This window comes from Perissodus microlepis, chromosome 15, assembly GCF_051167445.1.
Source record: "Perissodus microlepis isolate ML-2025 ecotype Zambia chromosome 15, ASM5116744v1, whole genome shotgun sequence".
NCBI lineage: Eukaryota > Metazoa > Chordata > Actinopteri > Cichliformes > Cichlidae > Perissodus > Perissodus microlepis.
This window is the reverse complement of record NC_140475.1, coordinates 14,872,053-14,944,141: the sequence shown is the minus strand read 5'-3', so window position 1 is coordinate 14,944,141 and position 72,089 is coordinate 14,872,053. Positions and strand designations below refer to the sequence as shown.

The 72,089-nt window shown below is 40.1% G+C and overlaps 1 long non-coding RNA gene across 4 annotated transcripts; it reads left to right on the top strand.

Moving 5' to 3' along the window:
* Window positions 1-32,752: 32,752 nt before the first annotated feature.
* LOC146371931 (uncharacterized) lies at window positions 32,753-71,870 on the top strand. 4 transcript variants are annotated; one of them, XR_014802770.1, is made up of 4 exons: window positions 32,753-35,175; window positions 65,452-66,030; window positions 68,214-68,329; window positions 69,741-71,870. It is a non-coding gene; the product is annotated as an uncharacterized LOC146371931 (long non-coding RNA). The 4 variants fall into 4 exon arrangements; XR_014802769.1 differs by lacking the exon at window positions 32,753-35,175 and having other exon boundaries at window positions 57,055-65,580; window positions 65,950-66,030; XR_014802771.1 differs by lacking the exon at window positions 32,753-35,175 and having other exon boundaries at window positions 57,059-66,030; window positions 68,218-68,329.
* The last annotated feature ends 219 nt before the right edge of the window (window positions 71,871-72,089 follow it).

Sequence of the window (72,089 nt, the reverse complement as noted above, 5' to 3'; positions counted from 1 at the left end):
AGCCTGTTTTCTACATATTGCATACTTCCCAACATGAGGCCATGCCATGCAGGATGAAATCTGCTTGCACAAAAGCCGAAAAACTTTGAATCCATGGCTCCCTGTAATCACTGGAGCTTTTCTAGACGACATCAAAACCAAAGTAGCGGCTCATTTCTTTCCAACTGTGATTCTTCTGCTTGTTTTTTATTGCTCCATTTTTAGCTTTTGTTTTTTCATGCTTTTCCCTGCCTCTGCCTGCTCCCTTCACAAAGACCACATTCTCATTATTTATCACTTTTCCTACCTTGCTTTCTACTCTTTTCTCCTTACCTTCTGTGCTGCTCTCTCAGTTAAAAGCATGGCTGGGTGGAAACTCTCCTCCCAGCACCAGTGACCCAATTACTCTAAGTTGTCCCTCCCTGGTAGGATGTAGCAGTGTCCCTCCCTGGAGACTCAGCCTGCAGCGCATAGGCGATCCATCTCTCTCCTCTGCCACCTCCCTCTCACCACATTTATTACTGTCACACACACACACACACAGGCTCAGAGGTATGCACATTCCCATACATGCATGGATGTCCTCAAATCCTCTAAAAGCAGATGCGCACATCAATAAAACTCAAATGCTTGCATAAGTAAACATATATGTGGATTTAATTAAGATCCGCATACACACACAGTGTTACATAATTACAGGTGGGCGTCTGACACATGCTGATGATCAGTTCTTTTTGCTCTGGCATTTCATCACACTTCCAGTCTTTGTTTGTATAATCCTGTATGGGTTTCTCACAATAGTGTCATTGGAATTTGATGAAGAGGCAGGTGTCATGAAGGCAGCGTGCAACCATTAATTTACAGAAATTACCTTCTACTGCTGCTGCAGCTGCTGAAGTGGGGGAAAAATACCTGTTTGAAACAGGTTCTGGCTGGTGAGGTGTCATGTAAAAGGTTTTCATTAATCTGTTCACAAGAAAGATTGCGACTGCAACCAATTGAAGTATTGTAAAAACCCATTTCAGCCTTCTACTTTTATTAAAAGTAATTAGTTTACTCTGCTGTGTGTTCAAGGGACTGCATTCTCTTCATGTTTGAATTTTACAGTTCTGAAGTTGGCTGCCACTGCTGTGTGTTTAATACATGACAAAATCAATAGGAACTGAAAGCTCTTTTGACATTGCCTCGTGGTCTGAAAGTTAAGTTTGGAATCGTGGCAGAAATCTAATACAGCCCCGTCTAAGGATTTTTGACTGATGCCTTCTCTTCGCAGAACGGTTGAGCATTGTTGAGACACTTTGCCACTTGTTTGCAAAAAGCACAAATTAATGTGTCAAAATACACCAAAGTTTAACTCACTGAATTCACTGTCGGTTAACTTGAATTGTGTTTTTTGCCGTCAGCTAAATAGAGATGAAACATTTATCACTGTTTAAGTGCATTTTTCATCTTTCTATCTGTCACTTCAGCTGCTAAATGGTCCATGATTTTCATCATGTAGTCTTAAAAGTCTTTGTAATCTAAAAAACATTGAGCTTGCATTGTCTGAACGCTGGTGTGAATGAGCCATTAAAGTACATTAGATTAGTTTAAAAAACTATTTTATTCACATAAATAGGATAGAATATAATAATTTTATCATCCACATCAATGGAAAATTGTCTTCGGCTCACCAAGTCATAAAGGAATCAATCAAGTCACTTCGTATTAACCCACATTTAAACATATACATATACAAATGTTTAACACAACGATAACATCACAGCATCTCCTTAGATAGTGGCATCCTATAACGTCGTCCTGACGACATTCATTCAAAGTCAGAATAAAGAGGGTGCTTACGATCAGCAACAGTAGACTGGGCTTTCCTTAAAACAGCCTGATGATGCAGCGTAAGTTTGTTGTCTGCCAACAATTTTTTTACAAAGTAAAACTTTTGCCAGTTACTATAAATGATAAAAATATATAATAAATATATCAATTAATCAGCTTTTCATTACAGACTTGTAACACGGAAAATCTAAACAAAACATGATATTTCAAGCCAGATAAAGAAATATGATAGAGATGTAATAAAAAAGGAGTTTAATTACATTTGAACCCATTGACTCTTCCCCCATTTCTAAGCTATTATACTGGTTAAAGTATCTTTCAGCTCTCAGGCCTCAGTGCACACTAATCAGCAGCATTCAGAGTATGACGTGTAAAGGACACAACCCCAGCAATAGCAGTGCCACAGTGTGTAACAGTTTGTGGATGTTAGCTTTTCTCAGCAACAAGCAAATCTGTCAAATCAGCAAAGGAAGTAAAGTAAATGGAGCTCACTGTGGAAACATGATTATTTCCAAGCAAAGAACTAGATCGGTCAATAAACACTAATAGATTAATGGCAGCAATGGGGGATGTCGTTCCATCCCTAATTCTGGCACTGGTTTAATGATCAGAAATGCTGAAACAGGCTTCGATTGAGTTAAGCCAGTGCATTGCTGGTTTGAACCTGTAGTGGTGCAAAGCAGCTTCCTTAGTCTCTCCTTTCTGTATACAGTATAAAACTGTGTGTGTGTTTCAATCTGGTTTCCTGTTTAATTCTTTCTGTGTGTCACTCTCTTCCCTTCTGGCTGTGTAGCTTCTTATGCTTCTTGTGGCTCACAGGCTCCACAGTGATTGACAGATGCTGGGAAGGGAGGCAGAAGGGTTATCAGCCCATCTGACAATCAAAGCTTGCTTAAAGTACAAGCGCCAGCCTAGCACAGGAAATATCCCCAGAAGTTGGAAGGAAAAAGCTATAGTGGAGTTTAATAGATGACTCTTAACCCCTTTTTAACCCAGGAAGTCAACAAATGCTTGCACACACTTGAATAACATGTGATAGATCCACTGTCAGGTGAATCATGAGCATAAGGCTCAGAGATGGAAGATGGAAAACAACCCATGACATCCTACTATGGGCTCCTGACTGATGTGCAGGCCATCAACTGAGATAAACATGTGGCTTCACAACCTCCCAGCATGGCATCTGTCCAAGCAGCTGAGCTGGATGAACCTTGAAAGTAAGTCCGCTGAGCATAAAGGAGGCTGAGCAGGGGGTTATAGCCAAGAAATATGGTTACCTCCCCAGAAATCACTTCCTTACAAAATGAATCCTTTGATACTAGATCCCCTACAACATACCTTCTTTTCTTCCCTTTTTTTGTCTGCCTTACCTGCCGCGGTTGCCCCTGGCTGAACAGGGGATTTGGCATGATTGTCCTGTTGTGTGGGTAGTCTCACTGGGCAAGCATGCCAGGTAATTGGGATGCAGTAACCGGGTTGGGGGTTTCAGACAAGCCTCACATACACCTGAGCCACAACTCCAGTTACTCATTTTAAGATGCTTGTCACTGACATGGCATTTGTTAGCGCTTTATTAACTGGTAAAGATGCAACTTAACTAAAGGAAAATGTGCATGAACTTTTAATTATTAATAGAGGAAAGACTTTTTGTAATGCTACTACAAAGTGTAAGGAGTGAATGTAAGACCTTTTAGAAAGCTAAACCGGTCATGTTGCGTGAAGCCAAAGAGGCTATCCATCTGTTGAGCTGAAATAACTTGTTGAACTTATAAAGTGTGGTTGGGCTGACCTAAACATGGTGAGCCAACTGTATAATTGGCAATTCACGGAGCACTCAGCACTCAGTAATTGCTCTTGCTGTATCAAACTTGAAGCCATTAGACCCTATCAAAAAAATATTTCTGTGTGGGAAGGTGGCTAGCTCAGTCAGACAAAGAGGTTAATACGAAAACCTGGAAACCAAAACAGTATGCATACAGTGGACACATTTCATTTGAAAGATAGCTTTTCTAAGTACCCTTGTTCAACAAACATAAGCCTGAGACTTACACAGGAAAAACAAACTAACACCTAGCTCACCTTAATGTTCATGGGCAGGTCATCCACTCACCGTGGGCCCAAATGTCATGGTGATCCATTGCTTTTAATGATTTCTTTGAAATATTTGTCTTTCCAGGGAGGAATGATTGTACAGCATACATCTTTAATTACTTGGATGTAGAAGTTTAAATTCATTTTGGAGTTTCTCTAATACACACAAAATTAGGTCCCAGCATTTGGTTTAATGTCTGTTAACAAGTTGTACCTCAACCAGATCCTTTTGATAATGAACAATACGTTTCTGGCATAATTTCGGCTGGATATTAGAATTGGTAGAGTTCATTTAAACTGGTTGGTTGGTGCAGATTCTGGCTGTGGTCCACAATTTTTTTTAACATGATTGAGGTCAGCTTCCCTCAAATTCCAATGTTAGCCTGTTTATCCATTCTAAAACCAGTCTTGATGTGTATTTTAGGATTTTTCCTGTTGAAATACCCAGTTGTGTCAAAGTTTCAGCCTTCTAGCTGTTGGTTTGAGGTGAAGTTGAAGAATCTGGAGGTAGTCCTCCTTCTTCATTATTCCAATAACTTTGTGCAACATACCTTTCAATTTACTTGATATTTAGTACAGTTGTTTGAAGTTTAAAAGACACATTTTCTCCTCCAAACATACCTTTTGTCACTGTGACCAAGCAGCTCAATATTTGTCTTGTCTGACCATAAAATGTTTTTTTTTTTCCAAATGGGATTTGGCTGGTCCGTAATGGCTGCTGCAAATTTTCTTGAATTTTCCCATTGTAGTGGTCAGTTCGGTGAGTGCGCCAAATCCTTGTCACCTTGGCAAAGAGAAACTACCTGTCACAGAACCAAATGGACTCAAGCGCAGACCCATAGTTCTTAGAATGAAAAGTCAAAAGTTTATTTAGAACAAGAAAACAAGCAAGAGATTCGTATGGAGACTAGGATTTGCCGGGGCTGCACTAGCTAAGGTTATCAACAATCCACTGACATGAAGCCATGAGCCACTGGCTGAGGTAGTGTCCAGGAAACCAGGTTAACAAGCAGCAGGTGGTTAATCAGCCCAGGTGTGTGTACCAATGGCGGGAACCCGTAATGTGTTCCACCCAGGCAGGCAGAGACAAAAGAGAGAGAGAGTGGAGAAAAACAATAATAAAAAAAAGCATGTGGCCTGACGCTGAGCCACCGGGGAGACACAGGGACTACGACACTCCCAGTTGTAGTCAATCATGATCACCAAAGAGAAGTTAAGAAGCCTTGGCCTTGTCAAATCAAAAAGTACTGTAGAACCTTCAGCACCACTTATTAAAAGACTTCAGTAAATCGTTGTAAGTATTTGAGCCTGTTTGTATAATTGTGACCCTGCGTAGATTAGAGAAAATGCAAAACAAATTCAGACTTGTGCACGTAATTTGTTTTTCAAAGTCATTAAAGATGTATGCTGTACCATCTTTCCAACCTGAAAAAAGAACAGCTCAAAGACATTCATGCCCACGGTGAATGTATTTAAACTTCTGACCTCAACTGTAGGTCAGACGTTGTTAAATTTTTCATGACTGATTACCGATTTGGGAGCCAAAGCATAATAGAGGATTGCATTGAAAATGCACCCAAACACTTTTAGTCAGCTTTTGTAATGTCTTTGAGAAGACAGTGTTTTATATTATATTGTTTACGCACAAAATTTATTTGTCACCATTATGAAGGTTTAGTCGGCTGTATGGCTCAAAGAGAAGAGTGGAAATGAAAGAAGAGCCCTGCTCTGGTCTTGTTTTTCACTGTAGTGTGAACTATGAATTTATAAAGTATACAGCAGCATGTCTTTCCCTGTCAAGGTCATGAACCACGTAAAATACTACCAAGAACTACCACTGGCCTACAGGCCAGACTTTAAAAACCCCTTGATCTAGTGGTAAAACAACTATTAAGCTTCTCTTTGTCCAACATCCAGTGAGAGTTGAGAGCTACAGATGTGAACTTACTCAAAGTGAAAGGTAAATCACATAAAGATGGCCGGTGATATGGGTGAATTTTTGCCCAGGGGTGGGCCCATGTGAGTTTGAGAAATTTAACCTTCCTTTTTATTGAGACATTTTATGAATAAAATCCATAATTTACCACTGTTATAACTCAAAATCAAATACATCTGCAAAACTACTGATTTAAGGAATATTTCCTGACTCTTGTTTCTGAAACAGCCTTATTCTTTGTTGTGTAGCAGCATAATAATGCAGTTCCTGTTCTTGACATTAAACATCAGTATGAGCCCATTTTTACTCTTCACAGACATCCAAGGAAACAAACAATGTCTCTACAGCTCTGCCACCTGGTCTAAAGATGAAATTTGTGTTGAAAGGAAAATATGGCAAGTGTTAGACATCAAATTAGTAATCCAGTTGGAATCACTTCTGAGTCTCACTGGAGTCCTCAATGCTAAAACTAACTGGCTGTTTTTGATTAAGACACCTACCCAGGGACCGCACTCTTACTATAAACCTGACGTTAATCCTGTTTTCAAAGTGCTGATTTTACTGGTTCCCTGAAACATCATCTTACATTTCTAAACAATTTGTGAAGTGGATTTGCGGGGCATGGATGATGTCTTGAAGGCACAGAAGGCTGTTTCGTTACACACTGTGCTGTCTGTAAACCCTAGAAACATGGGAGTGATGGCAAATACTGGCTGGTTGCACCATAAATCCTGTTCCAAAAGACGTTCTGTGGCAGTGCTCTGTACCTTACTGTTCTTCCCCACTGCTCTGTAAGCCACAGTCTTATTTGTAAAAGAAGAAAGATTTCTCTTAGCAAGCTGCTCCCTTCTTTATGAAAGAGAAGAAACGGAGAGAATATGTCAGATGCTTCAATTTGTTGGGGGGGAATCTGTCCACGTTATGGCTCAGGTTCTTGAATATACGTGTAATATATTTCTGTAAGCAAGTGGTTGTGCTGACTGCATTAAACTCTGTATCATTTTCCCTTTGTGTGTGACTTCATGACTCAGTGTTTGTGCTCCACATCGCTCATTGCAAGACTAAAATAAAAGGCTTGGCATGTGACCATGAGTTTATTTGTGTGTGTGTGCGTGTATCTAAACATTAGTGTTGCACGGCGAATGCCTGTGTATGTGTGTCACCGAGCTCCTGTATGCAAGCTCAAACACAAAGAACCCATTGAGTCATTGCATGAGACTCCCATCACAAGCAATTGCTCCTATTTTCAGAGCTCGTTGTCATTATGGGCGCACATCGCAGTGAGAATATTGGTGACATTTAACCATTATAATCTGCATTTCCTCTCCTGCTCTAGCTTCTCTGCACTAATCGACTATATTAATGATTGGCTTCAAGACTACGTAAGCTGCATTAATTAGTGATGTGAGAATACACTGAAGGAAAGGAAGGTTTAATATATAAGTGGTGTGGGTTGAGGCCAGCACGAAATCGCAAAATGGGTCTAGCCAGAAAATCTAAGATTATGAAGAAATGTGCCGGTTGTGATCTCCAGAGATTTGAAAGGGGGTCTGCACTCTCTGCGAATCAGAGTCCATGGGAAAGCAATTAACATACAGGCACTTGATGACCTCAGCATATAAGGCAGGGGAGCATAAAGCAGTGTGACATTTGTGTCTGAGACACGCAACTGCCCTGCTCTGCTACTGAACACGATAATTTCTCTTGTCAGGATGTGATTATCAGCTCTGGGTTCGCTCAGGCTTTTTTCCTCCCCAATTACTGTGCTCTGAGGGAAAGAGCTATCAGGATATGAAGGCATGATGCCATTTCCAGTGTCGCTTTCCTGCAAATGTGTGTTCTGGGAGATCTTCTGTTGTTGCATGCTAATGACGAGCGTCATGATGTTGCTGTGATGCTTTTGTCAGTTGCAACACAAGGCCACCACAGCAAAACAAAGCTGCCCACTAGTATGAGACGAAATAACTAGGACCAAAAAAAAAGAGAAAAGTGAGTGAAAGAGGCACACAGAGAGGAAGGGAGGGGATGGCTGAGCTGACTGTGCACAGTCACCATGGCAACCCCTTTGACATGCAGCTGCCATACCTGCTGCCAATATCGGTGCTTTACTGAACCATTTGTGTCTTTGTATCAAAGATCCACACGCCCCGTCACATACAGATACAGAATACTATGTGATAATAGTGCACCATCAGTCATTCAGCCCATGGGTATTAATGTACCTTAAGTGCTTGTCGTGATTTGTCTGAGAGCTGATGTTTGGTGGAAAAAGCTGCTTAAAAGGGAGTTTTTCAGACACCTCACCTCGGTAATTACTTTGAATTATTATCACGCTTTAAAGTGAAGGGCCCGGGAGTACTCATGTGTGCTTCCGCGAGCGTTTCGAGGTATTTGTTCTCCAAATAAAAAAGTATGGTAAGGCTTCAGGACAGATTTCTGAACTTAACACAGCTCCGGTTTTCCCAGAAATACTGAGGAGTTGGTACTTGCTATTAAAGAAGGTGCCAAGTCTGAGTTGTGCCGAATGACCAGTGGCTACTGCCTGAGGGAGGGGGGGGGGGGGGGGACGACATCTGCACAGCCTGACAGCCTGTGACAAAACACCTGTGTTTTCTGAACTTCTGCACACAGTGCTGGACGCAACAAGCTCATGTCTGCCAACTTTACTAAGATAAAGGGACATCACAGTATCAGCAACCTGAAATAACAGTGTGATGAAGGTAATTGGGAGCATATTTGTTGGCACGGTGTTCAAAAAGGAGAAATAATACAGCTAATACTATTCTATCATAACAAACACCAGGCATCAATTATTTTTTTTTTTTTTTTTTTTTTTTTTTTTTTATCAATCTTTATTTTGAACATGTTGAAAAAGTACAACAAAATAGAATTAAAAGAGACAAATGAACAAAGCAAAACAAAAGGAAAACGAGCAACCACAACTCCAAATAACGTTCATGTTCAAAAAGGAGCAGGAAGAAGCATAAGCTTATTATAAATCCTACAGGCATGTGGGGGTGCTGTGTGTTTATGGAGACAAACGAAGAAGAAGGAAAGCAACAGAAATCGACCCAGATAAGGTAGAGGTGTGTGTAGAACTGTGTAGGTGTGAAAAGTAGTCAAAGAATTTTAGAGCAAACTTCTGAAATATTTCAAGTCTTCTTGTTGAAACTTTTACTATTTTCTAACACCAGGTCAGTACATTAAGGCAAGGATATGTTGCAGTTCATGCTTTAGTACAGACCTTCCCAAAGTGTGGGGGCGCAGAGCCATGGCAGGGGGGGCGCGGGATGAAAAGGGGGGAAAAAAACAAAACGCTTGGACACTGCTAGCACAGGCGCCTACAGAAACGCAAAGCAGGAGATGAAGCATCGCTGAATATGTTTCCAAACCAACTTCATTCTAAGCCAAAGACTAGAAAATATGGTGAAGCATATCTTCCCTTTGGCTTCACCTGCACAAGTGCCAAGGTTGGTCTCCCCTGCAGAATTGGTTTTCCCTTCGTCGGGAGCAGCGCTGTGCTGTTCAAATCACGGACAAACAGTATCCCACATTCTTGATTTTTAGTTCACAAACACTTCTGGTAATGACTAACTACTCCTGACATTTTGGAGATATACATACTATACTATACTTTGTACAGTAAAGTTACAGTGGGATACAAATAATATCAGGCTAATCCTGCTACGATTTGTTCCCGCGGTTCAAATCCCGGACAAACAGTATCTCACAGTTGTTTATGTTTTTAAACCTATTTTACACAGAGAGGCATTTTTTGAAAAATGTATTGATAGCAATGTTGAATATTATTACACAGGAAGAAAACAACTACACGTAAAATAATCACACCGTGAGGCCTCTGCCTTTGTAAATGGAGGGACATTAACTGCGTGTATATATGTAAGCGTGTAAAACCTGCAGATAGTCAGATTAACAGTATTTTGTCTCTATCTGCCATTCTGCAATTCATCTCATGTAAACAATAACGTGGCGCACAGCGTGACGTGAAAAAAGGCACATACCTTTGACGTAGTGTGACGAACTCTGTATTCCTCGTCCACACGTAAACGCAAAAAAAGAGTTTTAAAAAATCTCCGTTTTCGGTGATTCGAAACGTCGTTTACGTGTGGACGAAACAGCTGCGTTTTCAAAAATACCCGTGTAGGTGTGGACGTAGCGTAAATTAGTTAGTAGTTTATTTTATTACTACCTGTAATTTATTGCAGAATACTTGTATTTGCTTAATTGTTTACTAAATGTTTGAGGTGTGAAATAAACCGCAATGGAGCAAAATATGGGTGTGTGTGTGGTTGGAGGATGTGTGTGTGCGTGCGTGTGTGCGGGGGGGGGCAAACATTTTTCTTGTAAAACAAAGGGGGGCCCAGCAAAAAAAGTTTGGGAACCACTGCTTTAGTAAAACAGAGAGAGAATTCCACTCTTGCAGAGAATAGCAAAACACACAAACACAGGCTGGATTATAAGATGGGCCATTTCTATATTTAAAAATAGTAAAAGCATGAAAACAAATGTATTTAGTAACACACAAAAAATTTCAAGAATTTTGAAACCTCAGCAACTTATGTACAAACCCGTACACCATGATCACGATGTACTGAGGTGCTAAACTCTGCTGACTCAATAACTACACATTTCCAAACCTTCTCTGGCATTAACATCAGGACAAACACTGTCATAGCTTAGTTTTCCATAGCAGAGCAGCTCCTGTAGTTGTATTGCGCATGTGACTTCTAGTACGTTGTTGAAAACCAGGGAGTGGCAGATTCAAAATACAAATATTGTGTTTGTTTTTAATGTAAAGTTATCAACTACTTATTCCCTCATCTTAAATTCTGTGTAATTGTTTATTGTCTAAAATCTAACCTATAAAGATGACTTGCTTGCAAGTTACAGGAGAGATGTTGCCCAACCTGCACTGACTACTAACATGTTGTGTTTACTGTCCAGTGCTTGTAGTATCTCAAAAAAAGTAACATTTTCTCCAAAGTCTATGCACCGATGTGATACTCAGGTACTGGTTCTCATGATATCCCCCATGTACCCCGCCTAGACAAGCCTTACATGCACACATCTTCTTGAACATGCGCACACATGCCTACCGATGGACAGAAATGCTCTCACCGGACCCTCCACACCATGAACAACACCTGCAGCTATGTAATTCTCTGCAGTTTTCTGCAGAGCTGCTGTGTTTGTATTTCAGTGAAACTGTTGTTTTGGCCCCAAGTGATACCAACAAGCTAACACACACACACACACACACACACACACACACACACACACACACACACACACACAGACATTTAAAAAAAACTTATATGAATGCACCTGCTCACACACATTAGCCAAGACGGCTGCTTGTGAGCTTTAGAAAAAAAAAGCTACAATAAAATTTATAAACAGTTCAATGAATTAATAATGGTTCTGTCAAAAGAAACTTTCTCTCATGCTCGCACTGCTGTTACTGGGCAAAACTCTCCTTACATGATACCTTTTTGTTATTCACTGCCCTCAAACAGGGATTGGGACAAAGATAGTAAGCCACAGTAACAAGTAGCACTTGCCAGGTGACTTCAGTTGAAGTGTCAGTAATTCTTGCCAGTATCATTCTTTAGGCTTTAGCCTTTTTTTAAGTTTGTTGCCATAGTGAGTAATCTGAGTCCTGAGAAGCCCCTGACAGCACAAAATGAATTAGAATTGGTTTTGAAGAGGGGGAAAAAGAGAGATTTTTGCTTTAACTTGCCTGTGTACAGAATAAAAATGTCTGATTCTCCAAAGAGGTTTGCTAGAAAGGTTGTAAGAACAGGTATTTTAAAGTAGTAATTTAGTGGACATGTTTTTTTAATACAGTATAATTACATACGAACTTGTCTGAATGTGTTTGATGAAGCCTATAAATTCACAGATTTTCTTATTAGACAAATATTGTCTAATAATTTTTTTAGATTCAGGATTACTGGTTCTGTAGTCTCTGTGTAGGTTTACACAGTTAAACAAATGTTTGATCCCGGGAGAAGGCACAAGTGCCTTGGGCTTTGTGACATGAGGGGCATCCAGCAGAAAAATCTGGCAAATGAGATACATCGAGTTCTCTGCTGTGGCAAACTGAGTAAGAAATAAAGTGTGACACATATCCATAAATCTGATAAAGAGAGTATTAGTATACATTTAAAAAAAAATACTACAATTTAACATCATTAAAATAGGATCACAAGAGTGCAAGTTCATCAGCAGTATATGAAATGATTGCACAAGTTATGAAATGCATTGTGAAATTAAGATTGTACATAGGTTATTCACAGACTGAAGCAGTGTCACAGCCTTTGGATGTGTAAGGATAGCTCTGAGGTACCTGCCTGATGGGAGGAGCTTAACCAAATGGTGTCCAGGGTTTGTAGAGTCTTGCATAATTTGGTTGGGGTTCCTCACGCAGTTGCCGATGTATAGATATTCCAAAGACAGTAGCTCTGTGCCAATGATGTTTTAAGCCATTTTCACAACAAGCTAGAGGGCCTTTGACAGCTTTGGTGCAACTACTGTACCAGGCTGTCATGCAGTTTGTGAAAATGCTTTCTGTTGTGCATCTGTAGAAGTTGAAAAGCAGCTTTTGGGGCGAGGTTTGCTCTGCTTATCCTCCTTAAGAAATAAGGAATCCTTATTTGAACCTTACCTGTGTTTGCAGGGGTACAGGAAAATTGCTTTTGATGTGCTATTGATGTATAGAGGTATGCGTGTCTCTATGGTTTTCTTTTTACTCCTGAACTCTGAAATGGTTTCTTTGGTCTTTGTCATGTTTAAGACCAAGTTATTGTTCACACACCATGATGTCAGATTGTGAACATCCTCCCAGCATGCATTTTGTTGTATCACCTGAATGACAGACAGCTATGGTTATTGTCCATGTACAGATCTGATAGGCTAATGGAAGAGTCTGGATGGCTATATGGAGCTGCTTTGTACATTATAAGGAAATTGCTAGAGAGATAAAATCTGAAGTCCAACAATCATGGTGAATGGCTAAAATGTACAAGGTGGCCAGAGAGGGTCAGAACCACTGTATCTAGGAAACTATAGCAAGAATGTTAATAATATTGTGGGTGTAAACAAGCATGAAAGCACAGTTCAAGTATAATCTGTGTTTCCACAAGTCCGACCACTTTTAGCTTTTTATTTCAACGTGTTAGCTTGCCAACTTTTGCAAGATGCAATATGTACAGCAGAGGCTGTTGAGGTCTTGACTTTCTTCGTGTTTCCCAGAAGACAGATGCCACGCATGTCATGAGTGTTGTTAACAACCTGCAGCTCGTCTGACAGAATGTAATGTGTGAGAAGAATATTATGAGCCAACGGTAGCGCCTGTCAGCTAACACTCGACACGTTATGACCCGAAACAACTCCTCTGTGGTACTCACTGAATTAGATTCAGAGCTCCTCTGTTAACACGATAGAAAAGGGGAGACAACAACAGCAACAGGAATATAAACCATTTATTCCCCCAGTGTCTGAATTCACTAGTAATGACCGGCTAGTTAGCATGGCAGCCGATGTGCTTAAATATTTCAGTTACATTTCATCATCATCAGAGGCTTGTAGCCCAAGAAAACATACGTTTTCTCATTGCAGAGTAAGTTTTCTGTCTTTCTTTAGTCTTTATAGACAATAGCTAGAAACAAATATGAGTAATATTCATATGTCAGTCATTTAATACAGGCTATACACAAGATTCATTTTGCCAGAAAAACCCAAGATTAGAATTTTATTTGATAAGGTGCATTTTCTTTTACATTCTGTGTTTATTACTCTGATAATTGGATCTCATCAGAGTCTGTCTGAACAGGATGTACTTCCTCCATGAATGTGAGTAAGCTTTGAAATAGGAGCAATTTTCTGTCCGATACACGAACAAAATATGACAAGAGGAGAAAGGCTCTAAAATGTGCCAGTCGTTGTTTTCATAAAGACATTAAATGCTTCAAGTGGCACATCAAAATACCCTGATCCATTTTCTACATCCTCACTTTACTCGCAACATCAAAAGAGGACTGAAATGACTACATCTGGTGAATGTTATCTTGAAAGCTGACCATTCACCGTGTTCCTGCTGATGCTTCAAATGATCCACCTGCACACCAGAGAGACTGGATTAAATGCATAAATAACATGCATCAATTACTGCTGTTGTGGTGTGTTAATTCTTCTACTTGAAAAGGTTTAGGCATAAGTGCTTTCAGATACACACAAGGTACTGAATATGTGCTTATTCCCAAAGCAGAAAAGGCTGAATCTTCAAATGGTTACATCTATATAGCATCCCTTCTTTCACACTTTCTATACAGGCAATGTGAGTTTTTGGAGAATCCTGAAAATGCCCGTGGGATCTCCCGCAATAGCACGAGTGAGTGTTACCATTAATCAATTTATGCCCTCTCTTTTTCATTTGCCAGCTGAGCATTGCTCATTGTGTTAAATTGTTATTTTTGTTGCTCATGAGTATTTTCCACCAATAAAGCTCATTTAATTTAGATTTGATAAAAAGAATAAATACACACTGGAAGGCAGAGCCAGAAAAAAAATGGAGACATATTTCAGCCTAACTCTGACAGACTTGAGTCTTTCATGTCTCCACTGACTTTGAAAAGTCATGATTGGAATACTGAATATGAATATTGGGATTCTCTTTCCTTTTTGTGCCGTCTTGTGCAAATGCACTTCAAACCCCAAAGACTGACACTTTCAGCAGCCTATATTTTTCGCTGTTCAGGCGATACGGTAACAGAGATAGAGCGTTTTGTTGCAGCTCATTGCATAATGTCAATAGACAATTAGGCATTTACTGGATTCTACCCACAAGCTAATTAGAGCCACGTAATTAGCAGAGGGAGAGTCTTAAGTGTTCCCAAATGGAGCACCAGATATCCACTTTATGGAGTGCTGTGCTGTGCTTCGGCCTGACACTCCAATCACAGCCCCAGAGACACTCAGACGCGGACTAGAGGTGCTTGACAAGGCTCAACATGGCGTTAAGTCAGGATAAGTGGTGTTCAGTAGTGACAAGACTGCAGTGATGCTTGGATATTTTTTTTTTTTTGGTTAAAAAATGGTTGTTGCTATTTCTGTATGGCCTGAACTCACATTGTGAGTCCTTATACGAGAAGTTAAATAACTGTCTTGTAGGGCTGTTCGATATAACGATATATATCGGATTACGGCAATATTTTTTCATCGTTCTGATGGTCACTGTAGTGGCTATATTAATTTCTTAAAGTTCTCTCTTTCTCTTATATTTAATATAACCACACTACTGACGGACAAGCGCCTGTTTTTATGCGTTGCAGTTACCAACAACGACGGTAACACCATCGCGTGTCCGCTTGTTTATGTTCCACATAAACCTTTCACAATAAAGCTCAAGATCCTGTTGAGACTTTTCAAAATAAACTGAATCACGTGAAAGAGCAGATTATTTACAGATGAGAAGTAAAAAAGAGCCGCCAGGTGCTAAAAAATAAAACTTAGACTCAAACGTTAGAACAGGCTTTTCCCCGCAGCACGCCGTGTAATAAATACTCACAAAAACAACGGCGGCCTTTACATCTTATGTCTAAAAATGTATAGTTTCATGCATCGGTTAAAACACTCGACTCCAGCTACATGACGCGCAGCTGGAAACACTTCCCGCAAGACGAGCTGCCCGAGATTCACAGAATTTACAGAAAATGTTACATTTTTGTGATTTATATCGTTATCGGGACGATAGAGTTCTTATATCGGGATATGAGATGTTGGTCATATCGCACAGCCCTACTCTCTTGAGACTTTCCTTAGCTTAGTAAGAGCTGACTTAACAACTTTTTTAAAAGGCCAAATACAACTTTTCTTAGTTACACATTCGAGTGATGCTCATCCCCATGATCTCATCTCATCTTCCAACTCATCTTGATCCTTTGACTCTCCCCTCTTTCTGTCTCCCTCGAGTTCATTTCAAGACTGCCTTATTTCTTTTGCTCTGATGGACTTCAAGCTGTGATGCAAGAGTTTCCCAGTCTGGGATGTCTCTTTGCATCCACCAACTCTCTCCCTTTACATCTCTGTATCCATCCAAACTCTTCCTTGTGATGTGCACAAATCAACAATTCAGTCACATCTATCCCTCACTCTCTGTCTCCCGCCTGCCAGTTTATTCTCAATTCTTTGTCTTGTTTCTCATAGGGCTCAGACGGGAGCGCCAAATGGCAAATTCAGGTCAGGCAGGCAGGCAGGCGGCCATCAAACACAGCTTTAATGACAGCTGTGATTGAATGGAGTTTATATGTGAAATGGCACGTCTATGATAGATCTGCAGGTAAAGATTACTTTGACTGCTATACTCGAGCTGTTGCTGGTCATTGCACATTTAGAAAAGTCTGAATGCATTCATAGCTATTTCAATTAGATTTGTGTATTAAATCTAAATGGATTACATTATATTTTACAATAGAGTAAAATAGCACTCAGCATTAAATGAAAGTCATACCTCCTTCAAATAGGACTGGGGTACCTGTTCAGGGCTATGAACAGTCATAGACTTTGTGGTTTTCCTAGTGTGTGTTTCTTCTTTAACAGTCCTTCCTGTGATATTTAAGACTGTCTGGCTTGGTAAACTAATGAAAAGGACTCTTATTACATAGAAATGAATAGCAAATAGCATCTGTTAGTTCTATGTCTATTTGCAAATTAATTTACTTTGGAAAAGGAGCAGCAGGAGGCAATCTGATTAGTGAAAATTAACCAATTATGCTCCATCTAAAATGCTTTATGATGAATTGGAAAGTGCACTAAGGCCTCAGTTACACAGGCATAGAGAGGCAGAGGCGTAGATGGGTTAGCAACCATCTGTCAACAACTGGTTGCAAGGGGAAAATGTGTATTCCCAGACTGGTTGCTGGCAGTTGATATGAAATCAATCGCTAAAGCCCAAGCCAAACAGGCCAAGAGACAGGTAGGTGATTTCCTGGTTGCCAAGGAAAAGTGTGTGTTGGTCGGGGATTTCCAGAGGCATCAAAACCCTCCTTGCAATTGCTCTGGTCATCTGTAGTTTGTCTGCAAAGACTCACAAACCATCATTATTGAGTGTATTTTGGCAAAAATACACTTGGGACCTCTTCAACCAGCGTACATCACTATTGCATCATAAACACTTACAAAAACCTGATCAGCTGCTCTGCTAGCTAACTTAACTAACATTAAACATCAAAGTAAACAAAATAAATAATATGGTGCTTGTGGGAAATATTTTTTCAAATTCCTCTCCCCCACAAGGAAGGCTAGAGTAGAAGCATTTAGTTTTGAAGCACTATACTATATATATAAACTACTCCGCTCTCCACTGTGTTTTCCCCCTCAACATCTTTTTTCTTCTCCAAAAAGTTGATTCTGTTCATCTGGACTTAGCGTTTTGTGGGAGAAACGTTTCGTCACTCATCCAAGTGACTTCTTCAGTCTGAGACTGAACAGAATCAACTTTTTGGAGATTTACTTCCCTGGATGACTGAGAATGCATCAAGACATCTTTTTTCTTCTTTTGTCATTGCAAACTTTTCACATCGCCATTGCTGTAGTTTTTTTTTTTTTTTTGAACTTTTATTGCCAAAAATAACAAGGCAATTCACATCGACAACATGACCTGAGACCAAATCTGCTGCATATAATGGTGGGGGTTATTCAAAAACGTAATTTAAAAGAAAAAACATATATACACATATACATATACATACATACATACCAATACCTAAGCACAGATGTAACAATGTTAAGGCTTGAATGTCCTTTCAAGATATTTTATAATTAGTCTCCATTTTTTCTCAAAGGTTGGCACTTTTAGTTGTAGTTGAGCTGTTATCCGTTCCATTGTATAGACATGTCTAGTTTTCAGAAGCCAACTGGCAACTGTGGGTGTTTCTGGTTTGAGCCAGCCATTGCTGTAGTTTAAAGTTTGTCACCCTTTCGGGATCCCTGCTGGACTTAGGGTTCAAGCAGTAGTCTGTTCGTAATCAAATTAAAAGTTGTACCTTTTGAAATGTGTTGGTTGCAGTGGTAAGGCACAACTTTCTTTTACTTTTTTTTTGCACTGGAGGTGAATGTTTTTTAGGTTGCATCGCACTGCAGCTTGGAGAGTAAATCTCAAGTGTTTGCAGATAAGTTAGCATTTGTGGTGCAAACTATGGACGATTGCAACAATCTGCCAGGAACCAAAGCAATCAAAGGAGCTTTTTGGTGGGGCAATCTGTTTGCTAGCATCGGCCAGCAACCTCCAGCAACTACCCGCCAATCTGTTCTGTTTGTGTGTGTGTGTTTAAGTAATCTCACTCAGGGCTCACACAGTGGGTTTTTCCTTTGCATTCAAGTTGTATAGCCATAACATTTTTTAGATCTACACAGAAGAGCTGTGTGTAAGAGAACAAATCAGTTGGTTTGAATATTAAACAGCCTGCCCTGCCAGCTCTCTAGTGCAAAGTCTGAATATGTGAGAACAAAGCAGGTAATTGTCCAGAGAGTTCTCTGGTGTCATGTGTCTGCATCTGGCAAGCTCTAGAAGGAGACAACTTCTCACCTAAAAGAGATTATTTCTAGTCATGCAATTACTTTAAACCACACCTGTATTTTGATTCTCACAATATTGCCAAGAGTTCAAGAGTGAAAATGACACATAGCAACATGTTTAAAAGTTTGAAGATGTTTCATCCAATACATTTAAGTCTCCTCTTTCACACTTCATGACAAAGCACACATCAAAAAATGAAGTGAACAAACTTAAAGCCAAAATTGCCAACAGTTACACACACCAACAGAGCCATCTCCAGCTGACTAGACTCCATTAGTTGAAGGCAAGTGTTGATTGAAGGTCCCAAAAGAGGCAATCATGAAAACTTTGACTTGGAATCGCTCTGTTAAAATGTGCTATGAGCCTACACCCAATGATTAGGTCTCTTTCTCCTTTTGCTTTATTTCACCCGTGAGTGTATGGAATACCACAAGCCAGCAATCTATACTAATAGTGGCTTGGTTTCAGTCTTTCCTCTGAGCAGAATAGGGTTTTCATTTGGACGGTGGCTTCAAGTGCAAATCTGTCTGCTCCTGATAGAAGCCTTGGCCTAGCTTGTTATCACCAGGCACTTCATAAGTGATTCCCAATTGGACGCTTTCCTGAACTGGGACCCAGAAATCAGATTGTGAATAACTGTGACACTCTAGTGTCCCTTCAGCAGTCTGTCTAAAACGCTCTCACTGCTGCTGAATGACAGCTACCTGCCAATAAACCCATTTAGTTTTGAAGAGGGGACATTCTCTACATTGCCCGCCTGAACCGCAAGACCTTATTAGTCTTTAACAGAAAGTGTCATTGAACCTCTGTTCTCCCTTGTTGGTCAATCAAAGTCACTGGTAGCTGGAAGTGCTGAGGGAGATAGGGTTTGTTTTCTGATGCACAGAAGTTCTTTTTTATCTTAGGAGTTCTGCAGACCTGATGATCGTCTGCGCCAAAAAATAATGGACACTTAGATAATGGCCAAGTTTAAGATAAGGTACACGGTTAGAGTGTCATTTCTCACAAATGCATGGTGTTACATAACATGCACACAGCAAAAAATACATTGTCATAACAGGCAAAATGACTTAAGGAAAATTGGCATTGTGCACTACTTTATGATAACAGTCTGCAGAAAAAGCATTTCCCAGATACTGTATGTATTTACTAAGAGATATGCTTTATATATAAGTGAAAACCATTTCATTTGTGGCTCAGTCACTGTGTGAGTCCAATGCTGTCAACAATATATTCAGTAATAGGGTATCGGTGTGTACCTGTTGAAGTGAAACCGCACAAGTATAAACTTGATACCAGAGTTATTGTGCTCTTTTCTTTTTTTGGGATTTGTTGAAGCTTTTTTTGGACACAAAAATGAAAATAAAAGCAAAAAGATTCAGTCATCTTAAAAGTAAGTAGTATCCTCCTGACTGTGTGTACACCTGTGCACATATCATGATTTAAATTCCTCCCCTCAGTCCTTTGTTAGTGCCATGTTGTTAAATGTTGGGGTTTCCGGGTAAATCACCTCACATTTATGAACCCCGTTGTTGTGATGGTAAATGACCAGCCTGTCAACTCACAGTAAGATGCATTCCTATAATGACAGCAGTACGTTTAACTGTTATCTAGATTATGTCACAAAGTACTTAGTGGAAAGATAGATGTAGGAAGTTGAAATTGAGGCGATATTACAATCGGCCCACACAAATATTGCACCAATCAAATGACGGTTTAGAAATTGGAACCGAAAATTAATGCCCCATGGAGAATACCATTAACAGGACACCATTACAAAAATAAATCAAACTTCAATTTCTTCTTTTTGGTAATTGGAATGTCAGCAAGGAAGTCAAAACAAACACCCAAAGACTGAGGATACTGCTTCCATTTCATTTCCATTTTGCATCCACACAGGATCTCGCTGGCTGATTAGACTTTTCCTCAGGTTGAACTTGGGTGAAGTTTTTATTATTTAGCGAGTCAGTCCCTTAGTCTGATTTGGTTAAAAAAAACTCAGCAAAACTTTAAAGAAGCATGGACACCCCGAGGTGCAAATTCTGTTGACCCAAGGTGCCCCCACACTGTTTACAGCCTCCCGTGTCAAATGTAATCATCGGTGAACTTTTGACTAACAGTTACAGGGGTAAAGGATGTGGAAGCCTGTGAGCCAGAGGCTTGAACTGACAAACGTCTAGTATCCACCGCCCACAGTTATAGAAGCAAAAAGGCTATCCTGAAGACAAACGGTGACCCATATTGAAAATCTTTTCTGTTTTTTCCACTCCTTGCACACAATGTCAGTATATTCCTCGCCTCACATCTCAGAGCTCTGTCTCTCAATCTTACTCTGTGTTTTGGGTGTCAGGCAAAGAGGAAGGAGTGGCTGCTGTACTGGTGTGACAGTGTGGGTTGCTGCACTTTTTTTGTAGCTGCTTCGAACCTGTCAGCCGTTCGCCTGGGGAGGTAGATGCATAAAGACAACGAGACGGGAGTGTGTCACACAGAATTGAGCTGTCACTTATATTGAGAAAAGACTCCCGTTATCAGGCTCTGTATAGTATATAAGGGGTCACACCCAATGAGATTTGCATTGGAAAGTGAATGCTCGGAGGGATACATATTAAGCATATGGAAATAATATATCATTAATGTATTACCTTACCATGCTTGGGTGGGTAAGTGCCATGCAGTAAGGCCTTGGGTTTTTATTTAATGCTGTGATGTCAGATGTGTGTTTACTTAACACTTGTGTATGCAGGTCTGTGACTCAGAAGGGTCTATGAAACTCTTTATCTTGTTTGCTATGGTTTGTGCAGTGGGAACAGTGTAAATTTGATTATTCAGTGCTGACAGTATAAGTGAGTTACGCTAAGCTACACACAGTAGGTGTCATTATTTTCCAGTTTCATCACTTAGAATAATAAAAATCCTTTTTAAAGCAATGATTAGAAAATCTGCATAGAAATCACATTTTTAAAGTTTTATTCAGTGGTTAAACTTTTTTTTTTTTTTTTAAAAACCCTCCGGGATTGCATAATCAGCACCTCATTTGCATTTTCTTCCTACTTTCCTTTTCACATTGAATTGCCACGTTTTTTTGAACTGCGCTCGTAGCATGTCATCGTGTGCTGGATGAAGATCCTTGTGTATTTCTTGCTGAAAGTTGCTTAAAGCCAGAGTAAATCTATTTCTATGCCCTTGCCTGTTTGCCTGCGGTCATAATTGATATGTGTACACTGTGTGTTTTCTGTGTGTTTGGCTAGCATGAAATGTCTGGTGTGACACTGATAAATGGTGATGCTCTTTGAGTAACGGCTCTCAGAGACTCAGCCTCTCCTGGCTGTCTTTGTTCATTGCTTTGTTCTATTATTTACTTGTGATGAGAGAGGTGGAGGGCAGCCTCTGTGTGTCACAAGACAATCCATCTGCAGGGAGAACCGTCCCCATCACCTTCCTGTAACTTCCACTCCCTCTCTCATTTTCTCAAGGTTTGGACACCATGGCTTTTTACCGCCATTCAAAACTTTACCACGCCCAGTAATTTTCACATATGAATGGTTTTATAGTTGATAGATGCTGCTCTCCAGCTCCACTGTGCTCCACTGCTGTGACAGTTGCAGGACTTGTAGGAGCAGATAAGTCATGTCGAAACCTTGATTGAAACAGCAATTTGAATCCTCCTCACTTTCACTATAAAGGCTGTATAAACTACAACAATCCTGCAACCACACAACAGCTGTGCATACATTTCAATTTTTGAAGAGTATTCTTTTGGACACTATTTTTGTAAACAAGCTTAAACCCTGTCTCTCTGTTCTATCTCAGCAGTGCTTGACTGACATTTCAAAACCAGCACTGCTGAAAGAAACACTGACAACTTTGGAAGTGAGTTTCTGACTCGAACGCTAAATCGATCCCAAATTCCTGGGGTTTATCCTGTTTTCAGTAAGATAATTTAAACACTTTCTGAGCCCTAATGGCTCTTTTACAGACCCAGCGCGATCAACAGGTTGTCTTCTATAAGAACTTTAAAGGTTTCTATTGAAGGAGCTCATTGACCACACGAAAAAGTTAGCCTTATTTGCGTATATGGACCCATAGAGCAGGTGCATGGCGGTCCTGCTCCCAGCTGAGCCATTTGAGTCTGCATCTCACAGACCCACTAGCTTCCAAAATAGCTGACTTCCTTTTGGCTCCCTGCACACATAAAAACATGATCATATGGGTCAAAAATCTCCATGCAGTTAATGGACTGAATGACCCAAATGACAAACTATTATTATATACTGTTATTACATTATATATATGTTATTATATTATAGAAAAAAATGACTGTTTTACAGCACTGTCAATGACCAAATGTATTTGTTTATATGAGGCATATAATTAAATATATTTATCTCTGCTGTAACACTGGGCTTTTACAGGCTCAGTGCCAGACCATATGGGCTTGACAGGCAACCAATTTTGAAACAGGGCATCTGGGTTAACTCACTTTACTATTTCATTAAGATTAAGAAAAAAAAGCACCACGAGAGGCAATAGTACATAATTATAACCTATACCTTGGCCAGTTTTTACTGACTATACACAACAAATTCAAGCATGAACAGCTAGTTTTAAACTTCATCTTTAACCGGTGTCTAATTAGACCCACACGCATATAGCACACTCAAAGAGAAAGGAAATCTCAGTTATAAAAGTCCAAAAATATCTGTCTTAGATGGGAGAGTGTATAAAACGGGAGAGATGCTGGATTAATGAACTCACCACCAGAGATGGGCAGTAACGCGTTAGGGATTACTATTGCAAAAATGGTAATTAGATTACCGTTACTTTCCCGTAGGAACGCTGCGTTACCTCGTTACTAAAACTGTGATTTTTTTTTTGCGAGAATGTCTCATGACAGTGACGTAAGCGAGTGCGACGTTCGTGACAACAGCTGTGTGCAGATCAACAATGGATAATATATGCGGGAGTGCAGGAGAGAGTATCAGCATGCAGCGTTTAAAGCGTGGAAGTACTGACCTTACTTTGAGTTTGATTCCATAAGAAGTGACAAAAACATTAGCGTCCGTTGTGCGTGGGAAGAAAACTTCTCTTTACAGCGAAAAAAACCCCTAAACTTCCAAGCAAGCACCGAGTGTGCTACGACGTAATGGGAAATTCACAGAGAAACTCACGGATTCTTCAACTGACCGCCGCGGCACACGTTTGCCCTGCACCAGGGCAAACCTCCGCCTACCCCACTCCTGCTTTACAGGTGAAAATAGAGCAACAGGACCGCTAGTCTTTGATTTTATTTATTTTCTACTGTGTTTTACTTGCATCTATTTGAAAGAGTGAGTGTAAACACAAAAAAAAAAAAAAAAAATTATGTGCTGCAATGTGCAGAAAATAGGTTTAAATGTTAAACAAATTTCATCCAGTCAGAGAATGTTGCATATAATTACATTTTTGCTTGATGCATAAAGTTAAAAGATTAAAACTAATAAAACAAGTTTTTAAAAGAGACTTTTCCATTTGATTACATTTTGTATGATGGATTATGCAGAAAAAGTAGAATAGGGCTGAAAGATCTATTGCTTTATCACCTATTCAGGTTGTAAATCGTGTTTTTAAAAAAGTAACTAAGTCACTAAGTAATTATTTACTTTTGAAAATAAGTAATCAGTAAAATGTCTGTGAAGGTTCTCAGTCATCCAGGTCATCGTAGTCAAAGGAGCTTGCAAAGAAAAGCGTCTGGACTTCTTTAAGTTTACTTGAAGACGTTTCACCTCTCATCCGAGAAGCTTCTTCAGTTCTAAGGTCAAATGGTGGAGAGTCCCAGATATAAACCTAGTGGGAGTATCCCCCCACAGAGGGACAAAAGGACCCCCTGATGATCCTCTAATCGCCTGAGCCAAGGTGTGAAACTGGGTGTGGGTCCCAATCAGCCAGAGTTTCGGGTGTGTTCATTGTGAAACCTGGCCCCACCTTATCATGCGAATTCCTGAGGTCAGATGGCCCAGGATGTGAGTGGGCGTTAAGGCGTCTGGGAAGGGATCTCAAAACTGGATTATAGATGGCAGAGAGTTGGTGTCGTAAACCCCCGCCTCTGTTCAAAGATGGTCGCTCACAGTGGACATAGATGGCTCTTTCACTCCTCTTTCAAACCATCTGTCCTCTCTGTCCAAAATGTGAACATTGGCATCCTCGAAAGAGTGTCCAGAGGCGGGGGTTTACGACACCAACTCTCTGCCATCTATAATCCAGTTTTGAGATCCCTTCCCAGACGCCTTAACGCCCACTCACATCCTGGGCCATCTGACCTCAGGAATTCGCATGATAAGGTGGGGCCAGGTTTCACAATGAACACACCCGAAACTCTGGCTGATTGGGACCCACACCCAGTTTCACACCTTGGCTCAGGCGATTAGAGGATCATCAGGGGGTCCTTTTGTCCCTCTGTGGGGGGATACTCCCACTAGGTTTATATCTGGGACTCTCCACCATTTGACCTTAGAACTGAAGAAGCTTCTCGGATGAGAGGTGAAACGTCTTCAAGTAAACTTAAAGAAGTCCAGACGCTTTTCTTTGCAAGCTCCTTTGAGTAATCAGTAAAGTAACGGGATTACTTTTTGGGGGAGGTAATCAGTAATTAGTCACTGATTACTCTTTTCAAGTAACTTGACCAACACTGCTCACCACACACATGGACAGCTGGGGTCACTGACTCTGACCGGATGAGGAGTGTTTCCCAAAACCTGATGTGCATAGGCCCTTTTAAATCGGTGTCCCACTCACTGACGCTACCATGACTGTTGCAGATGGACTAGGCTATTAAATAATAATTATTTTATGATTTGAGTCCATCTTTTCCTTTCTTAAACTGTATGACTTAATTGTACATAGTTGTAAAAGTATGTCAGTACAATTCAGCTGAGGGTGCACTTTGAGCTTTGTACAAAGTTTTAGACCCCTGGGGCTCAAACATAACGCAGATGCCTGGCATTTAAGATGGAAGACTTACATTTATGGGGCGACCGTGGTTCAGGCAGTTGGGAAGCTCATCTTGTAACTGGAAGGTTGCCGGTTCAATCCCCAGCTCTGTCTGTCTTGGTCGTTGTGTCCTTGGGCAAGACACTTCACCTACCACCTACTGGTGATGGCGAGAGGGGCCGATGGCGTGATATGGCAGCCTCGCTTCTGTCAGTCTGCCCCAGGGCAGCTGTGGCTACAACTGTAGCTTGCCTCCACCAGTGTGTGAGAGTGAATGAATAGTGGAATTGTGAAGTGCTTTGATGGTCTCAAAAAGCGCTATATAAATACAATCTATTGTTATTATTTAGAGCCAACCTCAAGTGGTCACTTGAGAAACTGCAGCTTTTGGCCTTCATTGTTGCTGCTCTGTTAGCCTTTAACATGACATAATTCCACTTAAATCATACTGAACATTAAAATGAATGAGAATAGTTATGTTTTATTTAACCTAAAATCAATATAATGTGAGTGCTTACGTTTTGAATTCCTTTAAGCTGCGTGCTGTCAAATCATTCCATCAGAGCTCTGATGGTTATTGCTTTTCTAAGTGCTGTGGAAGCTGGAAAGCACAGTGACCAAGACATAACAGCACATGAAGCACTTTTAATATGGCATTTTCATATTAATAGCTTTTCTGTTCTGTGGCATGGTGTGATTGAAAGTCATATATATTGATATGTCAACATTTTTTTTCCTTAATGTGGCGAAACCTGATTAAAAACTCAAGATAAATGACAACCTTATCCCAAGGGTGCTACAGCGCTCACTTTAGGAAAAAAATTAACTAAGCAGCAAATCTGTGGCCAGTGCCTGTTGTGGAAATCAAATAGCTTGTACACTATGTAAGGACGCAATCACACCAGAAAGCTAATAAAACATTTCTCTTTTCCTTTTTACGGTAGACTTTGGCTTGTTATAGTGGCAAAAAGCACAGGAGTTTTCTTATAAAATTAACAATGGGTCTGATCTGTTCAGCTGCCCCACTAATCCAGGACGCAGCTTGCACACTCATAATATGATTAATTAATTGATTTTCACCTGAGCTTTTCAAACCGTTATGTCAAAATGTTTTCATGGAAAAGGCCCAGTAGTTTTGACGAAACACGACTGAACAACCGCACCAAACCCCGTGTTCTTATTTCTAATTAACGTTTCTTTTTTTTTTTCCCAAGTTCAGATTTAATTACATGTGTTGTTTTCCCATACTGGTCCTTCCTGTCAGTTACTTCATCAGTAGAGCCAGTGCAACAAGCAGCAATGTTATTTCGGGTCCTCGGTAAACTGAATGGAACTGGTGAGAAAGGAATGCTAATATGGGAACATGAATAGGACTGCTGTGTTTAACTTCAAAGGCATTATTGTGTTACTTCTCCACCAGTGTTTTAATTAACTGGGTCAAGGACCACATCTCCACATCATTGTGCTGGTTTCAAAGAGCCTGTTATGCATAAATAACAATCAGTTCTGCTCGCTAGTCTTTGCTTTTATCTAATCGCAGTCACCTGGTTTAGCAATTGGGCAGAAGGCAGAAGCGTGTGAAGTGTGTATGCGTGGTTTTTAAGAATTATGTGTGTCCAGCTGGGGGTGGTGAACGAAGAGACAGATGATGTGGCACCCATCTTCATATGAGGGGAGAACACTTCAGTCATTATTCAGGATCACTCTGTAAGGCTTTTAGATGCGGGAGCTGCTCCTATTTAAAAGCCAGATGTTGCTTTTCTCGCTTACTATTTTGTTGGGTCCGTGAACGGGCCGTGCAGCTGAAGAGAGACAGATGTGAGGAGACTGCGAGTAAAAGGTACCGAACAGATTGTCAGATACAAACCGCAGACAGACAGCTGAGCAGATGAATCCCCTAAGAGGACGTGAAAGAGCAGAAAAAAGTGAGCAGAACAAGCGGGGGAGATGGAGTCGGGGGATTGAAAGGCAGCGGCTGTCCACTTCACTGGCAACTCTTCTGCTCTGATCTGGTGTCCACTGGCTCAAGTTCTAGGCATCCATTCCCAGAATTTGTGTCCAGCCTGCCAACCTGGTTTATGTTGTGCCCCCTTTACACTCAGTCATGCCTGAAGCTAATGGATTTATTCTACACAAGAATTCACGTGTCTGCTTTGTATTGCTGTTATGGATCAAAGTGTATAAATCAGATTTGAAAGCAGTGAGAGTGTGTGTTATTGGCTCAGTGCGAGTATAATTTCAGCTTTTGTTTTTTAATAAAAGGAAAAAAAGTGCAGTTTCATTGTAACTGTTAAACTAAATACAAAACTAAATTATCAAAGGCTTTTTTAAATTAAAAAAAATTCCAAAAATGATTGTGCTTGTTCACCGGTAACATGGATGTTACATGACATACTAGTGCTTCATTATTTCACACTATTATTATTTGCTTCAGTAAATTCCTGGCTTTCTCCCTTCTCCCATCTGCTCCTGCCAGTGGGTAAAACACTGCTAATTTTAATTTTTAGGGTTTTGCTCTTAAAGAAATGTAATATTAAATATATACGCAGTCATTGGTGTGTCATTGCCTGCAGGTTTTGAAAGCCTGTCTTCTAATTTTGAGAATAAATGAGAAATTACATTCTTTTCCCCATCTACTCTTGAATAACACACTTTCTGCAGATATCATTTTGTCCAACATTATTACTGTGAAATGTGAGGGGCAGCTGGTCATTGATATGAGCTGAGGAGCAGGTACGGTGGCTCGGTTAATGAGGGTCACGGCCACTGCTGGCTGTCAGAAAGCTGAAAGCGGAGAGGATCCAGTACATATTAACACAGTTAATTGTGGCTCTAATGCAACGTAGCCTAGGGCTGCTCTCTTCTTGTAAAGGACCTGAACCATACTAATGGCCTTGTCTCTTGGACAATCTCTTGAGGTCTGCACTAGCAACAATATTAGCACAACACTTAACTCTTAATGGTGACTTAATGGTATTTGGCAGTGAAAATAAATGTTAAGCTGGTGAAGCAAAAGTGCTACACTAATGGAAGTCTTGTGAAATATGTGTTGAAGTATGACAGTTTCTGGATTTCCGTCTCTGTGTTGTTCTAAAAACATCGCCAGACAGCTGTGTTTGCAACCAATATGCCAAATTCAAAAGATAAAACACTTTTGTATCACTAACACAATTTCTAATCTGCGTCTATCAAAAAGAAAAAATCATCCACTGTTGTATTCGCAATCACCACCATGCTACCGCTCAAGTGCTAGCCTAACCATCTGGAGCAACAGAGCTTCAGTGTGTTGCTCCAGAGGAGTATCAGGTGTCTCCAGTGTCATGTGTTGATGATGCGTTCTACCTGCTGAGCCACCGCAAATCTTTATCACTAGATCATGTGGGACATGCCTCATATTACATGATATGTAACTTAATTTGACTTTTATAAAGAGTTAGATGATATCCCAAATGTATGCCTAAGGTGGAAGACCACAGGCCTCGTATTACTGCGCTCTTGAAAAGATTAAATAGTCCCAGCAGGGTTGCTTTTGTGCAGTAAGCGCATTGTAATTCAGTCATACTCTGGGTCGCAGCAGTACAACCGCAAAGGGAGCCTTTTTATTAGGCTCTCGGCTGTTGTATGTACAAACTAATGCTTCTAAATCAATGATGCCGCTGCCTGTGGCAAAGCTAGTAATCCTGGGACACTGAACCATTAGATATAGACGAGGGCAGATCTCTGTTAATTCCACCACCTACCATTATTTCTGGAGTCAAAGACGCAGGGCAAGGCCTACCCCATCGATCACCATTTTTATAATTGCAGACAGTGCACTTGCTGTGATTTAGTGCATGCTTTCAAATTTATCCACATGTTGTGGAGGGCTACCCAGAAGCTGTCATGGCAGGGGGTAGCTTGTCCATTTTCTCCAGAGCAGTAAGGTCACAAGAGACCACATTTGGTTTCTTGGCAGCATAAACTACTCTCAAGTAGCCACAACTACAGCTCAGCCATGACATTTTTTAACCAAATGGCCCTTTTTGGGGACTGAGTGCCACAATATATAATTTCTAACTGGGTTAATACTATATTTTTCTTTTGTTTGGTTTTATAGGTTCCGATTTTTTGTTTAAATTGACCTTCATTATTAAACCTCTTATCTCTTACCCCTGCCTCTCAGAGCTCAGTGCTCTCCAGGTCTTAAAGCGTTCAAGGAATTCAAGAGCCGCTGAAGATGGTAAATATAGCGCTTTACTAGTCCCTAAGGACCCCAAAGCGCTTTACACATCCAGTCATCCACCCATTCGCACACTGGTGATGGCAAGCTACATTGTAGCCACTGCCGCCCTAGGGCGCACTGACAGAAGCGAGGCTGCCGGACACTGGCGCCACCGGGCCCTCTGACCACCACCAGTAGGCAACGGGTGAAGTGTCTCGCCCAAGGACACAACGACCGAGACTGTCCAAGCCGGGGCTCGAACCGGCAACCTTCCGATTACAAGGCGAACACCCAACTCTTGAGCCACGATCGCCCATGCTGTTAGATAAAAGCCCATAACCGTTCTGCTCCCACTATCTCCAAAGAAACACTCTCTTTTTTACCCATCATCCTCCATCTCATGTCCATAACACACACACCTTATCAAAGCCAAAGAAGACATACGTAAACCTATTCTTGAACTAATCTGGGTGGCTTATTGTCATAAATATGGAATAATGTGTAATATACGTTCTGTGATGGCTGATGAAAATAGAAGTAATGTTATTTTACAGGTGTGTCAAAGTCAAGCTGGCGGATGAACTAAATTACAAGTCAAATCATGAAGCAATTGACCTTGAAAGTGTATTTAACTGGTAAAAAATGGACATTAGACACTTAGAAATTCTATAAAAACTTGTTTCTCTTTAGGACTACAATAGAAGAAGAGGGGTGTGAAATATTCATCTATATCGTTCTATTCACACTCGCAGGATTGCTGACAGGTGAGCACTATGTCAAAGCAAACAAAAAGGTAAAGCGTAGCCAAAGATGAAGTGTTTCGTGCACAATTGTCTTATTTACATTTCCCTGCTGTCAAAACTGTTTTATTCTCAGTGGTTTTGCGCTGTCATAGATAATGGATGAACATTGCTTTAGCAGTATAAAATGCCTTTATGAAGTTTGGAATTGATTTTCTGATAAAGTTGCTTTGACAAGAACTCCAGAAGTAAATTTCTGTCAGATATGAAACACAAATTCTGAGGCTGACACGGACAGACACACTTTTGTTTCCCGCTATGAAAATAAAATGACCGAACTGGCAAATTCGTGTCTTTTTAAATTTTGTGGAGAATAGCATAAAAATATTTTGTTATGTAAACCACAGAGACAGAAAACTACATCTGTTAGTAACCAAGGATTGTGAGATTTTCTGTGTCACCTTCCTTAGCACAAGTTTTTAAATATAAATAAATCAACTGCTTATTGTCAGCTTTTGAATTCTTCTTTAAAAAAGGTTATGAAACAGGGCCCCCTCAAAACAGTGCTTCTTTGTCTTAACGGTCGACTACAGTGACCTATAAAAAAGTGAAATTTCGCCGGAAACTAGTAAAATTGGCAGACTTAGAGGATTTGCTCACAAACTAAATCCACTTTCTTTTCTCTTATCAGCAGATTTGTGCTGCTCGCAAATCTAACATGCCATTTTGACAGCGCTGACCTTTGGAGGGATGGACATGCAGGGAATCCAGAGCAGAGGGAGCATTCAAGTATAAACAGCTCTATAAAAAAGTGTGTTATTTTACAGGAATCAGTAGCTTGTTGTCACATTTGTTACTAAGCTAAGCCAAAGTCCTTCCACAGCAAGTTTTGCTCTTGGCATGTTGTTTTTGGTTTTAAAAGATCTTTAAGTTTATTGGTCACTGAAACATAATTCTCTACATATATACACTCACTCCTTTATTAAATACGGTTAAAGAAGCTACTCAACATATTTAGGAATGTAGACATGATCAAAAATAACCTGCTGAAGCTCAAACCAAGCATCAGAATCGAGAAGAAAGGGGATTTAAGTCACTTTGGTAGCTGGTTCTAGACAGGCTGATCTGAGTATTTCATAAAGTGCTGATCTAGTGCAAATTTCCCACACAATCACCTCTAGGGTTCATACAGAGTGCTCAGAAAAAGAGAAACAATGCAGTAAGGGGCAGTTCCCTGAGTGAAAATACCTTTATGCATGCCAGACGTCAGAGGAGAATGATCAGACTTCTTCAAGTAAGGTAGCAGCGACTCAAGGTATTCAGAAGAGCATCTCTGAATACACAACACAAAAGACCTTGGCATACATGGGCTACAGCAGCAGAAGACCACACCAACTGCTACTCGTGCCGGATAAGAACAAGAAAATGAAGATGCAAATCACATGAGCTCAACAAAATTGAACTGCAGAAGATGTTGCCAGCCTGATGAGTCTCAATTTCTGCTGGTAAGTTTAGAGTTTGGCATAAAGAAAAATGAAATCATGGATCCATCCTGCCTTGTATTAACAGTTCAGGCTCTTTATGGTGGTGCAACAGTGTGGGATATTTTCTTAGCACACTCTGGGCCCCCTAGTACCAGCTGAGCATCGCTTAAACACCACATCCTAAAATGAAACCTTAAGTATGTTACTGACTACGTGAATCTCTTTAAAGATGTAGCCAATGAATATAGAAGAACTGTGTGACTGTGCTATCATGTCAACATGGACCAAAATCTCTGAGTTATGGTTCCAGCACCTTGTTGAATTTGTGCTACATTTTGCATGCTTTTGCATGGGCCCAACCCAGTACTATGAAGGTGTACCTGATAAAGTGATAAGTGGGTGTAAATCACTTGTCAAATCTGATTTAAAAAGACGTAAACGTTTTGGTCACTTTGCTCCTAAATAAGGTCTGCAGGGTTTTTTCCTTGGCACATCTACTTCTGCTACACATGTATATTGCAAAGATTTACAGCATTACAGCTTTATTAACGATTCAATTGAGTGTTGGCACGATCACCGCTTCTGGTTCATTCCACCAGAGCACTTGTACAAATGTCATGCTAAGTCATGTTAAGGATGTAATAATGTAAGAAAAATGATAAATGCACTCAAATCTTTACTATGATGAGAAGCAACTACCAATAAACCTCAGCTGGGAGGTGTGGGGTGAACAGTTACAGTAATTTAAAATGAAATACCCTGGGACTGCAATCATTATGTCACCAAGATTTTACTGTTAGTGACAGTAGGCAACTTCAGCTATTAACCCCCCCAAAAATCATTATCATAATCAAAATAATAATAATTTGCAATAGATATGGATTTAAATTTTACTGAATAACACAATTCAAATGAACTGTATTTCAGAATTTACCCTACGGTCTATGTCATAAAAGAACCTCAGAATTTTCCGCTCAACAGTCTCTTTTTGTACTGGGATTTAAGAATTGGCACAGGGATTCTGGCAGACAGTTTGTCTTAATAATTTACCTCATCTTGTGCCTGCTTGGCATCTCTTCCCAAAGGAATTAGGAGGGGCTTGCTGGATCCATGGCGCCTGATATTGTTGCTGAACCACAGGCTGCACAGTGGACTGGGACGCTAGCAAGAGAAACAGCAGGCATTGGTGGGTTAGTCATGGGAACTGTGGTAGTTCACAGAGGTATGAATGGTGTCATTGCCATGGCTCTACAGGGGGCCCAATGTGTGTAATGATGTCAACATGCTAGGGAGGGTTATTGCACCTCAGGCAGTGCAGACAGGCAAAAGGGTCCGTGTCGGTGGTGTCAGGGGGATCAGTAAGAACACATATGAAGCTAAAAATATTCACAGCGGGCATTAGCTTATTGATGGTGGCAGCAGGAGAGAAGTCTGAGATGGCAAATATGAAGCCTTAGCAGCTGAAGGTGAAATTCAGAGGGTGCCTCACAAGTTGAAGGAAAAAGAGCCAAAGAAGGACAAAATCAGAAGAATGTTCCAGCACTGTCATCTTGTTGCAGGTGCAATGCTCAACTAAAGAAAAAAATATCAGATTTTCTTTTTCTTCCCACTACTTTTAAAAGTCCTTGACCCTGCAAAGGTTTATTGGAAGTCAGTAATTTTTCACATAAAAATTGATCGCTCTCTGCAGGATCCTGCACATTCATGACACTTTATCTACTTAATCACTCTCAGTCTGACAGAGCTATTGAAAAGCCTTTAATTCCGCCTGATCATAAGTGAGCAGCAGCCTTAATAAGATAATGGCCTTTGAACCCTGCTTGAACTCTAGTCCTTGTAATTTGCTACATTGATTCCCTAAAGGTCAGTCTAAGTGTGCTAGCAAGTATGTATTTTGAACTTGTGGTTAACAGTCTCAAAAATGCTTTTGTTACACGGCTTCTGTAGTTCTGTAAAATGTCTACTGAATTGAAAGTGTACATGAGCACCATTTAAATCAGGGAAAAGCACCAGCCAAAGACTTTAAAGCATCAGAATCAAAAAGAGACAGGAAACATTAAAACAAACGTTTGCTTGTTTCAGTTTATGGAGATTTTTCTTTTTTATGTGCGTTTGTTTGATCATAAGTTGTGGTTTGGATGAAACATCCCTTTGCTACTGCTCCGTTCTGCAATTAACTCTGTCACTTCAATTTGTGTTCACAGTTTGCATGTTGATTTGATTACAAATCCATTTCTGTGTGGTCAGTCTTATGCTACATAATCAAAGCTAATATGCACTGTGTGCACTCAGCGTCTTGCATGGTCACTCCAGCATCATATTTTTCATCCTATACTCCACAGTGCCATTTTAAAGTTTGCCAACACAAGTTTCTTACAGCCAAAATGCCAAAACAGAACCATAAAACGCCTAGGCCTACACATAAAAATCCACTTAGAGGCTACTGATGTGAGTATTTTAGTGACCCAACAAATGAAATGCCTCTTCACAAATCATCGCAGCCTATAACTGTTCAACCTTGACATGTTGACTCCTACAAAAAATGATGAATTACTGATGTAACACAGCTACACAGCTGATGAATCCGTGAAGGGCACACTTGGATTTTTGTAGGATAATTCTGTTCTTTGATTTTTCTGGGCACCTGCGATACAAGGAAGGCACTTACAGCGTGCAGTTAATTGATTAAACATAAGTTAGTGTACACTGTCACGGCAGTACAAGACCATTACGCCTGACATTTTGACACCGGTCTTCCCCAAATATGCACCTTCCATCAATCTAAATTAATTCCACCTTGTGTGCTCGGTCCTTTGGTGAATGTGTTATCTTTAATTAGCACAGGTAATTTCCTTGCTAGGACAACATTTAGACCCTTATATCAATATTGAATGACTCGACAATCCATATTTCAATCCACATATCTCTTGCCTTGAAAACTGTGAAGATTCTAATCCAGCCAGAAGGTTCAAGAGTACGTGTTTAAAGTATGTTGATGCTACATTCCACTTCACTTTATTCCTTCATAAAACTTGCAGTAAATTGAGACAAACAGCTCTGAGTGACCTGAGCGAATTCATTCACCCACGCTCTGTCCAGTTCTTTCTTACAAATAGAAGAAGGTCCCCCCTGTCTACTCAGGTGCTGACCTGCATTTTCTGACTCTCTTCTCTCTCTTTCTCCGTGTCTGTGTCGACGTGGGTGAATTAACTCTGCTTACCTCCTCCCAGAAGAAGGCATGGCCACCCCAGAGTCCACTGGCACACGTGATTCCCATCTACAATTACCAGCCCCGGAGAAACACTTACCCAAGTTCAAACTTGTGAAATTCAGAGAACTCTTACTTGGTAAGAAAAAAAATGCTGCATACTGACCAGTCAATTCTCTGGAAGAATCCTGTGTGGGTGAATAGCAGGAGGGTCTAAATTTATCAGGTGTGTTAAATGTTTTTCACTTTCCCTGGTGATTATCAGTGATAAATAAATATTTCTAGATGTAGCTTTAGTTCTTGATTTTTTTCTTCTTCTGTTAAGTGCAAACAAATTTTCAAATTTATTGTTCGAGTAGAACAATCCTAAAATAAAACACCTATACTGAACTTGAGGACCTTATATCAAATTTGCACATAGACCAGGTCTTGTGGATTTCTGTGATTGGCAGGCAGTAAGGAAGGAGATCTATTTCTAATACAAAGCATAATCTCAGCTTTTTTAAATTATTCAACATCACATGCTGTTTTAAAAGATAGATGGGTCAGGTCTATACACAAACAAACAGGCCCTTGACTTCACTCCAAAGTAATTTGCAACTGGGATGGCTGCCATCCCTGAAATAGCATCTTGTTTTTTTTGGAAGAGAAGCAGCATGCATTTTAGCCAGAGGCTACTTGTCTGTCAACAGTGAGATAAACAAAGCAAACAATCTCTATTAATCATTTACAACTTGCACTCATTAATAATTTCTGCATTCTGTCAAATGGCATGTTCAGACACAAAGGTGCTGTGTCAACAATGGACTCACTTTGACAAGCTGCCTGCCTATAGCTATGAGTAGCACTGTTAGCAAATCCATCCAGAGGGTGCACTTATTTCCCTTTCTGGAGCATGTTTCTGCTGGCTACAGTCCTGCCAAACCCTTTCTTACATGTGTTCTGTCCTTCCAGCTCGCTTTTTTTTTTTACTGGGATCACAAATACGAAGCCTGTTCTGTCCACAGGGGGGGATTACAAGGAGAGGAGCAATGTCTAATGCACTCATCTACAGTGCTCTGCTGTTATAAGTGAAGCCAGTGTATGTGTGTTTTGTGTGACATCTCAGAAAACTCCTCGTTGCTCCAAAATAGCTCAGCAGAGCTGTACTGTACATTAACTGACAATTTGTCAGTTAATGTACCTCGTCTTTCTGGCAGGGATGCCTTCAGAGGTCTCACGCTGCTCTGAAAATTGTGTGTGTGGACTCTTGGCTGTTTTACACCCTTTCATCTCACCGCTGGGGCTCTCCAAAGCCCTTGTAGTCCAAATCACAATGACACTACCCCACCTTTAGAGCTTCTTCGATGACAGAATCAGGGCAGCTTCGCCGTCACCAGCATCAAAGCTGCAGGGAGACAGAGATGGATTAATAAGTAAAGAAAAGTGCGACAGAACAAGAAAGGCACCCAGATTACACAGAGACGGTAAAGACACCAAAGGCCTCTAAAGGAGAAGAAGTTTCCAAACCTGTTTTTTTGTTGCACGAGCTGAAAGGGCTCTGTGCATGAGCATCTAGCATTCCAGGAACAGCGGGAGAGGAGAAGGAGGGAAGATGGACTGCCACTGCTAGCTGGCATATCCAAGTTTGAAAAGCAAAAGAAGGCATGTGCTTGCACCCGCGTTCACCCAGCACGCCGCTGTTCATTATTCCACCAATCTGTCAGCTCCCACTGCTGAATCATCACGGCAACACAGGAGGAGGGCGCCAAGGCCTCCTGATGCTTTACAGTAATTTTCATGTTTGAGGACATGAATGGTTCATTATTTGTAAAAATGGAAATTTGAATAAGACACACTGATACGCGTGACAAAAGATTTCAAAGTGTAAGAACAGAGCTTTGGGTCTTGGAATGATCTACTCATGACACTTTGCGTTTAAATATTCATGTTTTGCCCTTTGTGTTCTCCTACGCTTCTTCTGTTGCCTAAAGCCTGCTCGATAAATTCACTAGTCGCATATCATAATTGGTATTAGCACTCTAGTTGGATATTCTAGGCTCTGGTTGTGTAGTTAAACTTTCCATATATTTCCCAATCTATCATATGGAATATCGGTAAATTCATTGGGTGCCCAAAAGCCATCACAACAATCACCTGATCTTTTATTGCGTCAAGATACTGAATGCCATTCTAGGCACGACGATGCTGCAGCTCTCTTCTCGGGTGTATGGCTCTTAAGGCTTTTCCTCTCTGCCCATTGCTCTATTAGTTCTCCTATCCATCTATGACACGGTGTCTATCATAACTGCAAGAGAAAATCTCATCTCAGAATTTAAAGGCAATTTGTTACCGAGGCCCAACTCCAAACACCAGAGTATACAGCCTGAAGCTCCAGGACTCTATTTCCCCTGCAGTCAATCACACTGAAGTTCAACCCTATTAAAAAAAACAGGCTGATGTTAAGGGATAAGGCTTTTTCCCTTTTTTTGTCGATATCAACTATATCCTGCTCGCCTCAAGGGGTTTATCAGATAGTTAGAAGTTTATGAGGCATCACTGTTTATCAGCTTCTATCTGGTGTTTAAGTATAATCTTTATGATACCCGAAAAACAGCTGTGAAATTTGTGGAGTGGCTGTAAGGTCACCCCGCCGATGGGCTGTGGCTAACAGCTGCCGGAGTCGATCGTCTTCCCTGCATCTCACCGGGTGAGACCAATTGAAGCCTAAACCCGCCCAGCTACTTGTGTCACAAAAACTGAACACCTATCACGGTTTATTACCGAAGGCACACAAACAAAAACGAGCACATAAAGTGCAAAGTCATCCGCTGAAGATCAGGTGTTCAAAGCGGTTATGGGATGGGATCATAGCACTTTATGAAGCCTGTAGCAACCTCACAAACAACCACACTCCCACACTTGATCTTGCTTGACCTAGGAGGGAGGAAGAGGTGGAATGAAGCTGGCTCTGCTTCGCTTCTAATCTGGTCTGACAGGTCCTGACTCCCAGAGTATGATTAATGTGAGCTGCGGCTGCAGCTGGACGCATTTAATGTCATCGGCAATATCACCCTGCTCCAACAGATGAGATCCCAGAAATCATAAATTCCCATGGCATGTTGTCCATATTCATTAGCAAACAATTTATTGCAGAATTTTGTTGTTATTTTCATATGAGGTGCCGCCGCATCCATCACTCCGTCAGGCCCTGAGCCCGGGAGTGCCACAGAAAGTCAAAGACTGATAGCCTGTACCCAGCTGCCATGAATCATTCGTCTGGTGTTCAGTCATTAACCAGGTGCCAATTTGAATTTGGCTTTTCGTGGGACCATTCTAGTTGTTCCCTCTGGAGAGAGTGGGGAGGAAACCTAAGCATATGGGCTGCAAACATTCAACAGGATCAGAGTGTGGAGTCTGCTATCTTGCATGCACATGAGTAAAACAAGTGTTGGCCCGTCAGGAACAACTTGTAACGAGACGGGAAATATCATTGGTCAAAGCAATGATTAATTCAAGAGCCACACTCAGGACAGCTGTACTTGTACCAGGTTTCATATGATTCATCAGATATCATTAAAAAGTCACCGCAAGGAGCAAAGCACAAAGTTTGATCAAGTCAGTTTTATTTTGAGAGGGAAAAACTTTCACATCGTGTCATGTCTTACTCACCTGTGGCTGACCTTGGTGCATAATCTTGAAGTGTTTTGTTTGACTGTTTGCTTTTCCTTATTGTGAAATCCCGCTCCATGATCCCACCTTGATTATATTACACTCACCACCTTTATGTGTTTTGAAGAGTGGGAAAAGCTGCTTTTCAATTCTAGTCTTTGACATTTAGTGGTTGACTCAACAGAACTCTGAAAGTCAGAGTAAACAAAAGGTTTTCAGGCTCACATGGATAAAGGAGCACACACACACACACAGAAAAGAGAGAAAAAGCAGCCGGATCACTGTTGATGTTTCATTGTGTTGCCCTCAATCTGGCAGTCAGCACACCACATAACCCCCAACACCACCTTCAACCAACTCAGCCATAAAATATTTTCTCATTCACTGCACGTTCCACGGTAGCATGCATCTTAATCTGAAGAGACGGTTCCATTTCAGCTCGCTCCCAATAACCTTCCTATTCATTGCTCCCCACGTACACCTTCAGTGAAAGAAGGGAAGCTCCCAGAAATAGAAACGAAAGAAGATGATTTCAGCAGCTGAATCACAGATTTAGTGGGAATAACATGAGTAGAAAAGAAGAGAGAGGAGTAAGGAAATGGGAAGCAAGTATAGATGTGAAAAAAGGAAACGAGGAGACGTGCAGAGAGAAAAAAGAGCCACTGTGTTTGGCTCTGTGGTGTATTAACTTCCTAAGGTGGGACTATTAGAAATGAATCTCATTGCTGTCACCGTCTGCCTAGTTAGAAAAAAGAAGGAAGCACCCTTTCAGCCGAGCACGGTGTTGGGTCAAGACGAACAAACTGGATAAATAGTCCACTTGCTCCATATTATCATGTTAAAAAAGCAATCAGTACCCCCGCCCCCCTCAAGGGAGTATCTAGAATTTGAGAGACAAATGAGGTTCGAATCAGAAATGAAATAGTCTAGAGGAAAGTAATGAGTGGATTCCACTTACCTGATGAGTTTTATGCTGCTGACAAATTACAGGTAGACTGAATATCGAGTGCTGATAGACCTGGTGCAGCACACTTAAAAGTTCTCTGCCTGATCAGCATCGAAAAGTAGGGCTCATTTTGGCATTGGATGATGATATTCCAAAACAGTTTTTATACATTTTTGGGGTGGCTGTGGCTCGAGATATTGTTTACCAGTAGGAAGGTTGGTTGAGTGATTTCCCACTCTTCCAGTCCATGTGTGGACGTATCCTTGGGTAAGATGCTGAATTCTTAGTTGGCCCCAGTGCACTCACTGGTGTGTGTGTGTGTGTGTGTGTGTGTGTGTGTGTGTGTGTGTGTTTGAATGAGACTCGAATTAAGTAAAAAGGTGCTACATAAGTCCCGGTCTATTTACAAAGTATTTCATTTTCTTGTATTTAAATAAAAACAAATCAAAATATGAAAGATAATAACTTTGCAAGTAATTTGAACCAAATTTCAATATTTATCTGGTTATTTTTGAATATTAGATCTATTAAATGTAAACATGCTGACTGTAATTTTTTAATTGACTTAAATTTCAATTCAATTTTTGTGTTACTTTAAAGGACATATAGTTCATAATAAGGGGTGGCTGTAGCTCAGGTGGTAGAGCAGGTCATCCACTGATCGGAAGGTTGGTGGTTCGATTCCGGGCTTCCCCTAGTCTGCATGCCAAATATCCTTGGGCAAGATACTAACCCCAATTTGCTCTCCGATGCATCCATCAGAGTATGAATGTGTGTGAATGTTAGCTATGAAGCACTTAGAAAGATGTGCTTGGGTGAATGCACAAGTTGTGTAAAGTGCTTTGAGTGCTCAGATGAGTAGAAAAGCGCTATATAAGAACCAGTCCATTTACTATTTATCACAGGATGCCCTGTCGTTCATCCAGTGTCCAAATTAAGTAGTTTTAGCTCACTTCCCTCTCCTTCTAAGACAAATTACTACTGATTGGCTGCCCAGTCAGGAAGTGGGGGGCGGGGTTGCTCAGCTATATGCCTGAGACCAAATGATAAATTTATAATATCATGCACTGACCTATTTATTTGACGTTTTGGTCATACTCATTATGAGTTTTCAGTGTTGTAACAGTATGACAAGCATGGGTAGGTTCCCCTTAGGTGGGGTTTAGTGTCAGGAACAGTGTTGGGAAGGTTACTTTTAAAATGTATTCCATTACAGATTACAGAATACATGCCCCAAAATGTATTCTGTAATGTATTCCGTTACGTTACTCAATGAGAGTAACGTATTCTGAATACTTTGGATTACTTAATATATTATCATGCTGTTTACAACTACGTGAATGTACTATTGCTGTGATTTATTACTGTTACTGAAGGTCCGCGGCTCCGAACCGTAGTAAAGGGACCTCTGGCTAATAAGGTGGGTTCTGTGTCGGGCTCGTAGCCGAAAAATTGCTTTACTTTGTTGTGTGGGTCAACTTTGCTAGCGAGAGACAGAGAGAGGAGTTGAAAGGCTGCTCCAACGGAACTTATTGTTTTTGCAGGAAAACACGAACACGGTGTACAGTCGAGTCTTAATAGCTTACTTACAACTGGGCTCGTCAGGCACTCTTCTTGGCTGCAGTGGTTATTATTATATTTACATGCTTCCAGCTCCCGTTTTTGCTCGATGACAGCTCGTACTTTTCCTTTTTCTCCCTCCCTCGCTCACAGACACATAACGGGTATGGCAGTTCATTCTCCCTGCAGCAGACTACACTGCCCATGAGGCTACATTCTTTAGAGCTATACCTGCAGCATTCTGCCTATTAGCTGAGCACAACAACAACAACAACAAAAAGGCGCTCTCTCACCCAGGAAACACGCAGAGAGAGAGTGTCACCCTGTAACCATAGCAACCGTAACGCTGCCGCCTGGAACAACAGAACATAGCAGTCAAACAAAACCCATTTCAAATTTCAAATTGTTGTGCGTTAAATTTGTTGGCCACCTTTGGCACCACTCCTTGTTCACTTTCTGTTTTATGGCAGTAGTGCAGATCACCCAGATGAACTCAGATCTTTTACCCAGCAGTTCCTCCAACATTTTAATTTTATTAAACCATAGCAAACTGAGCAAGATTGGTATACCAGAAAAATTAGATGAATATATTTCTTGTTTTAGGCAAACACATGTGAATTGAGACTGAGATATATAATTTTATCCATATATCCATAATTTAACTTTGCTACATTTAAATCTGCTAAGATTTGTTTTTTTTTGCTTGTGTAATAAAAACCTTGTAAACAGCTGAAGGCCTGTGGACACTTTTCAATTTCTCTATTATCTCCTGGAATGAAAACATAAGGGAGGCTAATAAAGAGTGGCCTTGATTTAAATGTCATTGCACCTAGTTTTTGTTGCCATGGAAACATTTCAGCCAGACTTTGTTAATGTCATGGCTGGCTGATATTCTGAATCAAGCAGACATGGAGGCTATCTTTGAGTGTAGTATTTGCGCCATCCAAATAGGTAGCCCCAGCAGGGCTGTTGTTCAAATGAAGGGAGGCAGTGTTTGTGGAAGAGTGAAAACCGGAAAAATAATAACAACAGATATTCTCCTTTTCCCCGCCCATGGGGATGACAGAGAAGCGTGATGTGTGGTTTTTGTCCTCAGGCTGCTTGAAATGTCACCAGTGCACACCGGTGGTCACTGACAGGGGTGGCAGGAGGGAGGAAGACAGAATGCTGATGGGGAAGCTTGGAAAGGACTTGATGTCCAACTTCACCTGCTGCACATATGCATATATATGCCCCCAGCAGCACTGGGTAAACACTCAAACACAGGGCACACATAGTCACAGCTCAAAGGTGATAAAAGACAGAGCCACACATGTTCTCATGCACAAATCCAGATTTTAGCCCAGGCTGTATTCTGACCTCAGAGAGAACTGGCTGTCACTGAAGTGTTGCGGAGAGCAGCAGGAGCACACAATTCTACTGAGGGAGCTGACCTTTTTTGCAGCATTTCTAACCTTTAGTGGTTTACCTGCTACATCTGCAGGGAATGTTTGCTCTCACACAGTCACGGTCTCTTGTTAGCTTTCTCGAAGAACACACTATATTGCTTATGCACTAGACGGACTTGGCTTATGAAAAATTGAATAATACAATAAGACAGCTCCAGGATCTAAGAACAAGTAGCACCATCTCAGAACCCAAGACAGAATAAATGCTTCATGATCTCAATGTTTTCAGCTTGCTAAACCCCACTTCGCTCCCCATTGGTCAGTCATTATATGCACTAATGTTGTTATTCAAACTCGCAGAACTATTTCTTTGAATTTCTAAAAAGACATCTCTGAGTTTGCATCATTACCAAATACATAATAGAATAAAGGAAAGCTAAGTTAACCCAAATTCTGTGTGAAATAATTTTAGGGTCTTTCTCTCTTGCTTTCTCAGTTGGAAGCTTCGAGTATGTGTCAGCGTGTTTTACTTCAAGCTATTCACATTCCCTCAATTAAAGGTATGTGAGTCTACCTTGTGTAACATTGCCTGACATTGGCTTCAAAATATGAAACAGCATCGTAAAAATATGTCACTCTAGTTTTTACTTATTCAAGAAGGCGAAAAGTAATTCAACTAAACTTGGATTGCCAACTAGTTTGAGCTGACACACTAAAACCTACTTGAAAGGTTTGAATGAAATTGGAGAAATTGTATGGATATTGCAGATTTTTTTGCAAGCAGGTTTAATTTTCGCTGGACTTTTGAAAAAGTGGCATCAACATTTAACCTAAAATGCCTGAAAATGCACAATCACGACAAGTCAGTTAACACGACATGCATGAGTTAAAATTGTGTTACCACATGTGTTACTAATTCTGCAAACACTCACAGGCATATACACACAATTATTATTCATAGGACTGGGAGAGGAAGGTCTTAAATTTGCTTTTCAATGTGAAAACGATTGTGATGGGTCTAAAGTGAGCGAGCAGTTTCAGAGAGTAAGGGCACAGTGACTAAAATCACTCTCACCAGCCTTGGATCTAATTCAGGATTCAGCTAAGAGACATTAGCCTAAAGACATGAGAGGTCTCATTGGGTTATATGCAGTGAGTAAGTCGGAGATGTGCAGAGGGGCCAAACCTCTGAGTGCTCTATTGTACTCAGAGCCTGTTAACTTGTTTCAGTACCAGTGTATTAAAAGTGTCCATTAACATTTAAGAAAATATTTGCTGTCACTACATTATGATGAGGATTATTATAATATATTGACAACTGCCTTTAAGAGAAAAAAGGTAAAGTAGCGGTATATATGTTGTTTAGCAGTGGCAACAGTGACCTCTGTGGCCACAAGGTGTAATTGCAGGGTTTTGAATTCTGACGAGCTCTTCAAAAGTGAAGCGTACTGAAACAAGCGGATTTTTAGCTGCCCATTCAAACAACATGAATATCCTCATCTCAGTACAAACCAGCACATGTATTTTCCATAGGGTTCACCTTACATCGGCCTCAAGCAAAATATGAGCAGAAACCATCTCTTTCCATCTAGACATGCAATTAGTAGATAATGCTTCTAAAAGCTAAAAATAAAACAAACTACAATTCCTTTTCATATGATAAACCATTAGATAAGGCTGGAGTTGTAGAGTAAGAGATGTTATTCACTGTCATTATATTTCAAGTGAAAACAAAAATGATTTCTAAGCTGTTTTTTTAAAGTAAAATAGCTGCATGTGGGAGAGCATGCCTTTTTTTTACTGAAAGCATGCGCTCATTAACATGCAGAGCTGTAATAGAAGCTTGAATGAGAAGGATGACTTTAGAGCTAAAATAAATAACACCCAACAATATTTAATTTTCATAGTAGAAAGGCCAAAGAGTCAACCAAGGTGTCCCGCTCATGTTTATAAAGCATAGACAGAACCCTGGGGTATTTCCAGTTCTGTATTTGAAATATAAATGAGGAAAAAAGTCATTGATGTTAGCTGTTATGAGAGATCTCATTTGGGGCTCAAACTTGCCATCTCTTTTATTAGTAGACTCGGTAGGCAGATAAAGCAGGCAGTGTTTTAATTGCAGCAAGTTAGTTTTGAGTGCAGCGAAACCCATAATAAGCATAGTTTAATCTTTTTGTCACCTTTCTTCAACTTCTAGTTTCCTTCAGCCACGAGTTGAACTCATTTAGCTCTTCTGGGAAATCACAGGCGGTCCACAAATTCACACTAACTAAATCTATTAATTTCAGAATGCTAAATGGCTGCTTCAGAGGCAGAAATACTCACATTCACACTCTCGGCGCGTGAAAATGTTTCTAATCATGAGCACTGCTGTCTGTTTTTACTACTGTAGTTTGTCTGGATATTAGTGAGCTTGAAAAATCAATAACATCCCTTGATGAGTCTAACCTTTATTCGGTGTCTCATGACTAAAACTATCCTTTGAACTGGCGAGGTGAATAAAGAGAAGCTCATTTTGCAGTGGCTTTGCAGCATCCCTGCACAATACATGTGTTCATTATGAGCCCTACCTTCCCTGCTTTTCTCCAGTGATAGTGTCAGCCTTATTGCCTGTGCTTTCAGTGCCTTGTTGAGTTGTCTGTGTCCCTCTTGCCCGTCTTTCTCTCGCCTCTCTCCATCTCCTTCGCTGTAATAGATGCTGAGACCTATTGATTTTTATCCCAAGTACTTCTCACTGGGCATCTGGCTGTCTCTTCCACTTATACTATGAGCAATGCTGAGCATCTTTTTTTTTAGGTCAGTGAAGGATGATCAATTAGACGCCCTATTGGATTTTTAATTTCCAAAATTTTAATTCATGAGGTGCAGATGACATTGAAGCTCCTATCTTATAAAGGGGCTTTTAAGGTTTTGTTGTGAGGCCTCATATTACTGGCCCTGCTGAGATACTTCAAGGACTGCTCTCTACTAAATGATAGGACAGTTTGAAAATAACAGACCATTTGTCCCTTAAGCACCTCATAAAACAAAACCTCTAATGTTGTTTTCTCCCCATTAATCCAAAAGTAGTTTTAAATCACCACAAATTGACACCCTTGAGCAGAAAGGTCCTGGTTGCTCTTTAGAAAACGGCGCCTCTCCTCCTTTATTCGCTACATGTGGTAATGAGGGGAAATTGAGCAAAATGTGTTTTTAATTAAAAACAATAAAGCGACCATATTTCAGGCACGTAATGCACTCTGAGATTACCCGAAGATGCAATCAGGAGTGGGCAAGTCAACAAAGTCACAGATAAAGCATGTGAAACAAAGGCAGCAGTACAGCCAGGCATTAATCAGGCTGTCAAGGGGTGTCCAGATAATAATCAGAGAAGACGCACATCATGCCAGTGTGTAGTATCTAATTACTTGACAAATTCTGACTCTTGGACCCTGAGAGGCAAAGTGGATGAGAGCAGCACGAGCGCAGCCACCCCGCTGCCTCACGCCTTTGGGCTCAGTGTTTGAACAGTATGATTTTTCTAGTGCACTGCAGCTCAGTGATCATTACTCAGAATGAGAACAGATACTGTGGTGTGGCCGGGGACTATCGACAAGGGTTATTTTTGCAATGCAGTTTGGCTTAAGGGGAAGCATAATGATTATATCGCATGTATTATTCTAAAAGCTTTTTCTTGTTGTCCTCTGCCCTGTGGATCAGAGGGTGTTGTAAAGCTTTCTAATTACTGAAAAAGAATGCAGTACAATGGTCAATTAGTTCAAATGTAGACCAAAATGTAACAGCTTAACTATTAAGTTTTAATGCAATCTGTCTCTCTAACACTCTCTCTCTCTCTTTTAAAGTAGAAACATCTCACTAAAAACAACTTTGTCATTCTCACCAACCACAACATTAAAACTGACTAATATTTCTGCCATTAGCGCCACCAGCATAGATTTGATTGGTGTGGGCATGGACAAGTAACTTCTCAGAGTGTCCTGGGAAGCTGGCAGCAGATCCTTCGGGTCCTGTGGGCTGTGTGATGAGGACTCCATAGATCAGACCTGTTCTGAGCACCCCAAACGTGTTGGGAAGTTTGGAGGCTATGATGTCGCCTTTAGTTCTTTGTGAACCATTCTAAGGAACTCTGCTCCCCTTTCTAGTCTTCTGTTACCCCCACACCCACCAACTGGCTGCAGCAGATTGCTGACCCTCCGAGTCGAGTCTGACTCTACTGGAGGGAGTTCCTATTAAAAAGTTAGTTCTTCCTTTTCACTGTTGTCAAGCGCTGCCTCATAGCCAGCAGTCGCAAAATTGTGGCTCTCCAGTGGCAGATGAACAGTCGGAACTACAGTATATACAGATATAGATCTATGTTGAGTTAGGAAAAACCTTGGAATTGTTCCATTTTGCTGCTAAAAATAAACACATTTCCTTATTTTTGGTCGGTCAGTTCATAAATACAAAGTTAAAGAACCAAATAATCATGAATGGCTTACTGCAGATTAGCTATATCTGGTAAAACCTTAAATTATTTATTCCTATTAGAGATGCTGAGTGTTGATTGATGTCTAAAAGTTCATCCAGGTGCTAAATTGAACTGCCTGCTGTCCAGAAAACTTGCACATTAAAAACATTTCTGTCCCTCTAAAGCAAAAATGAAACAAAGGCCTCTAACTTTTGTACAGTTCAAACCCTATAAGAAGCAAGAATGTGAAAGCATTTTGTAAACTTCAGCAATCTTTCTGTTCCCACTTAAAGTTTGTTTAAAGAGCACCATGTGTTGTTTGCATAATTCCCTAATTCTTTGGTAAAACAGATTAAAAATCATCATGCCAGAGTGCTTTTTCCTGTGTACTGGAATAGTTCATACTAATTACAGGAGCAGAAAGTTTAATATCCTTTTTTTCCTGCTTGTAGTGGGCAGACAAAAGGTATAAAAAAAAATCCTTCCTTCTCTTCCGCTTCTTTTTCGTTATATTTGATGGAAACACACAAGGACAAAAGGCACACACATGCCCACATGTTCCCTTCTTGTTATCAGGATATACTACAGCTGCTGGGAGACTGAGTGATCTGTTTGTGTGTATGTGTCTTGCTCGGGCAGTTGGCCACAGCAATTTTGCAGGAGTGAACACTGACCTTTGACTCCATTACAGCTGATTGGATTGGTTCTCCTCCCCACTGCTGGACAGCTGCCCAGCACCACAGCCTGCAGTGACACACTCAGGGCCACACGCTGCCTATAGTCACTCCTTCTGCTTTCCCTTTATCTATACATGTAAACATCTGCATCACCTACACGTTTTCATCCATCGCTGACCTTCGCTTTTTTTCTGCTCTTTCTCTATTCCATACAGAGACTACCTCTATCCTCCTCATTGATATATCCCTCCTCTTCATAACCTTTTGTCTTTAACACTTTCTTTCTCTTCCTACTTTCCTGCCTTTGCACTTGCTATTTGTTCAAAAGTGTGTAGACACCCCCATATTGCTCCTATGTGCAATTGATTTTTCATCTGTGGTATGCTGCACAGCAGCCCATACCGACATTTTCCACAATATTTTGGCCACCTGGCTGCGGTGATCTGCTCCCATTCAGCATTAGTGAGGTTGAACACTGATATTTGGTGATAAGGACTTGCCCATGATCCCTAAAAATGTTTTATGAGGTAGCAGACGGGGCTGGGTTGGTCAATGAAAAAAGTGTCATCCGGTGTTCTTGCAGGTATGTTTGTACAATGTAAAAATGACAATTAGCAACTGTTGATCTCAAACAAAGTAAAGTTTTGAGCTTAATTTGAGTCAAAAATAAAAGATTTGTCACTGGAAAAACCAAAAGCTCAAGTTTCCTATGAGAAATGCCCGATAACAGCATGATGCGTGCATACCTCCCTGTGAGTGTATGTGCATCTGTTTTCCATTGCATTGATTGTTAATAAAATTTGAATCGATACACGAGTTCTAACTGTCTTGTTCACTGTAATTAGTGTGAAACTAAGTGTATGTATACACACACACACACACACACACACTTTAGCGTTCAGTGCTTTCATGCTCCCTTTGACTTTGAAAAGCAAATTTGTGGCATTAATAATTTGTATAACACTGATGTCTCACTTGAACGGTTCAAACACTGGATATTAGGCCGTAGTTATTCTCAAAAACCAGAATCAATATCTCAGTTGTTGGGTTGCATTTTTTGCTAATACTTTGATATATCTTCAGAGGAAATGACGCCTTTATTGTGATGTTGTTCCAGCGGACTTATAGTGTGAATGATCTGCAAAAAATACAACTTTCACCAGATTAGCATGCTTTAACTCCGCATTAACAGCTCTGCATGGGTGTCACGGTATGTGAAGATGGAACAATACTGCCGGCGTTTCAGTTTCAGAATTCTTACAACTGTTACTTGAAAAGGTTTTTGAATCTTTACTTCAATGACTAAGAGAACTTCAGTGCTAAAGATGTGATTCATTTTATTTTAATTAACTTTCTGAAGCAGTTGAAACTCAATACGAGTTGAGTAGGATATTCAAGACTTTATTCAACAATACTTTAGCCTGTCACATGTATGTTTAGTCAGCATTCCCTAAATCAGCGGTCCCCAACCCCCAGGCCTCGGACCGGTACCGGTCCGTGAGTCGTTTGGTACCGGGCCGCGAGAGTTGAGGTTCAGGTGTGAAATGTATAGTTTTCAGGGTTTTTATCGCTTTTCAGCGTTATTTTGTTATCGTTTTTATCGTTAACTCGGTTTTCCTGGGTCTTTTCACGTGTGTTATGAATAAATTTTCTTTTTTTCGGTACCGGTACTAGTTTTATTTTGTTGTATTTATCCGCAACACCTTAAAGGCCGGTCCGTGAAAATATTGTCGGGCATAAACCGGTCCGTGACGCAAAAAAGGTTGGAGACCGCTGCCCTAAATGTTGAGTCTGTAGGTGCATTCAGTGTCTGAGGGGTACAAGCCTTTTCTTCCATTGTGAAAGGTCCTGAGTTCAAACCCTGACGTTTTATTGTTTACTCAACAAGAACTTGAGCATTTTTTAAATGATTTTTTATTTATTCATTTATTTTGTTAGCCTCACAGGAACATTCTAATTAAATGAAACAAAAAAATTCAAGTTGAAAGAACTTTTTTCTAAACTTCCAAACCTGTAAAGTCAGCAACAAGTCAAAAGTCAAGTTAACTTGATGTCTTGTGTCTTTTCTTTTTTTTTACTAAGTAATGTAACATATATCTGACCCAGAATATTTTAGGAGCTTCTCTTTATTAAACTTTGTAATAATATACAGAGTTGCTTTCAGCTGCTCCCTTATTCACAGTGGATCGCCCCAGCAGAAAGCTCCATATGGTTGATTTATATCTCCTCCTGGTATCGTTTGCTTGTTAGGTGAATGTTAAACCTCTACAATATGGACCCACTGTAATATAACACAGTGCTAATCATATGGTAGCAACACATTAAGAACAATATAATGAAGAATCCCCTTCCCTTTTTTCAGCCCTTATAATCTCTTCTTTCAAACTGTTTGAAAAGTAATTAGAAGTGCCCTACATGCCCTAACATTTTATGACACATTTACCTTAACAAAGCAAAAATAAACAAAAAATAACACTTGTTTACAGCGACTGTGGTTATCAAGAGCTGGATAAGAAGACTTTATTATGGATGATTTTAATTTGCTATCCCACTGACAAAAGTCCAGCATGATGAAAAATGAGCTCATATCTTACAGAACTCACTTTTCTTTCCTTTTAGAACATGTTTATTATTTTCTAACCTTTTCTAAGGGAACACAACATGCTTCAGACATCTGGCATAGGAGAGCGACTTAAAACCTTTCCAGTTTAAAAGACTAAGAAGATAAACTAGAAGGCAAGCAAAACAAACAGCATTACACACATTTTTTGACCGGGTAGCAGTCTCAGGTTTCAGCTAAATATGACAATCAGAGGATCTAGCTCACCAGAATTACCATGAGAAACGTAACATCTGTCACATATGGGGTGAAATTAGACTGTATCTAGCATAATTTAGCTTTAGTGTAATAGCGGGACAGTCTTAAAAGAGCAACACTTCAAGATACATTTGAAAGGAATCCTGTTCCCAATGAGACATGCACCGGATTCACTAATTAATCCATAAACGTGGGGAATAATAACCTTATTCTTAAGTGAATTTTCTACTGGAGTAGCCTGGGACATGTTAGGAAAAGAGCCATATTGTTTCTTGACAAAATTTCTCAGTTGGAAGATCTAAAAAGTTGGTGCATGGTAGTTTAAATTTCATTGCAAGCTGTTCAAGGGATGTGAATATGCTGTCAAAAGAAAACAACCCAAATCAGATGTATGCTATTAATGATGCCAGGCACAGAAAGCCACATCCATTCCAACAGGTATGAAAATGATAGGTCCCATTACAGAAGGGCTTTGCAATCCAAAATGCTTCCTGAACTGCAACCAAAGTGTATGAAATGGACTGAGCCCTCTGCTGAGCATCATAAAGGAGCAGAAACTAACAAATGAATAGAACAGTAATGTGATTCCACTGTACCCCAGTCTGACATGCATTCACTAATATTCCGATGCACACAGAAGAAACATTTTTGAACATTTTACAAGCGATTGAGTGCACTCCTTCCCAGAGATGGGCAGTAACGCGTTAGTTGTAATCGATTACAAGTAATCCGATTAATACGATTACTTTTTCAAGTAACGAGTAAAGTAAGGGATTACTATTGCAAAACCGGTAATTAGATTACTGTTACTTTCCCGTAGGAACGCTGCGTTACTGCGTTACTAATTTTTTTGCGAGAATGTCTCATGACAGTGACATAAGCGAGTGCGACGTTCGTGACAACAGCTGTGCGCAGACCAACAATGGATCATATATCGAGTGCGGGAGAGAGTATGAGCGTGCAGCGTTTAAAGCGTGGAAGTACTGACCTTATTTTGAGTTTGATTCCATAAGAAGTGACAAAAACGTTAGTGTCCGTTGTGCGTGGGAAGAAAACTTCTTTTTAGAGCGAAAAAAAATCCTAAACTTCCAAGCAAGCACCGAGTTCAAGGTTCAAGGTTCAAGGTTCTTTATTTGTCACATGCAAGTATAACACACAGTGAAATGTAGCCTGACACGCTCCTCGACATGTGCAAAAGATGGGGGGGTAGAGGAAGAACATTTTATATATATATATATATATATATATATATATATATATATATAGTATATACATTGGGTGAATGTGCAGTAGTAGCAGCAAGCAGGTGAATTCTGTACATTAATATGAATAGACATCTGACTATTTTACAGAAACTATTTTACAGAGTGCGCTCCGACGTAATGGGAAATTCACAGACAAACTCGCCGATTCTTCCACTGACCGCTGCGGCACACCTGCACCAGGGTAAACCTCCGCCTACCCCACTCCTGCTATACAGGTGAAAATAGAGCAACAGGACCGCTAGTCTTTGGTTGTATTTATTTTCTGCTGTGTTTTACTTGCATCTATTTGAAAGAGTGAGTGTAAACACAAAAAATATATTTTATTTTATGTGCTGGAATGTGCAGAAAATAGGTTTAAATGTTAAACAAATTTCTTCCAGTCAGAGAATGTTGCATATAATTAAATTTTTGCTTGATGCATAAAGTTAAAAGACTAAAACTAATAAAACAAGTTTTAAAAAGATACTTTTCCATTTGATTACATTTTGTATGATGGATTATGCAGAAAAAGTAGAATTGGGCTGAAAGATCTATCGCTTTATCACCTATTCAGGTTGTAAATCGTGTTTTTAAAAAGTAACTAAGTAATTAATTACTTTTGAAGTAATCAGTAAAGTAAGGGGATTACTTTTTTGGGGAAGTAATCAGTAATTAGTTACTGATTACTTCAAAAGTAATTAATTACTTAGTTACTTTTTAAAAACACGATTTACAACCTGAATAGGTGATAAAGCGATAGATCTTTCAGCCCAAGTAACTTGACCAACACTGCTCCTTCCTCCTTCTGACTCCAAAAAACGCCTGCTGACCAGTAGTTGTTGACCATTTCACATAAATTTAAAAATTAATCAATTATTCCAAATGGTTTCTTTAGAATGAAAAGTGGGGATATTTTGGAAGCAGTATAAAAATTTGGGAACTACCTTCATTTTGATCAAATGAATGCAGCTTGCCATTGTGCACTGCTGTTCTATATCTTCTTTTCATCTATTGATCACAGATGTTTGGTTATATTTGAGATATTTGATATCATCAAGGCAAAAGCAGAGTATTGTCATGGTCTGCACTAGTTTGCTTGTGTTTTGCTCCCGCTCTGAGGACCAGCTTCGGTTGGGCAGGCACTGTTTCACCTCAGGGTCAAGCTGCCATTTCACGCTCTTTGGCCTCCACACCTGTTGCCGGATCTTAAATACCTGTTCCCTGTATTTAAGTTCCAGTTCCTGCATCCAGTCCCCACCAGATTTTCTGCACACCTAGACCAATAATCAAACTCCTCCATGGTTTTCCTGCATTTCCTTTAGTTTCTCAGCTTAATGTCTTTTTTTTTTCTCCTGCATTCTACTTTCTTCTGTGTGGCTGAGGAGTGGGCCCCATTGATGGATCAACTTACCTGCCGAAACCAAGCTGGCTCATTCCTCCTGGAAACCTTCATCACTACATTCTCTGCATTGATTACCTGTCTGCCTTACCTCCAATGACCTCCAGCACCCACTGCCAGCAAACAAATGCCCATCACCAGAGACATTGCCTTAGTGAATACAAATAAGCCAGTTCTCACACTCAGCTCTCTCATGTTAGGTGCATTTCTCTGAACACTTCCTAACAGTTTCACCTGGACTAATCACTCTATCCCGTCTCCTAATGAACTCCTGCCCAGCACCCTGCATCAGCTCCAGAAATAGCGCCTTGTTGAGATCTGCTGGTGCAAGTAATTCCTTGAGTGCAATAAAGACTTGTGAACTGAGAAAACTGTCTCTATAGCTACTCAAAGAGATCTCATATTATTAAGGATTGGTGATATTGAGGACATGGGATTGCTGGCAATCATACAGCAATCATCAGCATATAAGGCAGTTTTGTAAGCTGTATCCTTGTGAAAAAGTTTGACACCAGCATAAATAAATTGCTAATGGTTTAATAGCAAGGTCAAAAAGCAAGGGGGGGAGAAGGCATCTTGTTTTGCTCCTCTTTAAAGAGTACAATGCAATACAACTTTATTTGTATAGCACATTTAAAACCAGCGGTACACTCAACTTGATCAAATACATTCTCCACCACCACTTCAGAGGTCATTGGAAATAAGTGCTTTAAAAATAAAATCTATTAAAAAAGGTAAAACCTTGTCAGATGTGGAGACAGAATATGCAGGAGAGCATGATCTGATATCCCCATGCTATAATACTTTGACCTGAGGGGAATTAGTGTAATACTAATAAAGATATATTCAATACAGGAGAATATTTGGTTCACAGGAGAGAAAAAGGAGTAAGCTCAACTCTCTTGATATTTAAACTACCAGGGGTCACATAAGCCAATTTTGTGAAATAAAGATGCTTAAGGCAGAGGACAATTTCCAGTGGCTGAATGAGTCTGGATAGGCGTTTGCAAAACTGGAAAATCTGGAGAAAATGAAGGCTTCATCATCCCAGTTGGGGTTATAGATACTAGCAGAGTCACCAGTTTATTAAGGAGCTAGCCAGAGGATAATACGGACCACCCACATCTGCAATAACTTCCTTTGTTTCAAAGAAAATCTCCTTGTGAATAAGTATCGCTATGCCTCTGGCTTTTAAATTAAATCTTGAGTGAAAGACTTGTCCTATGCATCTCCAGCAGATTCTGTTGACATCAGCATTTACAGCGTTCACTGTAAACTAACAGAAGATAAAGGTAAAGAAGATGGTGTGTTAAAGGACATACCAACATATGCAAAACCAGATGTCCAAGTAGTAAGTGACAACAAATGGCATAGATCAAAAAAATAAAATAGTTCACGCTCAGCTGTTTACAGCGGCACGAAAGGCACTTTTAACTTCACAATCTCAGTGCTTAGGGAATTGCATAGAATCTTGGCTGTGGAAGACCAGCAGAGCAGCCTAAATCAGCCATTTTTGTCCAAATCTTCAGTGCCACAGCCCAAACACTGCTTTGGCACAAACAGGAAAAGAATAAAAGAAAAATATCTGACGCAGATTTTAAAAGTACTTTTGTTTAAGTTGTAGATTGTGCTCTTGGTTTGATGAAGACTATTAACTTTAGTCTACATCAAACTCGGCTCTCAGCGTTAGTAGTTCACAGAACTTTAAGCTTGCAGATTGGATTTAACCAGCAGAGTTGTGCATGTTGCTCAAAAACCTGTAAATATAAATCAGCATTAGTTAGGCTTCACATATTTGCAAGTCACCCACATTATGTGTACTCATGCACCCTCAATACCATCTTGGGTGCTGGCCTGTGCACTGTGGGCTGATAACCAGCTGGATGCTCTCTCTCTTCTTTGAACTAGAGGAAGCAGTGTCCTTGATTTCCAAAAGGAATTCCAAATTTTGTTTTGTCAGACCACAGGACAGTTTCCACTGTGTCTCCTTTTAAATAGGAAGTGCCTTTGGCTCTTGTTTTATACTTTCTCATTTTCATTACTTTGCATGGTAGGGTTTTAATTTGCATTTGTGGAAGTTTACCAACAAGGCATTTTCAGGAGTTTTCCCGAGCCCATGCAGTGATTTCCAGCATAGAGTTGTGCCTGTTTTAAACACAAAGCCTGCAAGAGGGGCTGAAGATCACAGCCAAAACCACACACTGGTTTTCTGCCTCTTCCCTTGCATACAGATTTGTGTGGATTCTGTGCTATCATGTATGATATTATTAAGTATGGATGATGAAATCCCCAAAACCTTATGCTGAAAAACATTACTATTTAATTGTTGAACTATTTGCCCATGCTCTTTCACTAGCCTGTGAACCCGTCACCATCTCTACTTCTGAAAGACTCGGCCACTTCGGGATGCTCTTTTTATATCCAGTCATGTTACAATTTGGTTGCCAGTTAACCTCATTTGTTGTTCCATCAAGCGGTTTTCTGTAGCGCTGCACAACTTTTTACAATTTTTTGTTACTCTTGTAAAAACTTTTTTTTAACACATTGCTGGCATAAAATTAGAAATAAGAATAGATTTTTTTGAAAACAAAGGATTTAGTTTAACATTTGATGTGTTTGAAAGATTTGCAATCCACTGCATGCTTTCTTTGCAAAAAGGGCTGTGAGTCATTCCCTGAAAATGTTATGCACACAAGCTCTTACCTTGGACCTTCCATCAAATAACTAGATATTTTGGAACACAGTTGTTAATAATTTGGTCTGATGATTGCCGTGGTTGATGCTTATCCAAGGTGTATGAGTGCGCAAGCTGTGAGTCATGAAACATTTTCTATGGGAAAAGTGGATGGGATTTTTTACTTTTGGAACCAGGGGTGCCTGAAATGGCTTATCCCAACTTGCAACTCTATTTAAATCAAATCCCTAGGAGTGGATTGGACCAGTCAAAAGTGGATGTGGCTTGAAAAATACACAACCGTTCAACTCCACACACGCGCACACACACACGCATACACACATACACACACAGGAAGACTAGACTCCTTGTCGTTAGATCAGGAAATGGAAGAGATGAATAAATTTAACCTTGGCTTCATGTTTTAAAAAAAGCAACAGATTTTTTGCCAGCTGACACACCTTCATCTATGATGCAGCTATTATAGTTAACATCGTGAGCTTTGTAAGGTTGGCTTCTCCCTCAAATTATTTTTGATTGGACTTAGTTCTTTGTAAAACAGGAAGTACTCTAATTCAGAAATGTGTTGTACAGGAAGTTAAAGAATCCGTATTGTGTTATTATATTTTCTTTAATAATTTAAGGGGAAATAAGCCTCAGACCAATCCATGTGTGTATGGACATATGTGTTATTACCCCATCTGTCCTCGAGGCTGTTTTCTCCTCTTTATTTGCTTTGCTTTTTTCCCCTCTGGATTATTCTTTCCTTACCAATACTCCAGTGTCTCCATCTCTTTATTTTCCTGTTTTTCCTCTCCATTATCCACTGCCATCTCTCTCCCTATGTCTGTTCCAGTTCACAGCCCAGAGCTTTGTTTCCTGGTTAAGGTCAATGTCGGCTTACATTAACTGTGGCTAAGTAAATCTATTAACAGAGATGTGTCGATGTATTCGAGCACACAAAACCAAGCGAGGGCCTGTGAATCCCATCAGATTCTGTCCAAACATAGCCTGTCTCCGTTTGGTGCCCTACCAAATGAGTGACAGTCTGTTGATTATGATCAATAAAGAGAAAGAAATGTCTTCTCTTTATTCAAAATCTTGAAAGATTATCATATGATATGATAAACCATGAAATAGCAGACACATGCATGACAAATAACTGGAGTGTGAGTAAAGCTGCCTGCATGAGTGATTGCAGAGAAGCACAGTCTTGTCAAGCTCTACCTGCTGTTTTAGAGGTAGAAAAATTATTCATTTAAACATGTAATTTAGCACACAGCTCCCTTTGTTTACCACATGTATTAAAGTCGTTAAGTCAGCTGCTAACATATAGTATTTTTGTGCAGCTTTATTCTCTGTGATGAAAAATACAATAACCTTGCTTTCCGACTAGTTGTTGTTCATATCTCTGTTTACTCACGGGATCAAATAGGTGATTAATGGCTGTTTCTCTTGGCTGGAGAATCAGCAAGACAAAAGCCTTTTTATTGTAGGTGAGATTAAAAATGGCAAAAATGACATCCTGATACAGCCAGAAAAATCCTATAGAATTAATGCAGCTGAAATGTTTACTGATCTTGCGCTCTATCAACTTCAATGAAAACATGAAGTTAATATAAATTTGGGAAATAACAAAAAAACTAAGTATATTGTTTAAAGGTGCTGTTATCTATATACTTGCAAGCATGCTAAATGCTTGTGGAGCTATTTGTTCCTTAAAATGTCTAGAAATATGCATAAGGGCTGAGCTTGTTTTACCATTAGTAGGGTCAATATTTAGATTTTCTCAAGCGTGAGCGTGAAAAGGAAAAAAATGAGCCCTTGTACCTATAGAAATGATGCGTGAATATAATGAAAACAATGAAATTATTATGTAGAATACATTAAAACTGAGTCTTATTGATCCAACATTAGCATATAAATAAAATAAAATAAACACAGAGACGAAAAATGCTTTTGCACAGAATCTGCAGAATTCAACTGCACACGAACCAGTTGGTGACTTCCAGTGGACCAGTGTTCAGGATTAAAGAGGAGCATGTTTTCTTCATTTATCCTGTATTCTGCTTCTTACGTTTCTTTTAATGTACAGTACAGCGCAATAAGGGTAGACTGTCTCTAATTTATGTAGCTCTTAATGATGCACGAACAGATAACCAAGCAGTGAGGTTGTGACCTTGCTTTCTACTCTGTGTCCTTAAACCATGCTTTTGATGTATTATTCAACAATGAATTCGTATAAAGCATTTAAAATAAGTGTGGGTGTGACAATGCTTTTGTATATGCGTGCCGGTATTTATTATTCAACAGTGAATTTGGAAACCGCTTTCTAGAATAAGTGTTTGTGCCTGTGCGCCTTTGCTGTGGTACATGTGTGTGTATGCGTGTGTGTATGTGTTAGTGTGCCTGTATGTGTGTGTTACTCTTGTTGTGAGGACCTATATCTTTTGATAGTATCACATCATGGGAACGTGTTGTTCTTATGGGGCCAAACATGCAACCCCTGTGTGCGTGCGTGCGTGTGTGTGTGTGTGTGTGTGTGTGTGTGTGTGTGTGCGTGCGTGCGTGTGTGTGCGTGCGTGTGTGTGTGTGTGTTTTCCTCTTGTTATGAGGCCCAATATGTCTTGATAGTGCCACATTACAGGGACGTGTTTTGCTTATGGGGACAAAAACTAAATCCGTGCATGCATGCGTGTGTGTGTGTGCGCGCACCCCAGAGTAAGTCTTGGGTTCATTATTTGTGGTCCTGGGCACAAGGGCTCTGTTAATGAACCTCAGACTTTGCTGCTGTTACAGAAAAAAAGAAAGAAACAGCGTGGTTTACATGGTAATGAAAGTATTAGCTGCTTTTTGACACGGCTCCAGATGGACAGAAAACAAATATCAATTAGCTCCTTTAATCCTCGGATGCGCTTCATATCCTGAAACAGTTGAGATGGGGGGAGGGTCTTGCCCACTTCAGCGTGATAAAGCCTTCGTCCAGAGTGTAATGAGGCACAAATGGTCACATTATAGTGCATTTCCTCATGGCTGTCTCTCACGTTTCTTTCTTCTTTTCTTTTCTTTTTTGTTATAAAAACCTCGGTGCTCAGTTGTTTGTAATTAGATTCCTTCAATACTTTGGTGTCATTTTAAAGAACTTTATTTGTCATGATACAAAATGGGTTTTTTTTCTCTTCTGTTTGGTGTGTGCGTGCATGGTGTAGCAGACTGATGGCACAGTGAGGAGAAGATGAGGAGGCAGACAGAGCAAAGCTTTCACAGCATGAATCTGTCTCAATTTTAGAAACAGTCCAATAATCAGTTGTAGAAAGCAACTTATTTAGCAGATATTCGGAGTAAAAACAGTCCCCTGCAGTGTTGGTGGCAAGTTTAGTTGGAGTAAAAAAAAAAATTATTCATAATGATTTGTGATACTCACTTCACATCACTCTTCAACAGTCCTTCATCAGGACAGTCATTAGGTGAATAGCGAAATACAGCAGTCACCATCTAAAGTAATCGCCTAATGAATGTGCACTTGCATGTATGTCAGGCTAATGCAACAACTTGCCCAATTATGTCATATTGTAGCAAATGCTGTGGCTAATTCAGCATTCTTGCAGGGCAACTCTGCTTTTTTCTTTAAGTCCATTGTGCTGGCTTTCCTGCTGTTTTCCTAGACTTCTTTCATTCAAAGACGGAGAATTACTTTTTTTTTCTTATAGAACTGAACACACTTAAAAAAATTATCCTCAATGCCAGAATTTAAAAAGAAAAACTTTGGACATTTATAAATTAATTCATGTTTCTGGTGGCAATGGGACTGAGAGAGATCTGGCTGTGAGCAGAGAAGCCTCAACAGCCAAGGTCAAAATGGGACAGCTCACTTAGGGTGGTTGAGAATGACTGAGCTAAGATATAGTGAGACTTCCAGATACAAATGCACAAACTAGTGATGGCTAACTAACCAGACATAGCAGTGGTGGACAAACAGAGGAAGGCAGCCATTATGATAGATGCAGCTGTACCAAGTGATAGCAGCATCAGCGAGAAGAAACACGAGAAGCTGGAGAAATACCAAGGGCCGAGAGAGGAGCTGAGAAGATGAATGATCCCCAAACTGAGCGAGCGGCTCCAGTCGATGCCAGAAATTACTCTGCCAAGAAAAGCACAGTCCTTAGAACAGCATAGATGCTGTGAAGGATCCTCAAGTTCTCCTTCTAAGCTTGAGGGGGATGGATAATGTAATGTGTATCTGTTAGTCCCCGTAGGGAAATTACTCCTCTGCATTTAACCCATTCACCCAGTGGGCAGCAACATTGGTGGCTGCCCACTGGGGAGCAGTGTGTAGGGACGGTACCTTGCTCAGCGGTACCTCAGGGTAGCCGTTCAGTGGACTCGAACCCCCGACCTTCCGATCATGGGGCATCCACTCTACCTACTGAGCTATCCCTATCCCTATGAACCCACACTAAGACACTGGAGGAGGTGGTCTCGGGCACCTCAACATTTGATCAGCTCTCAAGTCTGAGATGTTATCAGGTGGTGATGATGATAAAAAAAAACAATGAGCTCACTCTCGATGATGCTGTTGATTTCTGCACATTAGAGTTCTGAAACTTTAAACTGGAAACATTTAACCTTAGCTGCAATTCTAGCAGTGTAAAACAGACTTAGCAGCTTGATTCTATACTTACAACTATAATTTTCTGCATCACCAAATGAATGCATACAATTATATGTAACTGTAACGTTACAGCTGGGCTTCATTTGGGATGTTAATAAGATACCGCTTAAGAAATTCTACATATGAAATTGAATCTCCAGAGAATCCATATTGCACTTAAAATATGCTGTTTAAAAAAGAAATAAATTATATGTGTAAGACCCCTACATGCTATACCAAGCATAGGTATACACCCTGTCCATTTTGTTGACAGCTGTTCCTGCTTGTATTTGGTTCTCCTGCAAGGTTTGGTTGGTATCGCATGCGTCCATCTCTGGCTCTGGTTTAAATGGTCTTTTTCTCCATGTAGAAATTTTGCTCTTGCCCCATAATTTACAGTCTTACCTTCTATGCTGCAAAATGTGTTTATCTTTTTAGAAACTTTGCCTTCTTGGTGTAATGAAGTAATTTCTCCTCTTATCATTTGGGACAACGCAGTCATTTTCTTCATGGTTGATAGCTTAAACACGTGCATGAGAGAGATTAATTTTATATATTTTGTAATAATATATAGTATATAAAACTTTTTTTGATTATGTCATTAAACTGATATCATAATTAAAAATTGTATTGACATAACTGGACTAGATGTATACTATATATCAGGAGAAAATTCTACCCTTTCAAACTCCTAACTGTCCTGCAAAGTAGAATGATTTTGATCTGTATTGTCTCAAATAAAACTACCAGGGAAAATCAGATTTCTGTACTCCTCTGCTTCAATTATAGAAGCAGAGATTCTCGTGTTCATGATGTTAAAGACATCAATTTACTAAGGAAGCCAATTGTAACCTGATTGCTTCCTTGTCTCCTTTGATGAATAGATTGCTAACCTCTGCTCCATTCACCCAGTTAAATCAAATTTGAAAAAATAATAATTGGAAATACACTGACAGAGCAAGATGAGGGAATTCGGGAAAAATACAATAGCTGAATCAAATCAGACCATTGAACTCTCAAAAAGTTGAAACTTTCATTAATACTGATAATGCCTGTACAGCGTGTGGGATGTCCAAATGTTTTGGAGATTGCCTGTTTCCAAACACCCTAAGCCCTCTCAAAAACAATAAGTAAAATAATGACATATTCCCACTGTTTTCTTCCACAGCTTTTGTTTGTGTTCACTGCTGATTGCAGAGTGTGTAATAAGGTTAACTCCAGTTTCTTTTGAGTCAGCCCGCAGTCTTTGACAAAAACCCTGGCTGGGCTTTGATCACTTTCCACCCTCTGCTATCCTCCCTTTGTTGTTTTTCTCTCCTGAGCACTCATTTTTCTCAACTCCATCTACATCCCACCTCCTTTTTCTTCATTCCTCTGTCTCATTTAAGCCGTCCTGAACCTTTTGCTCCCTCACTTTTCTTTCCCTCCCCTTTCTAAACTTATTCTCCATCCTGAAAAGGAAAGAGGAAAAAGAGACATCAGTCTAGAAATCAAAAGTGCAGGGCGTCGTGTCTCCCCATGAATTCCTACACACCTTGTAATTGCTGTCAGCGAGCCCTCCGACAACTCACTTAATTGCCTGCCATCCAATTTATGGTGAGATTGGGGAGGCGGGGAAAAAAGAAAAAAGTTGAAAAAAGCCAAGAGAGATGACAAAAAGGAGGGCAGGGGAGGTGGAGAAGCAAGCCTAAAAAGACGTGGCTGCTAAGCACTGAATAGAACAGCAGTGAGTTCATAAAAAGAGATAACATATCATAAAAGTAAGGATTTTTTATGGTCTAAACTTAGGTTAAGGAATTTTCCCCACACTCGGAAAGGAGAATTTCATGATGGACCTGCAATTAGCGTAGTTTTCATTAATATTAGTGACTTGCATAAAAGTACAGTGAAGTAATGATTCTATGTGGGAGGACTGCACAGAAGCTGCTATTGTTCGAATAGATGGTTCTGCACAGCGTAATTGGTATAAGTGCTGTCATTAACGCTCCATTGAGCTATATAATGTTGTTCTATGCAAAGGTGTGTTCAGGGCCTATTTAGCTGCTGCAGTGTCTACAGATAATGCTATGAAGCAGAAATAGACAAGAGTTTAGCTGTGCCCCACACTGGCATTTGACTACTAGGTCTTCTATCACATCTGTAGGTATTTCTGACAGCAAGGCTTAAAATACAACAGGCTGGATGCAGAAAGAAGGAGAAGAAGACCTTTGCACCGGTGCTGTACTGCATCAGAGCTTCTACCAGAAAGGAGCAAGTAGATAAATAAAAACATCAGCAATGACCAGCCGGTGCTGAACACATAAATCATTCCATCTAGATGGAAGAGCTCACCCTGGCTTTCCCCATATAAGGAAAGCCAGGGGAAAGCACAAAAGATCCTTGTGGTACAGCCCCAGCCTTTTTCTGCAGGCTGCCACTGAGCACACGCTACTTCCAGATAACTGGTGAAACCAATCAAAACTCATCCTTTGTTGTTTACTCCTTTTATTTTCTGCCTGTCAAAGCAAAGTTGACTTTTAAGTGATTTGTCTTTCCTCTGATGTCATCTGTCTCGGGTGCGAAGTAATACGTTTGCGATGCTAATGAGCACAGAGACTGGCAGCAACAATGGTAGCAAAAACCTCTGGGATCTGGCCACATTTGTGGAATTATTTATCAGATATTGTACCTATATAATGTCACATAAACATAATGTATATGCAGCACTTTGCACAAACACTTTTTTTTTTACTTGACCAGACCCATGCCATTATTATCTTTGTTTCCTGTCTAGTATTTGTGTTTTAGTCCCACTTTTGATTCAACTGATATTCTTTCTCATGTTTTGTGTTTTTTACATTTTCTAGTGTCTCCTGTGTTTCCTCTGTTTTTTCTTGGAGGTGTCTTGGTTCCCTTGTTATTACTTCCTCTTTCATTCCCGTTGTTTTCCCTCACCGTGTAACCTGTCTTCAGTTGTTTTCACCTGTGTCTAAACAGACTCTGTGTCTCCTGACCCCGGTACATTTAGCAAATTGTAACAGTGGCAATCAGGCTAAATGCAGGAAAGGCAAAGATTTTTTGGTACTATTTTTCTTTCCAAAAAAAGGAAAGAAAAAAATAGATCCTACGACTATTCATGCACAGAGGTCCAAGGGATCTTCCAGGAAAGGTGACAGTACTTTTTTGGAGAATTGATAAGTCAGGACGATCTCTGATTTTAAACCTAACAGATTCTGCTTTGTAGTAGTCTGCAGAATAAGTTACCATAGCGATGACCCCCGAGTAACAAGTGACACCCCCCCTTTAGATTCTTGCTGTGTTTGAGAGAGCGTTGGTGTTTTTTTCTTTTCTTTTTTCACCTTGATGAGTATATGTTGTCCTAAAGCATTACGGGCATGTCTGTTTACCATGACTCCCTCACTGTCCTTCATCTGATCCTCTCCTCAATAGAATCTTAACACTCCATTATTCAAAACACATTTTTCAGTAAACATCAAAGTTCAACACATTTGCAGTTCCTCTGCTTGAAAGTGAAAGCTAGGAAGAAAGACTCTTAATTGTGATATATTGGAAATAGAATAACTACAGCTATAGCAGCTGAGACGATTTGTGACTGCTGATGTTTTTGATGATTTTTTTATTCAGTTCCTAAATGTCTGTCTTACGTTTATTGCGAAATATACAATTCTGCAACATAATATGAAACCACCCACACTCTGTTCCTTCTAGTGTATAGAATTCTTTTTTTATTGGGACTGAAACATGAGACAGAGTTCCTCCAGCACCAGAAGTCACTGATAACTCTGATGCCACTGTGAAGTCACATTTAAAAGCTAATAGTTAAATATATGCAGGGATTTTTTTTTCTTTGTCTGTACTTTTGCACTGTGCACCTGCTAAATTATTAAACATCTGAACATAAACCATCGCTGCTGTTTTGTATTTTATCATCAGAGAGAGAGAGAGACTATCCAGACCTGCCATGCAAGGTCATGACAAAGATAAAGAAGTTGTGTCGGAAGATAAGAGGAGAAATTATTTCACTATAAAGGCAATGGTTTCAAAAGGAGTTCCAAGAGTCTCAGTTGGCGCCATCATATTTGACTTAATAACTATTGGTGCGGCAACAAATCTTATTGGGTGTGGAAGCAGCAGCTAAATCTCTCCACTGGGAGGCCCCTATGGAGAAATTTGTTTGTTGTAAACAACATCTGAGAAAGTCTCTTGTATCACTGCCAAGACTTGCAGGGGGACCAGATAAAGCCAAGAAGCAAACGTGTTAGTGCAGACAATGAGAAGAACATGAAACAAGGACTTTGTGCTGAACTCCTTGGAGAAGTTATTTTCAGTTTCTCTGAATATTAATTCCCTAAAGAGATGATGCTGTCTTGATTGTGATGCTCGCTCTGTTGTAGCTATTCCCACTGCTTTTGCATCATTACGGTCTTTGATTAGATGTTGGGAAAGATTGCCATACAGTGCACTGGGGCCACGTATGGTTACCTGCACAGGTAAACTTCTTGTCTCTCCAGCAAAACTGAACATCTGTGTTATTGCTGAGTCACTATGCACACATTATAGTGATATAAACAAACACACCATAATTGACAGTAAACATTCACATCCACAGAAACAAACCAGGAAACCTTTCTTGTTGTATAAGTTCATGACCAAAGTCGGGCTGACACAGGATAAAGGCAGAAATAAACAACCACTGCTAGACCTAAATAAACAAGTGTTGTTCCTGAAGATGAAGTGGCCAATTCACGCTGCCCGCAAAGAGACTCTCCCCTCTGGGCGCTAGCTTTGGCTTTGATGAATATTCATGAGAACATCTCTGGTGTGATGGCGGCGGGGGGACTGTTTACTCCAGCGAAGAATCAAAGGGAGGGTGCTGCTGTGTCAGATGGCGGGAAGAATGTGGAGGTGGGTGGATAGAATGTAATGGAAATGCGTGTGTGAGCGCCTGTTTGTATTTCAGGCTCTGGGAGACTGGGAAGGTTTGTTAAAGACACGTTGAGAGGTTGTTGCCGTGGGGACAGCTCACATATGGATTAGCCTGACACCGAGAACCAGAGGTTGCAGATACATATGACACGTAAACATGTTGGTGAGTGGTAATGTATTTATATATGTGTTCTTAGGTATTGGGCAGAAGTACTGTAAGACATGTAATATACCTCAGGCTTATATAAATGTATGCTGGGATGGGGTATGGTAATGTGTAGACAGTAAGTGTTCACTGCTCTGCAGGGCAAAATAACTTGTATGATAGTCTGACTTTGTGAGACATTTAAAAATAGTTCAGTCAGATAAAAATTAACATCATAGTGAGAGATCACCAGTTTGTCTCCCTCATGGTGAGGTGTCTTTTCATGACTTTCTTATTCTTGTCACAAGCGTGATGTTTTAAATGTTTTATTTTGTTCTGTTGTTCGATTATTATTATTGTTCTGTTTTATTTTGTTCTTATGGGAAGAGAATACAGGGCATCCTTCACGGTGGACATCGAGCAGACAGCATTGTGACGTCTTTTGGGAAAAAATGGAACACCAAACCGGTCAGTGTTCGATGGGAATCTTCTAAATTGGATTACAAGTCTGGCTTAATTGCAGCTTTTTTCTTTAGATCCCCCAAAAATAGACAGTTGGTACTTTTGAGGATTAAAAATGTACAAAAACTATACAGGACAGCTCGAACTTTGGATGTAAAATTAAGACAAAACTAGGTTTGGGGAGCTGAGGAAAATTATTGTAGCTCATGTATAATGATCTGCTATCTCATTAGGCTAAGCCAAACTCCAGTCAGTTAGTACAACACCTGCAAATGGGAAAGAAAAGAGAAAAGCACCCAAGATTTTTATGCTAAGTATGTATGTTACTTAGCATTTCACCCAGCAATACAGAACTGGTACAAAAACAAAAGCCATCATGCAATAGTCTTGCAAACAAATATTACATACATAGAAAGGTTACCTCTCAATCAAAGCAGGGTTTCTGCAGTGGTCAGTGCCACATTAAATATATTTATTAACAGTCATTCTGCTGGAAGGATGCAGGTAAATTAAGAATAATTATTATTTTAGAATTTTTTCAATTATTATTTTTTAATCACCTCAAAAAAGGCATTGCTTGGTATCTGGAGTTACATACACATGGAACTGATCATAAAATCTGATATCACATAAAATAATGAGATATTAGCTAGCTGCTAGAGTAAAAACTAGCAAAGATTTTCTCAAGGTCTGAGGGCATTGACTGAATAAAGAAAAAAGGACTGAACAGCCCATGTAGATAATCTAGTGCCACTTTTATCTGCTATGTAGTTTAAATACTTATATTTCCTCGAAACAGCCAGTAACCACATTAAAAATGTAAACACCTAAGCGTGCCTATAAGAGCTAAGAAAACAATGCTCAAGAACTTTGATAGAAAAACAGTTTTACTGTTTTAAAAAGACATAGCACAGCTTCACAAAAATCACAAGTTCATTTCATGTGCTAAATGATATAAATTGTCTAAGCCTTCTTTTGCTCTAGGCTTGGTCTCTTTTATGCTTTGCCCAAAACAGCTGATAATTAATAACCAGCAAATGCTATCTAGTCAACTATTTAATAACAAGTAATTATCTGCAAGGTGGCTTGGCTCTTTGCCTTAGAGATAGGATGAAGAGCTCAGACATCTGGAGGGAGCTTGCAGTGGAGCCGCTGCTCCTGAGTGTTGAGCGAATACAGTAAAGGTGGTTCAGGCATCTGGTTAGGCTGCTTCCTGGGTAACCCCCTTTGGAGGTTTTCCCAGGCATGCCCAACTGGGAAGAGACACTGGGGTAGACCCAGAGCTCATTGGAGACGTAATGCTCATCTGGTCTGGGAACACTTCAGGATCCCCCAGGAGGAAATGCAAAGTGTTGTTGGGGAGTTGTTGGGACTTCTAGAATTCCCTTTTTAGCCTGCAATGACGAAAACTCAGATAAGTTCAGAGAAGTGGAAGATGGATGGATTCTCAGTAAATGAGTTTGTGTCACATTTCATAGTTGTGTTTAAATGTGTGTTCAGCACACATTAAAGCTGGACTGTTTAAAGTTCAAAATAGCTCCAGTAAATGGCTCCAGTTATACTGGCAAAAGAAAAATGTGTTGATGTTTTGGTAAGATATTAAAGTATTCTCATTAGTCTTTATCAGCCACTCTGGCTCTGACTCTTCCAATGTCAAAGGCATGTGAGAATCTTCCCTCAGTAGCAGGTGTGATAATTGAGACTATAAGGTGAACCAGGCTAGACTGTAGGCTAGACAACGTGTGTGTGGATGAGAAGCAAGTCACAGTCGATAAGGATTTTTGCTGTGGGATAAGCCTTGAAGACTCAGGGCAGACTAGATGAAATCAAATTGTCTTGACAAATTGCTTCCATTGGCCTAAAACAAGTTCCCAACATTTTTCGAGGTGACAAAATGTCTTATTTCCTAAGGCAATAAGAGTTACATTACCACCTCTACCAGGAACTGCAAGGTGTCAGTAAAATATGTGGCTTACAGTTCTTGTCTTACAAAATTTGGTAGGATTAAACACATTGAACCTGGGATTTGGCATAAATGTTGCAGTGCTGAGATTCAAATGGATGCTATTTTAAAGACGTGTAATTTTATAATTCACAAAACTACTATGCAAGTGTGTTTTCTTTGTGGATATTTACAAAGTTTAGTTCAGCCTTAACCCAACTTTATTTTATATCTACATGACTGGTAGAAAGACAGTAGAAGAGTAAAGTCAGAGGATGAATAGAGCCAGCAAGAGTGATGGAAGATGGTCACTGAAGATGAGCCATGGGGGAGTGATCAATGGAGGCTGAACAGCAAAAGACAGTAAGTATTATTCTGCATCAAACATTGTTCTAGGCAACCCAAAGCCAGTGGGACAAAGACAGAGACCGAGATCTCAAAAATCTCCACACTGGGGAAACAAGTTCCAGTGATTTATTCAGCAGATTGTCTGTTTAAATCATGGGAGAGTTAAGGCACTGTAAGGGAAAAAATACCATAACCAAAACAAACTTTATTGCTAACAGTTAAAGTGTGTGTGTACTTCAGCTGGGGAACAGGTGGGATGTAACTACAGAGATTTGAATACAGATGCTACCAGCTGCGGCACCGAGACTGAAACCCTCATTCTCAAAAGCCTCTGGGGAGAGAAGAAGCTTTAATGGATGGGGGGTAAAATTAGCAATGGCACTGAAACAAAGATGGATCCATGCTGCCAATATCAGTATGTAGTCCTGTGAAGGGAGACTAAAAACCTAACTGGCATAGCTGCCAGCACTCTCTCACGTCCCAGGGGTCTTAAGTACCTTAGCTCCACAATCAGCTCGGAAGGTTTTTTTGATTTGTTGAGTCAGACCTTTATTTAAGCGTATCTTTTCAGAAATGTGCCTCTAACTGTGTCTCTTTCTCAACATTTCTTTAAATAGTTTTTTGATATTTTTAGGGAAAGAAGTACTGATCTGCCCCATCTGTCTACTATTTGGTCCCAAAATATTAACCTATGGATCACCCTGAGAATTTGTACACACATCTATGGACCACAAAGGATGAAATCCAATGACCCTGGTTATCCCTTGACTGTAACATAGTGATGCTTGGGCAGGACCCCTTTGTGTCGATTCCTAAATGAAGCGCTCCTCATGCCTTGAGCATCTGTTTTTAAAGTGCAGAGTAGTCTGATGGACTCCTCTAGAAGCCCCCTCTGGACTGTATGCTTGACAGGGTCCAGGAGTAAACACATGGTCAACAGTGCCATAAGCATCAGCATCATTAAAATGCTGTGGTTCATACCATGTAGGAACAAGAGTAAGTCATTTTTATCCCTAAGCCATGCAGAACCATTGCTGTGACGTATTCTTGAAGCCTGACTCATATTTCTCCAAAACACCATTACTGGGATAAAACAACATTTCCCGCTATGTTGGACAGAAAGGGTTATTTTAAGAGTAAGAGAAATTTGTTTTTGAAAGCAAGCTAAACCTATTTCCTGTTGGCAAGTGTACTGCTGGAAATATTATGAGACAGGAAAGAGTGGAGAGGCTAAAAACGGTGAGATCTTACATTGTCAGTAATACGTGGCCTTTAGGAAGCCCACCTGAATAAATACATGCAGCACTAGTTGAACAGGACGAACAAGACAAAAGACACCCACTTGAAAGTCCTCTTTATTCTTGTAAGACAATTTCAGCAATGCAAAGCATTAAAGTGTCATAATTGTATTTTTCTTGTTTCACAGAGAGCCAGACAAGATGTCAAGGCTGTACTCAGTGGTGTGGCCAACAAAGATGAATGATCTTATACGAGAGATGACTCTGAGGTCAGGCTGATATTGTCATAGCACTGACTTTTTAGTTTTATTACCATCGACCTGCCTCACTGGAGAATGTATTGACTGAGAATGTGAATGAGCTATCTTGGATATTTATGACCGCACTTCGTTCATGCATTCCTGATGCTGAAGGAAAAGCCAAAGACAAAATGAAATTGCTCAATGAATTGCCTAAAATTTGTGAGAATCTGTTTTTGTTTGATGAAATTTGTTTCTTGCATTTCTATCTTCATCTGAAAACAATTTCTTGTGTATGAATGTAATTCTGCATAAATGACTGTATGTTGAATTAGTATTTGTTGTAGTATTTCTTGTCTTAGTTTTACTGTACATGTTTGTCTTGCTGACCTTGTAACCCAAACAACATGTTTCCGTACTACTAACCTGTCTTACAAAATAAGTTTTGGGAGGAATGCAGTTGCTGTAATAGTTGTAGAAAGCAAGTTGTAAAAGAGGTTGCACAAAGCAAAAAGTTTTGTCTCTTGAGGTCTTCGCTCTGCAACCTACATTACACTAACTTTCTCAAAATCCATCCAAGACCGCAGTCCTAGCTATAACAAGAAACTTGAGTTGGATAAACATAACTATGAGACCATTATTCATGCTCATTACCAGGAGCTCAGAGACTTCAGTGAAGTGGAGCTGAAGAATTGATTAGTCCATCAGCTGAAAATGAATATTAATATGCAATCAGTTTGATAACTAATCATTAAAGTAACAGATAATGTTAATGTTAATAAAAAAAAAAGAGACATTTCAACACTTCAGCTCTTCAGTTGTGGGCTTTTTGCACTACATGCTGATTGTGTTGTGCTTTGTGAACACTGGAAATTTGATTCAAATAAATTGAACTTCAAATTCAGTGGGTAACTAGGTAATGTGTTAGGAATGAAAGGATGCCACATCGTTTGATCGAATTGAGAAGCATCAACCACAGAGGGTTGGATTCAAAGATAGCATGAAAATCAAAGTGGAAAAATCATGTGGCAAGCTAGCCCATTTTGCTGAAATTTCACTGCAGCAACTCAAAATAGTAGTAGTTTGTATGACCCCACATGCCTGTATGCATGCCTGAAAACTTCGGGGCATGTTCATTATGAGATGTGTAAAGGTGTCCCAGAAGATCTCAACTCAGATCTGAACCAGGGCATCACTGAGCGCCTAAACAATCCAACGTGCAACCTGGTGGTGTCAATTGGACTGAAACATAATGTCCTAGAGGCGTTCTAATGGATTTAGGTCAGGTGAGTGTGGGGGCCAGTCAATAGTATCAATTCGTTCATCCTCCAGGAACTGCCAGCATACTCTTGCAACATGAGGCCACACTAGTGGCCTGCTGAAGGTTATTTTGTAGATCCCTGGCAGTGTTGATTCTAGTCTTTCTTGCACAATTGAGCAGATAATGGTCCCGCTGGTCAGTTAAGGACCTTCTACAGCCTTGACCAGCTCTAACTACCTGTCTCCTGGAGTAGCTGCCTGTCTCCTGGTATCTCCTCCATCCTCTTAGAGACACAGCAACCTTCTGGCAAAGCATGTGGCATCCAAGAGAATTTGGACTTTACTGTAGGGTTCAGATACATTGAGTTCTATTAGAACGTTCATTTTAGTTTGACTACATTTTTGACTAAGGTAGCCCCCAAACCTTATGCTACAGTCACACTAGAGAAAACAGCGACTGGAGCCTTAAGTAATGAACTCGTAATGATTTCTTACTGACTTTGAAATGGTTACTTTCGAGGTGGGGAGTAGGTCTGCAAAACTCAAAGCCCTGGGTGTCAGACCCAGGACCATGATAGCCTCAGACTGATTGCAATGTGTTTGGAAACTGTTTGCCTTTCCACAAGGAGGTTGTCCTCCTATTTTTACTCTAGTGAGACTGAGCCATACATTAACACGAACAGAAAAACACATTTTTCCCAAAACGGACATCTAATAATAATGCATATAGTGTGGGAAGGTGAATGGAGTTAAATTGCAACTGCAGTTATACTGCGGGGATATTGAGAGAAAGGCACACCAACAGTGTCCCAACAAATTTATCACAACATATATATAAACTATATTAAAGAAAACGCCTATAGCAAGCACTGTGATTTTTTTTATATATACAAAATGTTTTTGGTGGTGCAAATTATTTAGAAATCAGCATAACTGAAGGAGACATGAAAGAAGTGTTTTGTAGAAGAGATACTGAGATACTGCAAAATAGAAGATATCTGTGCTTGAGTGTGTGGATATGTGTTCATGTTTATATAT